At 48.0% G+C, this 71,026-nt stretch overlaps 2 protein-coding genes and 1 long non-coding RNA gene across 3 annotated transcripts; 1 reads left to right on the plus strand and 2 right to left on the minus strand.

Moving 5' to 3' along the window:
• The first annotated feature begins 4,853 nt into the window (after nt 1-4,853).
• On the plus strand, nt 4,854-13,177 carry LOC144668984 (keratin, type I cytoskeletal 19-like). Its single transcript, XM_078531521.1, has 7 exons — nt 4,854-5,445; nt 6,467-6,549; nt 8,083-8,239; nt 9,778-9,939; nt 11,259-11,384; nt 11,525-11,745; nt 13,035-13,177. The coding sequence occupies exons 1-7, from the start codon at nt 4,945-4,947 to the stop codon at nt 13,108-13,110; spliced, it is 1,326 nt and encodes a 441-aa protein (XP_078387647.1). The 5' UTR covers nt 4,854-4,944; the 3' UTR covers nt 13,111-13,177.
• Nucleotides 13,178-25,467: 12,290 nt separating this feature from the next.
• On the minus strand, nt 25,468-29,454 carry LOC144668986 (uncharacterized). Its single transcript, XR_013573577.1, has 3 exons — nt 29,349-29,454; nt 28,215-28,234; nt 25,468-25,919 (listed from the first exon to the last, which is right to left on the minus strand). It is a non-coding gene; the product is annotated as an uncharacterized LOC144668986 (long non-coding RNA).
• Nucleotides 29,455-30,054: 600 nt separating this feature from the next.
• LOC144668985 (keratin, type I cytoskeletal 19-like) lies at nt 30,055-40,052 on the minus strand. Its single transcript, XM_078531522.1, has 7 exons — nt 39,594-40,052; nt 37,255-37,337; nt 36,570-36,726; nt 34,814-34,975; nt 33,238-33,363; nt 32,875-33,095; nt 30,055-30,158 (listed from the first exon to the last, which is right to left on the minus strand). Exons 1-7 carry the CDS (start codon nt 40,050-40,052, stop codon nt 30,119-30,121), a joined length of 1,248 nt encoding a protein of 415 aa, XP_078387648.1. The 3' UTR covers nt 30,055-30,118.
• Nucleotides 40,053-71,026: the final 30,974 nt, after the last annotated feature.

Raw genomic sequence — 71,026 nt, forward strand, 5'->3', positions numbered from 1 at the left:
TAAGCCCAATGTACTCAGCTTCTCATCATAGCACAACCCCCTCATCCCAGGGACCATTTTAGTGCACCCTTGCTGTACTGCCCCCAATGCAAGTATATCCTTTCTTAAATGTGGAGACCAAAACTGCACACAGTATTCCAGATGTGGTCTCCCCAAAACGCTGCACCAGAGTGATTTGGTTGGGCGTGATGCACAGGCTGTAGGTGAGTTTGCAACAAAATTGATCTTCCCTGACCTGGTTAGATCATTGAAGCTAATGCACTGAATCCATGAGCATGGCACAATGCTCCTGCTGTTCACTGCCTGTGCTGCCTTTTTGGCATTAACAAGTTTCTTCCCCCTGCCACAGGGCAATAAAACCTCCCTCCGATTCCTCACAGCAGCCAGCCGCAGGTCACGCGAGGGCTCATTAAAACAGGGTGTGGGAATTTAAGTGCCCTGATTCCGTGATCAGGTCAGATTCCCCCTCAACCCCACACAACCCGCGTTGCTCCTGCCGTGTTTCAAAGCTCATACCGGGGCTGTGGTTCCTTTGAACCGTTGGGAATCCAACTTTTTAACAGATCCATAATTCCGCCACCCAGGATAAGGATGTCAAGTTGTGCAATGGAAATACAGAGCTGGGACCTGGTAACCAATTCCTGGATGTCACATAAAACCAATCCCTCGTTAAGAGCATCTTTTGAACTTGTTTCAAAAATACCTCCAGGGTGAGATGTGCCTGGACACTATCTCCTCACACTAACTATGCCCACCACACCCACCATTCAGTCTGAAATATTTAATTGATAATAAGCTCATGGCCCCAGGACAGTTGATGAAGAAACATTCTAGCAGTGTAGGATTCTGCAGCATTGACACTTACCAATTTCCAATTATTTTCTCTTTTTAACCCTGAGTTTGCCACTTTATGGCTCGTCACAGTCTCGAATTTAAAATTCTCAACCATGCAGTCAAATCTCTCCTTGGCCTCACCCCTCCCTCTCCCTGTTGCCTCTTCTTGCCCCATGTTCCCTCCGAGAACTCTGTGTTATCTGACCCTGGTCTCTTGCAAGTCCATCACTCCCATTAGCAGCCAAGCCTTCAGCCTCCTGGGTCCTAAGCTCTTGGTATTCCCTCCATAAACCTCTCCATCACCCTCTCCTCCTTTGAGACCCTCCTTAAAGCCTATCTTTTTCCCCAGTTTCTGGTCACCTATCTTAATGTCTCCTTCCACTCGATCTCAAATTTTGTCTGATTAAGTTGCTGCATGAAGGGACTTTGGGCAACTTTCTGTGCTACAGACATTATATAAATGCCAAACCAGAACAAAAATAGAAATACCTGGAAAAACTCAGCAGGTCTGGCAGCATCTGCGGAGAGGAACACAATTAACGTTTTGAGTCCTCATGACCCTTCAACAGAACTAAGTAAAAATAGGAAAGGGGTGAAATATAAGCTGGTTTAAGGGGGGTGTGGTGTTGGGACAAGTAGAGCTGGATAGAGGGCCAGTGATAGGTGGAGATAACCAAAAGATGTCACAGACAAAAGGACAAAGAGGTGTTGAAGGTGGTGATATTATCTAAAAGAATGTGCTAATTAAGGGTTTTGAATGCGGAGGCTGGTGGGGTGATAAGTGAGGACAAGGGGGACCCTATCATGTTTCTGGGAGGGAGAGGAAGGTGTGAGGGCGGATGCGCGGGAGATGGACCGGACACGGTTGAGGGCCCTGTCAACTACCGTGGGTGGGAAACCTCGGTTAAGTTTGAATGCGGAGGCTGATGGGTTCTTTCAACCTTCAACACCTCTTTGTCCTTTTGTCTGTGACATCTTTTGGTTATCTCCACCTATCACTGGCCCTTTACCTAGCTCTTCTTGTCCTACCACCCTCCTTAAACCAGCTTATATTTCACCCTTTTCCTATTTTTACTTAGTTTTGTTGAAGGGTCATGAGGACTCGAAACGTCGACTCTGTTCTTCACCGCCGATGCTGCCAGACCTGCTGAGTTTTTCCAGGTATTTCTGTTTCTGTTTTTGTTTTGGATTTCCAGCATCCGCAGTGCTTTGCTTTTATATATATTTATATAAATGCCAATTGTTGCTGTCTGAACAGAGACAATTACGAATTTCACCTGTACCAGACAGCAATGCTGAAAGCCTTTAAGCTGTTTGTGCATATTCTGCATGAGTGCCATCAGAAACTGATCTGTATCGAAATGCATGGCACACTTACAGCGAAAGGATCGAAAACAAGAGGGCACAGTTTGAAGTAATTGGTAAAGAAAGCAATACCATCATGAAGAAAAACATCTTCACGAAGCGAGTGGTTAGGATCTGGAATGCGCAGCCTGAGAGTGTGGTGGAGGCAGATTCAATCGAGGCTTTCAAGACAGAATTAGATTGTTATCTGAAAAGGAAGTATGTGCAGGGCCACAGGGAGAAGGCGGGGGTGTGGCACTAGGTGCATTGCTCATCCAGAGAGGTGGTGTAGAAACGATGGACTGAATGGCCTCCTTCTGCGCTGTAACAAACCAGTGGTTCTGTTCAAAAACAGAAATACCTGGAAAAACTCAGCAGGTCTGGCAGCATCGGCGGAGAAGAAAAGAGTTGATGTTTCGAGTCCTCATGACCCTTCAACAGAACTGAAGTATAGTTAGGAGAGGGGTGAAATATAAGCTGGTTTAAGGTGGGGGTCAGGGGCAGAGAAGTTGGGGTGGTGTGGTTGTAGGGACAAGCAAGCAGTGATAGGAGCAGATAATCAAAAGATGTCACAGACAAAGGAACAAAGAGGTGTTGAAGGTGGTGATATTATCTAAACGAATGTGCTAATTAAGAATGGATGGCAGGACACTCAAGGTACAGCTCTAGTGGCGGTGGGGTGGAAAGACTAACAGGGCATTAAAGGTATAGATTTAAAAATAATGGAAATAGGTGGGAAAAGAAAAATCTATATAAATTATTGGAAAAAACAAAAGGGAGGGGGAAGAAACGGAAACGGGGTGGGGATGGGGGGAGGGAGTTTAAGATCTAAAGTTGTTGAACTCAATATTCAGTCCGGAAGGCTGTAAAGTGCCTAGTCGGAAGATGAGGTGCTGTTCCTCCAGTTTGCGTTGGGCTTCACTGGAGCAATGCAGCAAGCCAAGGACAGACATGTGGACAAGAGATCAGGGTGGAGTGTTAAAATGGCAAGCGACAGGGAGGTTTGGGTCTTTGTTGCGGACAGACATCAGGTGTTCTGCAAAGCGGTCGCCCAGTTTACGTTTGGTCTCTCCAATGTAGAGGAGACCGCATTGGGAGCAACGAATGCAGTAGACTAAGTTAGGAGAAACGCAAGTGAAATGCTGCTTCACTTGAAAGGAGTGTTTGGGCCCTTGGACGGTGAGGAGAGAGGAAGTGAAGGGGCAGGTGTTGCATCTTTTGCGTGGGCATGGGGAGGTGCCATAGGTGGGGGTTGAGGAGTAGGGGGTGATGGAGGAGTGGACCAGGGTGTCCCGGAGGGAACGATCCCTGCGGAATGCCGCCGGGGGGGGTGAAGTGAAGATGTGTTTGGTGGTGGCATCATGCTGGAGTTGGCGGAAATGGCGGAGGATGATCCTTTGAATGCGGAGGCTGGTGGGGTGATAACTGAGGTCAAGGGGGACCCTATCATGTTTCTGGGAGGGAGGAGAAGGCGTGAGGGCGGATGCGCAGGAGATGGGCCGGACATGGTTGAGGGCCCTGTCAACGACCGTGGGTGGAAAACCTCGGTTAAGGAAGAAGGAGGACATGTCAGAGGAACTGTTTTTGAAGGTAGCGTCATCAGAACAGATGCGACGGAGGCGAAGGAACTGAGAGAATGGGATGGAGTCCTTACAGGAAGCGGGGTGTGAGGAGCTGTAGTCGAGGTAGCTGTGGCAGTCGGTAGGCTTGTAATGGATATTGGTGGACAGTCTATCACCAGAAATTGAGACAGAGAGGTCAAGGAAGGAAAGGGAAGTGTCAGAGATGGACCATGTGAAAAGGATGGAGGGGTGGAGATTGGAAGCAAAATTAATAAATTTTTCCAGGTCCCGACGAGAGCATGAAGCAGCACCGAAGTAATCATCGATGTACCGGAGAAAGAGTTGTGGGAGGGGACCGGAGTAGGACTGGAACAAGGAATGTTCCACATACCCCATAAAGAGACAGGCAGAGCTGGGGCCCATGCGGGTACCCATAGCCACACCTTTTATTTGGAGGAAGTGAGAGGAGTTAAAGGAGAAAATTATCCATTCTTAATTAGCACATTCGTTTAGATAATATCACCACCTTCAACACCTCTTTGTTCCTTTGTCTGTGACATCTTTTGATTATCTGCTCCTGTCACTGCTTGCTTGTCCCTACAACCACCCCCCCTCCCAACTTCTTTTCCCCCTTCCATCACCCCCCCCAACTTTTCTCCCCCCAACCCCCCAATACCTTAAACCAGCTTATATTTCACCCCTCTCCTAATATTACTCAGTTCTGTTGAAGGGTCATGAGGACCTGAAACATCAACTCTTTTCTTCTCCGCCGATGCTGCCAGACCTGTTGAGTTTTTCCAGGTAATTCTGTTTTTGTTTTGGATTTCCAGTATCCGCAGTTTTTTGTTTTTATCTCTGTGGTTCTGTCCTGTGACTGGTTTTAAATCACAATAAACCTGTACTTTTCATCTCTGTCACCCAGCACATTTTGGTTTGACCCGGATCAGAGCCCCAAGGGAATTAAGAACAAGGAAGATGCAATAAAGGCGAGAACAGGTCTTGCCTTGTCGGCTCTGGGTGTGGTTCTGAAGTTACAGTTTTAACTGGAGCGGGTGTGCCTGGCACAGTTGCCAACTGCGGCTCCTCTTTGCATAAAAGGGTGAGCGCAGGCACTTGTCACTAAGCTCTTCCTGGGAGTCTAGGCGCACTGACTGGTGATTTTCTCTCAGATACTTGCTGGTGTGATAGTTCAGCTTACAGCATCATGACAAGCCTTAGGAGGAGTGTTACTCTCACTAGCAGCGGCAGCAGCAGCAGCAGTAGCCGTGGTGTTAGTGGAGGCTTCAGCAAAGGTTCCAGTCAGAGGGTTGCCACTTCCAGCAGTGGGTTAGTCCGCTCAGCTGTGCAGCCTGGATGTTATTCCAGTTACTCATTGCAGGGCTATGGCTCCAGTAGGCCACGCACCAGCCTGGCTACTGGGTTTGCTGGGTCGGTGGGTTTATCTCAGGGCTATAGGGGTGGACTTGGGGCAAGGGGAGGCTCAAGCTCTTTGTCCTTATCATCGGGGGGTCTCTGGATGAACAACGAGAAAGATACCATGCAGAACCTCAATCAGCGTTTGAGCTCCTACCTAGACAAAGTCCGCTCACTGGAGTTAGCCAATAGTAACCTGGAGAAGCAAATTCAGGAGATTGCTTCCTCAAGAACCATTGACTGTTTCGACTGGTCCATTTACAACACCACAGTCAAACCTCTGCAGCAACAGGTACAACATCGTTTTCTAAAAATTATTCACATGCTTTAATTTTTCACAATGTACCTTTTTTGTTATTCTTCCAGGGAATGTGGTAAGGCCAGCATTTGTTGCCCATCCCTATTTGTTCTCGAGCTGAGTGGCTTGCTAGAGCATTTCAGGGTCAACCACACAGTTGTGGGTCTGGAATCACATGTAGGCCAGACCAGGTAAGGATGGGAGATTTCCATCCCTGAAAAGCATTAATGAACCAGATGGGGTTCTTACAACAGTCACCATTACTGAAAGTAGCTTCCAGTTCCAAATTTATTCATTGAATTTAAATTCCACCACCTGCTGTGCTAGGATTTGACGCCATGTCCCCAGAGTAATAACCTGGGCCTTATGGATTGCTAACCCAGCAACATTGTCACTACACCACCATGCAACTGGTATCAGACTTGACGCTGCTGTGTAGAATGTGCAGCTGTTGTCTGACCAAGTCCCGCATGTTACAGTCTGATAGAACTTCCCCTGTCCCTAACATTAGTTAATTAGTCTTCTGTCCATAGTGTTAGTCAGAATCTCCTGTCCCTATTGTTAGTTAGTTAGTTAGAGTCTCCTTTTCCTACTGGCACATGACAGAACCATTCCTTCCACTGTTGTGTCCAGAATGAGCTACTTGACTCTTATCAGAGCATCAACTCTCCTCATATTGAGCAGATGGTGGGTCTCCACAGATGATGTTTATATCTGACTGTCCGGAATAGACTCACCCTGTCTCTGGCTTGCTCCTATAATGAGAGGCATTAGAGTGTTAGCCTGAATCACAACTCCCTACCCAGAGAGCCTTTAGTCTGGCTCCAATCCTTCAATCTGTCTGGCTTGGGTAGCCAGAACAGGAGTTATACTCACGCCAGCACAGCTCCTGGAGCAGTCCCGGTGCATCCCAATGGGAAGGAGTCTACCTAAAGATACATACTGGAAATGAAGGATTTGAACCGTGCTTTCTTCCTCTAACCTTTTCTAACATTGTCCATTCCATTTCTGCCAGATTATCAACAGCATTCAGCTGAATACCCGCATCTCCCTGGAGACCGACAATGCCAGGCTGGCTGCTGAAGACTTCAAAAACAAGTAGGTGATAAAGTTCTTTTTCTAAATCCCCGCCTGGGGCCTGGGAGTCTCAGAAATTCGCAGAGAGTAACAGTCTGAGGATACTGATTACCTGTAAAATGTCCTGAGAAGGGTTCACTGGGGATTGGTGTGCCTGAAAGAACATTCCTTGCATCCATTGACCAGAATCTGAACTGGACCAGCCATTGAAATACTGTGCCCACAACCACAGGTCAGCGGCTGGGAATTCTGAGGCGAGTAACTCACCTCCTGACTCCTCAAAGCCTGTCCACTATCTACAAGACACAAGTCAGGAGTGTGATGGAATACTCCCCACTTGCCTGGATGAGTGCAGCTCCCACAACACTCAAGAAGCTTGACGCCATCCAGGACACAGCAGCCCGCATGATTGGCACCCCACCCACCACCTTCAACATTCACTCCCTCCACCACTGATGCACAGTAGCAGCAGTGTGTGTACCATCTACAAGATGCACTGCAGGAATTCACCAAGCCTCCTTAGACAGCACCTTCCAAATTCATGACCTCTACCATCTAGAAGGACAAAGGCAGCAGACACATGGGAACACCACCACCTGGAAGTTCCCTTCCGAGCCATCCTGACTTGGAAATATATCACTGTTCCTTTACTGTCGCTGGGTCAAAATCCTGGAACTCCCTCCCTAACAGCACTGTGGGTGTACCTACACCACATGGGCTGCAGCGGTTCAAGAAGGCTGCTCACCACCACCTTCTTGAGGGTAACTAGGGATGGGCAATAAATGCTGGCCCAGCCAGAGACACTCACATCCTGTGACTGAATAATAAAAAAAAATGATGACCCAAACATCAGCTTGAATTTGTATAGCACCATAGCACTAATGTAGAATAATGCCCCAAGGAACAATATCAAAACAAAACCTGCCACCAAGACATATAGGGGGATATTATGACAGGGTGACCACAATCTTTGTCAAAGTGGCAGCTTTTAAGAAGCATCTTAAGAAGTTTTTTTAAAAGGAGAGAGATTGAGAGGTTTAGGGAGGGAGTTCCAGAGTTCGGAGCCTAGGCAGCAGATAGTATGCCCACCAGTGCTGGAGCGATTAAAGTGGGGGCCAGAGTTGGTAGAGCATGGACATCGCGGAGGGTTGTAGGGTTGGAGGTAGCAACAGAGTTGGGTGGGGGTGGGTGGTGGGTGGGTGGTGGTGGGGCGAGGCTGTGGAGGGATTCCAAAGCGAGGGTTGAGAATTTTGAAATGGTTGGTGGACTGGGAGGCAGCGCAGATCAGAGAGGACAGGAGTGATGAGTGAACATGATTTGATGACGATGCAGGGAGCAGAGTTTTGGATGAGCTCAAGTTTACAGAGAGTGAAAGGCGAGAGGTCATTCAATGGCGCATTGGAATATTTGCCCAGAGGTGACAAAGATATGGACAGGGTTTGAGCAGCAGAACTAAAGAAAATCAGGTATCCAGTCTGCAGACAGGGATATAAGCCAGAGTTAAAACCGGTCACTCCTTCAATCTTGGGCTGATTTTTGTTTCCTCTGTTGCAGGTGGGAGTCAGAACTGATGCTGAGACAGTCAGTGGAGAGTGATATTAATGGACTTCACCAACTGAAGGACACCTATCTGCAGTTACAGACTGATCTGGCTCATGACATTGCTGGGCTGGAGGATGAGATTGCCTACCTGACGAGGAACCATAAGGAGGTGGGTTGCCATGGCTGAGGTGTCACAATCTTTCCTCATCACACACAATGACAGGGTGCTGCCCCCAAGTGCCAGTAGTGGGGTAGTACAATGACAGGATGCTGTCCCCTAGAGCCAGTGGTGGGGTAGTACAATGACAAAGTGCTTCCCCCTGGTGCCAGCGGTGGGGTAGTACAATGACAGTGTGCTGCCCCCTGGTGCCAGTGGTGGGGTAGTACAATGACAGGGTGCTGCCCCCAAGTGCCAGTGGTGGGGTAGTACAATGACAGGATGCTGTCCCCTAGAGCCAGTGGTGGGGTAGTACAATGACAAAGTGCTTCCCCCTGGTGCCAGCGGTGGGGTAGTACAATGACAGTGTGCTGCCCCCTGGTGCCAGTGGTGGGGTAGTACAATGACAGAGTGCTGCCCCCAAATGCCAGTGGTGGGGTAGCACAATGACAGGATGCTGCCTCCAAGTGCCAGTGATGGGATGGTACAATGACAAAGTGCTTCCCCCTGGTGCCAGTGGCGTGGTAGTACAATGACAAAGTGCTGCCCCCTAGATCCAGTGATAGGATAGTTCAATGATAAAGTGCTTCCCCCTGGTGCCAGTGGTGAGGTAGTACAATGACAGGGTGCTCCCCCCCTGGTGCCAGTGGTGGGGTAGTACAGTGACAGGGTGCTGCCGTCCAGTGCCAGTGGTGAGGTAGTACAATGGCAGGGTGCTGCCCCCTGGTGCCAGTGGTGGGGTAGTACAATGACAGGGTGCTGCCCCCTGGTGCCAGTGGTGAGGTAGTACAATGGCAGGGTGCTGGCCCACTGTGCCAGTGGCGGGGTGGTAGAATGGGCTGCGTTTGCTATCAACACTGCACATGCTCAGTTGTATGTGTGGCCACCATCTTGATAGGGGCCAATGTTCAGCAGGGCCCTTGCACGGCCATGACTGGCCTTGGAATTGGAAATATTACAGCTCTGGCAGAATCAAGTGAATACCTTTAACAATCCCTCCCATCCAGAGCTCACCCCAAACCTCACAGACAGGGCTGAAAAGAGCAAGTTGCAAATGGGATCTACTCCTTCCACTTAGCCTCATCCCCAACCCCCAATTGAAATGACATATCACATTGGTGTGGTTTTAGAAATTTATTAAAGGATGAAATATCAAAATAAATGGCTGGGGAGAGAGAGAATGCAGGAGACACAGAAAGGGAAATGGGTGCACCCCATGTGCAATGAAATAAGATTCATTGTTAGAAGTTTGAAGACTGCCAAAAAGAAGCTGTCACTGTTTCTGAAGGTGGATTTGTGTCTCCTGAAAATGACATCGTTGGGATCTGTGTTTGCGGAGATGGGTCTCAGCCACACATTCACACGACCATCTTGAATTGGCAGGAGATAGTGAGCAGAATGAGAGTGTACTGCCCTCTAGTGCCAGTGGTGGGGTAGTAAGAATGACAGGGTGCTGCCCCCTACTGTCAATGGTGTGGTAGTACAATGGCTCCTTCCATCAAAAGATGGCTTGCACTGTCCTGATGGTTTATTGTCCCTTGTGCTTTTAGGAACTGAAGCTCTTGCGACAGCAGAAGACTCAAGACATCCAGGTTGAGGTGGACGCTGGTCCTTCTGTTGACCTGGCTGCAGCCCTGCAGGCTATGCGAGAAAATTATACCAAGATTGCTGACAAGAACCAAAAGGATTTGGACGATTGGTACAAGCAACAGGTAGGATTGGGATTCACCACCAACAGCAGTGCACAACCTCTATAGGGGATTGCAAGGGTGGTACTGGGGTCGCCTCTGGGAGACACTCTTCAGCCAGTGATATAGAATCTCTAAAAACCACCTCAACAGACAAGGTGGGAATCAACTCAGAGTCTCATTAAAAAAGGACAGCACAGGTATCCATTGTCATCCAGTGGTAGAACTCGCTTAGATTTTGAAGGTTATGGGTTCAAAACCCACTCCACAGACTTAAGCACCAAACCCAGGCTGACTCTCAGCACTGAGAGAGTGCTGCACTGCCGGAGGTGCTTTCTTTCAGATGAGAGGTTAAATGGAGGCTTGGACACAGAAGAGCTGATGGTGTTTTTTTCCGGAAAAGCAAGGGAGCTGTGCCTGATGCCCTGGGCCAATAGTTATCCCTCACCCGACATCACTAAATCAGATGATCTGGGGGTTATCGTTATCATGTTGCTGTTTATATGAGGTGAGGTATGTGAATCGGCTCCTGGGTTTATGTTCACTATGACTACGCTTCAGTCGAATTGCTGCATTTGCTGCAGTTTGCTGACCTGTAGGTCAGGTGTTTCTCAGGTGTCGGTGCAGACTCGATGGGCCGAAGGGCCTCTTCTGCACTGTGATTCTGATTGGTTGTAAAGTGCTTTGAAATGTCCGAGTTTGTTAAAATTGGTACATAAATTTTTCCAATAACACAATTTCATGGAATGTCAGCCTCAACTCTAGTGTACACTGACCCTGATAATCGTGCATTGAGGGAACAGAATCTGTTGCTACACAGGCAGTGTCTTAAAAGCCCTCAGAGGTTTGCTTGGAGTAAGACTGCCAAAGGTTTCAGTCTCAAAGCTACAGTCAAGTATTTCCACAACTTTCTGCTACGCTCTGAATTTGCCTCACACTAAAAAACCTTGTCCAGCCAATATTAAGAGTGATCACCGTGAGTGGCTCGGTCTCCTTAGTGAACAGGCACTACCTGGCCAGTTCCACATGGAGTCATTTACAGCACCGACAGTGGCCATTTGGCCTGAGTCAGCTCTTTCGGAGGAACCCAGTCAGTCTCAACCCCGCCTGCCTGACACCGCTCCCCCCGCCTCCAGCCCCAGCCCCAGCAGCTCCCACTGTCCTTCAAGTGTTCACCCAGTTTCCTTTTGAAATTGTTGGTTCTGCTTCCTCTGCCCTTGTGGGCAGTGAGTTCCAGGCCGTTACCACTCACTACTTTAAAAAAAAGCAGCCCCTTCATTATCGGTGCGGGTCGGTTGTCTCAAATGCATCATGTAAAACCCTCCCTCTCTCTGGATTATCAGGTGCAGGTTCAAGTCACACAGACCACACAGAGTACCCAGGCTCTCGATACGAGCAAAGTTGAACTGACTCAACTGCGGCAGCAAATGCAGACCCTTGACGCTGAATATAATTCTCTACGTGGCACTGTAAGTGAGCTTTAAATTCGCGGTCTGCTCGTTGGAACACGGGGTTTGTCTGAATGTTAATCCAATCGCTATTTAAACCAGCCCAGAGCTGCCCATTCAAATAGCCCTTCACACTGACCAAACTGCCTTGGTGTTTTCAGATATCTGCCCTGCAGAATGCTTTGAACAACACAGACGCTAGATATGACATGGAGCTGCGGAACTTACTTGCCAGGAGCTCACAGCTGGAAGGGGAACTGGGAAATCTCCTGGCCAGCATAACACAACAGGGCCAGGAATACGAGTACCTTCTGAACATCAAGATGAAGCTGGAGGCTGAGATTCTGAAGTACAGGACTCTTCTGGAAGGAGGCAGTGAAAAGTAAGGCAAACAGCAGCATCCAAGCTAGGGACACAGGTGGAGTCCATTTACCAACGCACACCCACCCCCCCCACTGCCCCCTCCCCCGGACCCCCACAACCTGCTCCGGCATTCAACTAGATTGTTGTGGCTGACCTGGACCTGAAGCCCATTTTCCTGCCCTCTCCTGTACACCCTGTGCAGACCCCACTCAAACAACTCTCATCTTTCACACCTTATGGTCAAGTCTGTAGTCCCTCTTTCCTTAGGGAATGCCGGATGCTGGCTATTTTATTTAAAGCGGGGAGTTGAGCGTGCGTTCTCGTTTTATATTCATTACAGGATGTGGGCGTCGCTGGCTGGGCCAGCGTTTGTTGCCCATCCCTAATTGCCCTTGAGAAGGTGGTGGTGAGCTGCCTTCTTGAGCCGCTGCAGTCCATGTGGTGTAGGTACACCCACAGTGCTGTTAGGGAGGGAGTTCCAAGTTTTTGACCCAGTGACAGTGAAGGGACGGCGATATATTTCCAAGTCAGGATGGTGAGTGGCTTGGAGGGGGACTTCCAGGTGGTGGTGTTTCCATGCATCTGCTACCCTTGTCCTTCTAGATGGCAGTGGCTGCAGGTTTGGAAGGTGTTGTCGAAGGAGTCCTGGCAAGTTGCTGTGTGCATCATGTGGAAGTTATTTTCCAAATAGCTGGTCTTATGGGCTTTTCTTTAACACACAGAAAGAATTTTGATTATTGAATGGGACAATCAGTCAATTGGAGTTTATTTCTGGGTGAAAATCTGCTGGATGAAAAACACTTTATTGATTCTGCAGTATGATTGGAGTAGGGTTGCCAACCCCCCAGGGTTGCCCTGGAGTCTCTAATAATTAAAGATTAATTTCTTCAACACTGCTGGGAGCAACGCGCAGGAGAAAAATCACCGAGGCCCAAAAGAAATGTGTTTTTTTCTCATTTTCTTTAAGTAAAACATATTGGGACTGGACAGGTTTAAGCCTGTCTGATTGACGGGCATGAATCAGCCAATGACACATCAAAGAGTTGTTTGTTTTCCTATTAGCTGGGGGGAAATGTGGGTTACCATGTCCGGGCTGGGCAGTTGTAGGCAGGAGGTTTATGTGACCAGGATTGTCTGGATTGTCTCCCACTGGGATTGGCTGCTCCGCACTGGTGACTATACAAAAACAAAGTCAGAGATCAGGAGAAAGTGGATAACAGAATGGGGAGACATAAAACAGAGACTGCAAACTATCAAACAAAATGCAGGAGGCACGGCTTTAATCAGGAATCTTCTTTCCTCTTTCAGAATCACCTATTCTGGCAGCTCCTCATCCTCAATGTCAAAATCTCAGTCTGGTAAGTTTTCACGTGTTTTGAGTTGAGTGATGTGTTGTGGCTGATTAGCAGGATACGTATTGCTTAGTCCCAGTCCATTATTCTTTCTACTGTAATCCATGGTTAATCATGGCATCCAGTCCGATCTGGACCAATACCACAGAGCAGCTACTTTGTGTACGCTGAGACTTTTCCTTCTCGAGATGTGGGCATCACTGGCAAGGTTGGCATTTATTGCCTATCCACCCACAAGGCCCTGAGAAGGCGGTGGAGATCTTCCTTCTCGAATCACTGCTGCCTGCGTTGATGATCTCTCAATGAAGCTCCAGGAATTTGACCCAGCGACAATGGAGTAATAGCCCATTTATGGCCAAGTCAGAGTGGTGTGTGGCTTAGAGGGGACTTTGGGGGTGAGACTGTTGCCAAGATATGGCTTCCCTGGTCTTTGGTGATAGAGGCCACAGAAGGAGCTGCTGTTATGGGTCAGTCCAATGGGAGAGAGGCCAGTGTGTGATTCACCTGACCTGTTGACCTATTAAAATGATCTTGCCAAATGTCCTTAAAGTGTTTTTTTCACTGTTCTGTTTTATTCTTCTTATTACAGCTTCCCTGGCATCCACGTGAGTTGACCCTTATTGCTTTATTGTGATGGCAAATGTTACTTGGTGGGAAATTGAGCCACTGTGATTGGTCCCAATGACCCTCAGCTGGAGTGTGACATGACAAAAAGGGGATGGGCTCCCATTCAACACTCCCAGGAACAGGGGGGATCCTGGAACGTTCTCCCTGGAAAGGCCGGGGATAATTAGCGCTTATCAAGACTGAGATTTGGGCTGAGTTGGGGTATCAAGGGATAAAGGAGCAAAGATGGGTAATTGGAATTGAGTTGGGTATCAGCCATGATCTGATGGAGCAGGATTGAGTGGCTGAATGAATACTCCTGTTCCCAATGTTCCTTTACATCATTAGCAGGGGAAGTAGCCGATCATGAGATTTGACACTTAGGAGCTGACAGTTTGCCCAGAGTTCACAAACTGGTTTCGGACAGTGGTTATAATATTTTATCTGTCTCGACAATCAGGCACTAACTTCTTTTCTCTTTCTTCTCTCCTTTACAGGACCAAAGTTTCCACAGGTAATAAAACTTGCTTGTGACTTTCTGATAAGTCTGAATTTGTAGTTGGTGAACAAAGCCTAGAGCCCTGAGCTCCATAACCCACCCCGCTTGAACCCCTGAGCAACGTTCATTCAGGGCAGTGTCGAAAGTGTTAGTGTGGCTTTTTAAGATGATTAAGGGAGTTGATGAAGGAAGGACACCTTCACACAAAGGGTAGTGTAACCCTGAACTTGCACCATGAGAAAACTGCTGAGGTCAGGGGTCAACTGCAAATTCCAAAACTGAGATTCATTGATTTTTGTTAGGCAAGTCTGTTAAGTGTCACAGAACAAAGGTGGGTAGATGGAGTTAAGATACAGATCAACCATAATGTAATTGAATGTTGGAAGAGGCTTGATGGACCCAATGGCCTCCTCCTGTTGGTCTCTCCATATATCAGGGTGCAGGCAGACTCAGAGAATTCTTTTAAGCTCTGTTGACAATTGGTGGATGTGAGGGTCAGATGAATGCAGGGTAGATTCCCAGTGTTCAATCACATGGTTTAGGTCGGGCTGACAGTGAGATACACTCAGAAGTTGGCTACCCTATGTTCAACAGTAAAGGAAACCCCATCCCAATATCCATATACTAGAAACCTCAGCTAATGGGTTCACCTGCCTGGATTAGAGTGCACTTTCTCTCTTTTCTTTTTAACAGCTGTCAGGAACCTTCCTGTACATTATCTAGGCAGCCATTTCTCATTAGGGAATTGGGAGCTCAGATACTGAGTGCTAACATGCAGTCTGAGTGTGGCAACATGGAGTAAAGTCAAATTAGTCCAAGCAAAATACATACACACACACACCCAACCAACAGAGTACCCTCAATTTCTGTTCTGAGATCAGCACAGCTGAAGGGAGCTAACCTTTGACCTTCTGGTTCTCACTGCACTGAGACACGAAACCTTGTTCACTGTCAGCATTGAACCCTCAACCCTGTTAGCTAAAAAATTCTCCATTCCCTGAGGGTGTGGCTCACCAGAGTGAAGTGTAGATTGGACTCTGGGCTGCCATTAGTGTGTGTCAGTGAGAGGCTTGTCTGTCCTGATCCAGAAGAGATGTAGAATGCGGGGAGTCCGTTGGACAGAAATGAGCCACTTGTGAATCTGGCAGCATTTTTAATATTTTTAGTACAGTTCATGTTTGCTTCAGTCAGTTGAAAGATGGACAAGTGATGTTTGAAACCTCTGTTATATTTGGTGTCTTTTCAGAATGGCTAATTCGCTAGTAACCGGGGTGACTGGCGCCATGGCTCTCACCAAGGGAGCTGCTGAGGAGCCTCAAGCCCGCGGAGTCACAATGTGTATCCGCTGCTGCAGTTTCTTTCTGAATCTCGGGATTGCGGGCTCTTTGGTCGTGAGCTTCTTCTATCACAACCTTAGCTCTTTTTGTCTTATGCTTTCGTTAAAAATGGGATGTGTAACAGGGCACCCAAGGCTCCTTCAGATAAAATCCTCCATTTCCAAATCAAACCCATGGGTCGCTATGCAAATAGAACTAACCCCCCCACCTCTCACTTAAAAGGGACGCTGACACCCATGTGATGGCCCTTTTAGCCAGTCAGATCTATCATCATTAGCATGCTGTTGCTATGGAGACTGCGTAAATTATTCCCATCTATTCCACATTGAGTGGATGTGCCCTGAGCAGCTGATAGAAGGCCCTGCCCATGGACTACGCCCTTTGGTCAAAGGCTTGGGGAATCCAATGGCTGCATCAGGACTAATCCAATGAGTGGAGTTGACTGGTTATTTCTAGGTTGTTGGGAACGTCCATGGGTTCATTCTTCTGGGAAGGGCCAAACCACAAGGCAGACCTTTCTGGCCTAAGGTGCCTGACTCCTCTACCAGCGGCTTGACACACAAAGCAAGGAGCCTCACTGAGCCCCACTTGCCATTTGTCATAGTGACGAGCTTCATGGGAGCTGGGGGGCATGGCCAGCCTGACCCACTGTGGTACCAGATCTCTGTCACCCGCGGGAGCCCTTGGTTGCTCTGAAGTCCCAATGTCTTTCTGCATGTTTGCCTCCTGCTTAAAGTTAACCAGTAAAATAATCCTCTTGTCATCCTGTTGTGTGGTGTGAGTCAATTGATCATTGTTCAGGGAAATGTGAAGCTTTCAGAAGCAGGGGAGGCCAGAGGGTCACCGGTGTTCTGCTTCAGGAAGGGTTTTTTCAAAGGGGGAACAGCGGGTAAATGATTCCACCAGTCGGTGCAGCAGGTAATGGAGGGAATCATTGTAAATAATCAAGAGTTTTTAAGGAGAACATTTTCATTCAGCGAGTTATCAAAGAGACAGAGTGTCTGACTTGAAAATGAGCCAGTGTTTAAAAGAGGAAGGAGATAAATATTTGTTGGGGGGGGGTGGGGGGGGTAATACATGGTGAAAGGGAGTGGAACTACTCGGTTACCTCCTTCAGCACAGGCACGATGGGCTGAATGGCCTCCCTTCTGTGCAGTAAAATGTTACATGTCTGTTGTCCCATGTGGGGCTGAGCATGTTTTAACCTGAGTTGATGTTAGGAATGTAAAAAGCTGCTAAATTGTCAGATGGGGGCAATGCACAACAGGCCACTTATAAAGCATTTCAAAATCTGTACACAACATTCACCTGGCCTAGTTAAAACCAGACCAGATTAGACAAGTCCAGACTAAGCGACAAAGTGCATATGAAGGAAATCACTTTCCTCACTCACTGTAAAGAAAGAAAAGGGTTTGCTTTTGTGCCTTAGGACTCCCCAGAGCACTTCACAGCCAATTAAGTACTTTTCAAGTGTCGTTTTAATGTAGGAAATGTGGCAGCCAAATTGTACACAGCAAGATCCCACAAACAGCAATGTGATAATAACTAGGTCATCTGTTTATAGTGATGTTGGTTGAAGGATAAATATTGGCCAGGACACTGGGGAGTGTTGAGTTGTTATAATGATATAATACCTGGGGCTTATTTACTGCATGAGACACAAGATACCAATCACTTAGAAGGTTTTAGATAAACTTGTTGTGGGTTCATTTATTTAGACTAGGCACATGAGAACTGTTATACATCAGTATAAAGTTTGAAGGCACTAGAGTTGAACTCCCCTTCATGTAGTGCCATGGGATCTTTTACTTTCTCTGATTTTAACATCTCAGCCTAAAAGGTGGTACCTCCAACAATGCTGCACTCCCTCAGTGCTGCAGTGTTATGTCAGCCTGCATTTTGTACTGAAGCCAAGTAGTGTGGACCTGAACCAACAACCCACTGAGAGAGGCGAAAGTGTAACCCACAGAATCACAGCTGACACCAATGGGCATAAGGTTTGAGTTCACCCACCCGCACCCACCCACCCCCCACTCCTTCACCTGATGTTCAAAGTGTAAAGAGCAGAATGAGCTTCCTGTTAGTGGAGGGACACTCGCCATTGATCCTCAGTGCCTGAGATTGGGTCTTGCGATAAACGGTGATGTTCCCTCCTCCCACCTCCCCAAGGTACCGAAACAGGCCCTTCGGCCCCACTGACATATGCTGGTGTTTATGGTCCACATGAGCCTCTTCACCTCCCTCTTCATCTCACTCTCTCAGCCTGGCCTTCTATTCCTTTCTCTCCCTTGGCCCTTATAAAATTGGGAAGACACAGTCAGAAACTAAAAGTACCCGACATTAAATATAAAACAAACAAATCCTTGAGCGGTTAAGCATGCCTTTTCTGGAACCTAACACGCTTACAAGAATTTTGGATGGAACAGTGGCTCATGGAAATGGTGTTCCTCACAAACAGAAACAGAAAATGCTGGAAAAACACAACAGGACTGGTAGCACCTGTGGAGATAGAAAAACAGAGTTAAAGTTTCGAGTCCGGCTTCAGAAGTAGAGTCACATGGACTCGAGAAGTTAACTCTGTTTATTTCTCTCTCCACAGACGCTGTCAGACCTGCTGAGTTTTTCCAGCATTTTCTGTTTTTGTTTCAGATTTCCAGCATCCGCAGTATTTTTCTTTTATCTTAGTGTTCCTCACACAGTTCTCCCAGCATCATCTCGTGACACTGGGTTTGATTTTAGCTTCAGTCCAGCAGGTGGTGATGTAAGCTCTGTTAATGTAGAATTATACAGAATTTATACTCGAGCACCATCAGCAAAGACCTTCACGCTTAAAGTCTCTGGAGTTGGACTTGAATTTATAGTCTTCTGACTCAGAGGTGAGGGGGCTACCCACTGAGCCACAGCTGAACTTGTGTGACTACTGGTTAGTGTATTTATGACCCAAAAAATGGAAACACCTTCTCCAAATCTCACGTGTCGGTGCAGACTCGATGGGCCGAAGGGCCTCTTCTGCACTGTGTGATTCTGTGATCCTGTGAAATCTACCCTCTCAAACCACTTCCTAATTTTAAAGAACATAACTGCACCTCAGAGCCGTCTGTTTTCTAGGGGAAAGGTCTCCGTCAGCCTCCCCCAATTGTTCTAACCTCTCAGTTCAGGTATCATGCTGGCATTTTTATTGTACCATCCCCAGTGCCTGTATATCCTTTTCGTAATATGGAAACCAGAACCATGCACAGTCATCTGAGATCTAACCAATGTTCTGTACAAGTTAACATAATTCTCTGCTTTTCGATTCTATTCCCCTACACATGGATCCGAATGCTTTATTTAATGGCCATGTTAACCTGATTGATTTGTGTATCTGTATTACAAAAACCTGCTGGTCCTCCACCCCATTTAGACCCCTCATCTCCAAGGAGTAGGTAACCTTTTTGCATCAGTCTGTGGGGTAACAGTGGTGTAATGGTATTGTCATTGTACTAGTAATCTAGAGGCACCCTGGCTAATCTTTTGGAGATATGGGTCGAAATCCTGGAACTCCCTCCCTAACAGCACTGTGGGTGTATCTACACCATGTGGGCTGCAGTGGTTCAAGAAGGCAGCTCACCCCCACCTTCTCAAGGGCAACTAGGGATGGGCAATAAATGCCGGTCCAGCCAGTGAAGCCCACATCCCGTGAATGACTAAAACAAAATGGCAGCTGGTGGAATTAAAATTCAATTGTTAATAATGGAAATGTGAAATTGGAAGCCTGTCTCAGTAATGGTTATCATGACAACCATCATTGTTTGTTGTGAAAGCCCATCGAGTTCACTAATGCCCTTTAGTGAAAGAAATCTCCTGGTCTGGCCTGCGTGTGACTCCAGACCCACAGCAATGCGGCTGACTCCTTTAACTGCCCCTCTGAAATGGCCTAGAAAGCCACTCAGTTCAAGGGCAATTAGGGATGGGCAACAAATGCTGGCCTTGCCAGTGATGCTCACATCACTCATGTTTATCTATATTGGAAATTCATATGGCAATTATATGCCCATTCTACGAGTTTTTTAATGTCTTCTTGTATTTTTTGGAGTCCTCCTCTGTATTTCTCACTTGTTGTTATCGGGAAATTTTGAAATTGTTCATCAGAATCTAAATCCTTTACATAAATAGTGAACAGCAGTGGGAGACCAGTTCCTAACCTCCACCAGTCTGAGTAAATGTCTTTAACTACATCTCTCTGTTTCCTGTTTCCGAGCCCATTTGTTTCTGCTTTTTATGCTGCAGTTATACAGGGCACTGGTGAGCACATCTGGAGTACTGTGTACAGTACTGGCCTCCTTATTTAAGGAAGGGTGTAAATGCATTGGGAGCAGTTGAAATAAGGTTTACTAGACTAATAACTGAAATGGGGGGGTTGTCTTATGAAGAAAGGTTGGACAGGCTGGAGTTTAGAAGAGTAAGAGATTGATTGAAACATGTAAGATTCTGAGAGGACGTGACAGGGCAGATGTGGAAAGGATGGTTCCTCTTGTGGGAGGATTAGAACTAGGGGTCGCTGTTTAAAAATAAGGGCTTGTCAATTTAAGACAGAGATGAGGAGAAATGTTTTATCTCAGAGGGTTGTGAGTCTTTGGAACTCTCTTCCTCAAAAGGCGGTGGAAGCAGAGTCTTTGAATAATTTTAAGGCAGAGGTAGATAAATTCTTGATAAGCAAGAGGGTGAGAGGTTATCAGGGGTTAGCAGGAATGTGGAGTTGAGGTTACAATCAGATCATCCATGATCTTATTAAATGGCGGAATAGGCTTGAGGGGCTGAATGGCCTAATCCTGCTGCTAATTCGTATGTTCATATATTATTCATTCTACTGTTTGTCCCCCTAACTCCAAGTTTTTTGATCCTGGTCATGAGTCTCCCTTATGAAGACCTGAAAAACCAAATTACCACATTACCCTTAACTATCCTTTCTATTATTTCTGCAAAAGATTCAGTAAAACTAATCAAGGATGATCTCTTTGATGTCCACCCTGATTACACTACATTATATTTGCAGTTTCTAGATGTTCTTCTACTAAGTCTTTGTGTAAGTTTAATGGTGTTACCATCACTGAATCCTCTACCATCATCCTGGGGATTACCATTGACCAGAAACTGAACTGGACTAGCCATATAAATATTGAGGCTACAAGAGCAAGTCAGAGACTAGGAATCCTGCGGTGAGTAACTCACCTCCTGACTCCCCAAAGCCTGTCCACCATCTACAAGGCACAAGTCAGGCGTGTGATGGAATACGCTCCACTTGGCTGGATGAGTGCAGCTCCCACAACACTCAAGAAACTGGACACCATCCAGGACAAAGCAGCCACTCGATCAGAACCCCACCATGATTGGTGCACAGCAGTAACAGTGTGAACCATATTCAAGATGCACTGCAGCAACTCAACAAGGCTCCTTTCACAGCACCTTCCAAACCTGTGACTTCCATCACCCAGGGAAACAAGGGCAGCAGGCACATGGGAACATCACCACCTGCACGTTCTCCTCCAAGTCACATACCACCCTGATGTGGAAACATATCACCATTCATATATTATCGCTGGGTCAAAATCCTGGAACTCCCTCCCTAACAGCACTGTGGGTGTACCTGCACCACATGGACTGCAGCGGCTCAAGAAGGCAGCTCACCCCCACCTTCTCAAGGGGCAATTCGGGATGGGCAATAAACGCTGGCCTAGCCAGTGACGCCCACATCCCGTGAAAGAATTAAAACAAAATTATCATTCCTGCTACTGATGTTAAACTAACTTGTCTGTAGATAAAAGCAAAGCACTACAAATGCTAGAAATCTGAAATAAAAACAGAAAGTGCTGGAAAACCTCAGCAGGTCTGGCAGTATCTGTGGGGAGGGGAAACGTTAATGTTTCGAGTCCAGTATGACTCTTCTTCAGAATGAGCTGAGTTTTTCAGGCACTTTCTGTTTTTGCTGTAGATTCTTAGACTTATCTCCCTTTTTAAATGTAGAAATCACTTTAGCTGTCCGACAGTCCTCTGGCACTATTCCATTTTCCAATATATTTTAAAACATATTTGTAGTGTTTCTGCTGCCACCATTTCTTCAGCTCCCTTTAATATGCATCGATTCATTCCATCTGGACCAGGGACTTTCTTCTCTCTTGGTTTAACACTCAGCAGGACTGGTAGCACCTGTGGAGATAGAAAAACAGAGTTAAAGTTTCGAGTCCGGCTTCAGAAGTAGAGTCACATGGACTCGAGAAGTTAACTCTGTTTATTTCTCTCTCCACAGATGCTGTCAGACCTGCTGAGTTTTTCCAGCATTTTCTGTTTATGTTACAGATTTCCAGCATCCGCAGTATTTTGCTTTTATCTTAGTGTTCCTCACACAGTTCTCCCAGCATCATCTCGTGACACTGGGTTTGATTTTAGCTTCAGTCCAGCAGGTGGTGATGTAAGCTCTGTTAATGTAGAATTATACAGACTTTATACTCGAGCAGCATCAGCAAAGACCTTCACGCTTAAAGTCTCTGGAGTTGGACTTGAATTTATAGTCTTCTGACTCAGAGGTGAGGGGGCTACCCACTGAGCCACAGCTGAACTTGTGTGACTACTGGTTAGTGTATTTATGACCCAAAAAATGGAAACACCTTCTCCAAATCTCACGTGTCGGTGCAGACTCGATGGGCCGAAGGGCCTCTTCTGCACTGTGTGATTCTGTGATCCTGTGAAATCTACCCTCTCAAACCACTTCCTAATTTTAAAGAACACAACTGCACCTCAGAGCCGTCTGTTTTCTAGGGGAAAGGTCTCCGTCAGCCTCCCCCCATTGTTCTAACCTCTCAGTTCAGGTATCATGCTGGCATTTTTACTGTACCATCCCCAGTGCCTGTATATCCTTTTCGTAATATGGAAACCAGAACCATGCACAGTCATCTGAGATCTAACCAATGTTCTGTACAAGTTAACATAATTCTCTGCTTTTCAATTCTATTCCCCTACACATGGATCCGAATGCTTTATTTAATGGCCATGTTAACCTGATTGATTTGTGTATCTGTATCACAAGAACCTGCTGGTCCTCCACCCCATTTAGACCCCTAATCTCCAAGGAGTAGGTAACCTCCTTTTCGTATCAGTCTGTGGGGTGACAGTGGTGTAATGGTATTGTCATTGTACTAGTAATCTAGAGGCTCCCTGGCTAATCTTTTGGAGATATGGGTCGAAATCCTGGAACTCCCTCCCTAACAGCACTGTGGGTGTACCTACACCACAGAGGCTGCAGTGGTTCAAGAAGGCAGCTCACCCCCACCTTCTCAAGGGCAACTAGGGATGGGCAATAAATGCCGGTCCAACCAGTGAAGCCCAAATCCCGTGAATGACTAAAACAAAATGGCAGCTGGTGAAATTAAAATTCAATTGTTAATAATGGAAATGTGAAATTGGAAGCCTGTCTCAGTAATGGTTATCATGACAACCATCATTGTTTGTTGTGAAAGCCCATCGAGTTCACTAATACCCAAGAAAGCTCCTGGTCTGGCCTGCGTGTGACTCCAGACCCACAGCAATGCGGCTGACTCCTTTAACTGCCCCTCTGAAATGGCCTAGAAAGCCACTCAGTTCAAGGGCAATTAGGGATGGGCAACAAATGCTGGCCTTGCCAGCGATGCTCACATCCCTCATGTTTATCTATATTGGAAATTCATATGGTTTTGTATTCAAGTCCACAGATCATATGTTGTCCGGTTGAATTCATTAAATTCTCAATCATTTACAGAGTATTTATGAGTTTTATCATGTAGGGGATTGGGCTGTCTCACAGTCTATTCGTTCTAGATCCTATTTGTGGAATGGTGTCTTTTCCTAAGTCCATCCCACACTTAATCTCGTGTGGTTGTGGTGAGAGATAATGGCGATGGGAGGTGGGATTCAAGAGTTTTCTAGCAAAGGCTGTTTCCTCCTTTCAGTGTGGATCTTATGTAACTATGAGGCACAGGGACTAGGTCATGTGTTTCCCTCAATGCTCCTATCCCTATCCTATTTTCTATTTGTCATTTGTGTGTCTGTAGAATATTATTTCTTTTTATATTTGATGATTCACTTTTGTAGCTCTTCTTTGCCATCCCAATTGTTTTTCACTCCTTTCCTAACTTCTTCATATTGTCTTTCTCATCTTTACCTGTATTGCACTTGGTGTGGAGATGTCACAGCGTCCCTGTGCACAGAGGAGTGAACACACTACCCCAATTAAACTGAAAACAGAACAAGAGGGGATGTGGATGGGTATGGGGTGGCCAGGGCACAGGGGGATACACTGGACAGGGCATGGGTGCACATCTGGAATTACTCATGAGTGACCCAGTTGTAATGGGTGTATGCAACACAAGCCTCGTGACTCCCACGTGTAGCTCCTGTCGTGTGACATCCCCCCTCCCCCAACAGTGCTCAGTCAGACAGATTGGAGCAATGGCAGGGGTTTTATGAATATATTAGCACAGCTTTGCTGGTGGGAAGGGGATGTTATTGTGGAACTATTTATCGGGGCACTGTGAAAGGGTAGGAATCTTCCAGCAGACACACATCAATTGAGTTCCAAGCTTTCACTGATGGACAACAGAGATTACAAGAGTGGTACCTCTGGTCAGAGGCTTAAAGGAAGTTCTTGAGTGAGTTCTAATGGCTGGTACTTTGGCATACCGACTACTGTATAGTGGCACTGTGGTTATGCTACAGGACTAGTAACACCCAGTGGCCCTCCAGGAATAAACTCACACCCTAGATTTGGATTAAGAAGTCACTCCTGGATTCCCTGTTGGATTTATTGGTGACTATCATATTAAAGCCAGCTTGTTTTGGATTCCCTGCAAGTGGGGAGATCTTTAATGACCAATTCAAAAGCCTTCATCATTTTAAAGTAGTCAACCCTCGAGAAAAGAAGCTGACCAGTCTTTTCTGATCAGTTTATCCTTTCGGTTCGAACCTCATTCTCGTGCTTTTGTTGGGAACCTTCACCATTGCCAGAACTGAGACCTTCTGACACCAAGTCTTCCTTCATGATTTCACGTACTTTTGCTTTCATTTCTGCCCCTCTGGTGAAAGTGAGAGTATACCGTATGCATGCAGCCTCATTAAAACCAGACTCACGTCCAACATATGTCAAGTGTCAAGCACCTACCTTCAGAGCTGGTAGTTGGAGGTCGGATTGTAAGTGAGACAACCATGGGGTTACCCAGGATACATCTGGTCCAGGGTAGCCTCACTAGGATCCCTGCGAACTCAGGTCTTTCCCTATTGCCCACAATATGAACGCTGGCCAATATCGGAAATATCGTTCTTAGCCTAACCTTTCACATCAGCTTTTCACTATTCATTCTTGGTGACCCGTCCTCCTTAACACTGAAGTCCATGCAATCATCCTGCATTCCTGGTTCGAGAAGATGGTGGCCAACTGCTACCCCCAATGGCAATGAGGAAAGACAGTGGTATAGAGGTAGTGTCACTGGACTAGTGGGCCAGACTAATGTTCAGGGAGGGGAGGGTGGTTGGTGTTCAAATCCCACCACAGCAACTGGTGGAATTTAAATTCAGTTGATAAAATCTGGAATTAAAAACTAGCATCAGTAATCTTGACCACGAAACTATCGCTTATTGTCATAAAACTCCATCTGGTTCACTAACATCCTTCTGGGAGGGAAATCTGCCGTCCTTACCTGGTCTGGCCTACATGTGACTCCAGACCCACAGCAATGTGGCTGACTCTTAACTGCCTCTGAAATGCCCTAGCAAGACACTCAGCTCCGGCGCAGTTAGGGATGGGTAAAACTGCTGGCCTTGCCAGTGATACCCACATCCCATGAAATAAGGCGTGGGCAATAACTGCCAGTGATGCCCACGAACGAAGGCCACCCAATGTACCATGATGCTCATTTCAAATAATTCTGGAACACAACGGCTTTGCGGTTTGATCAGAAAAGCATTTATTCAGCGATTTTAAAACAGAAAGCGGACATGCAAAAAAAGGTGTCGGAACATCAGGGCAACCCAGGGTTCCTTAAACGTGGAAAGTGTGGGCCCACCTCAACCTTTTAAAGGAAATGAGTGAGAAATGGAGGCATCGCAGCTGATGGGGGCTGGCTTCTGGCTCCATTGCAGCCCACCTGTTTGGTTTGGAAATGGGGCGAATCGACCTGGAGGGAGCCTGGAGGGCCCTGGTACACATTCCATTGTTAGCAAGAACACCAAAAGACGAAGAGTTAAGGAGGGAAGCCATGAGGGAGAAAATCCCCAACTGAAGATCTCACATCCCCAAGACTCCAGCAGAAACCACGGCAGCGAATACGAGTTGTGGGGGCCTCATGCTCGAGGATTCCCAGGAAGATGCCGCAGAGTCTTCACTTTGTAACTTCTGCAATAATCAAACAAAACCCAAGTTAACTTTGAAAAAAGAGAGAGTTCTGCAGCGTGTGCTATCACCACTCTATGCCTCTTCTCCTTGTTGAATTTAGGCCCCTTGTGATTTTACAGTCCTATTTTCCTGCAGTTTCCCCTTATTCCCTGCTACCTTCTTCTTTAAATCGGATGTACTTCAACAAGGACTGACGTGAACCCAGTTATTTTTTGTCCCTTTTTGATTTCGCGCACACCCTGATCTTTCCAAAGAGCCCCAAGGGCTGCTAGTGTTTCCTGCTAACACTTGCAGGTGACTTTTTCACCTGTTTGAACCCTTAACAATTCTTATGTCATTGCTGAAGGGAAACACGTTACTGAAGTTTATCAGGACAAATGCAAGAATGCCAAATTTCAAACTATCACAATAATTTACACTACAGGAGAAAAGGGCACTGATTGGTTGGCAAGTTGGCTCTGATTGGCAGAGGCATTGCCATGGAGAAAGCAATGGGGAAACTACAGACTCCCCGTGCTTCTAGGCAATTCAAAAAAGTCACAAGGCCTGAACATATTTCTTTTGCTTGCAGAGACCGGATCCTGACTATTGAATGTACATTGCTCCTAGCAAGCATAAATGAGCCACAGTACGAGCTTGAATGATTATCTTAAATTGGTTGTTAGTGATCTATTAGTGCACTCAGGATTGTTCAACAAGTGCTGCCCAATTGCAGAATTGCATCTAACAGTAATAGGTGCTTTGCTTTGGGCTTTTTGCAAGTGCAGGTTGGTTGAGCTAGTCTTCTGTACTTTGTCTACTGTGAATCGCTAGAGGAACGTGTTGTTGAATTCGATCAGCCAACCGTTGGAACGTATGGTTTATGTACCTGGGATTGCACCAGCAGCGAAATTCATACATGATATTGCTCAATTTTGTGGTTCGAATTGATGGCATGTGTCAGTGAAGGTTTGGAGAAGGAGGTGGCAGGGTGTTGGGTGGGGGGGACCTTTGTTGGTTGGGTGTAGTGCATCTCCACCATTATTTACAGAAGAACTGTCGTCAAACTCTAAACTTACTGTGCTTAGAATTTCCAACAGAGCGTGGAACTTGGCTCATTGGACCTGCAGACATGATTTACTTCTCTGGGCCGTGCAGGACAAGACCAGGGTTGAAGATAGTGGGACAGATATTAGTGGGAAAGGAACAGCAAACCTCTAGTAGACAGAGAGGTTTGAAGCTTCTGGAAGAGGTTGGTAAACTGAGATCTTCATTTTAAAATCGTGAAACATAGAAAATAGGAGCAGGTCATTTGACCCTTCGAGCCTGCTCAATATGATCATGACTGATCCTCTATCTCAGCGCCATAATCCCGCTCTCTCCCCATACCCCTCGATGCCTTTAGAATCAAGAAATCTATCTGTTTCCTTCTTAAATATATTCAGTGACTTGGCCTCCACAGCCTCTGTGGTAGAGAATTCCACAGGTTCACCACCCTCTGAGTGAAGAAGTTTCTCCTCATCTGAAGATGATGAGTGATGAGTTAGACAGTTTGTCAGAGCTGAGGAGGCACAGGTGGGGAAGGTTCAGAGCAGGATACAAGCTTTTAATTACTAAATTCAACACTTGTACATTTCTGTAGGAACCAGCTCACCTCTGGTGTTGGGGATCTCTAGGAGGTAATAAATTGCTCAAGTGGGGCATCAGCCTCTTCCTACCTGCCTTTTGTTAATGGGCAAAGTGACAGTTTTGTTGGGTGAGGTGACAGAGCCAAGGCGGGAATGAAAGTGAAAGTATGGTACAGCCAGGAGCTAACTGAAAGGCTTGGGGGGTGGGGGGGAATATGAATGGCCTCCTCCTGTTCCTTTGGCCCCCTTCCCTGGTGAATGGAACTCACCAAGATGAGTGGATGAAATGAGATTGACTTAAAAGTTGCCTGCCAACTTTAAAAAAAAGGAGGGAGATACCTGAGGGGTTAGGGACAGGGAAGAAAATGTGTTCAAACGATGCAAGAGTCTTCTCCATGTGTGAAGACAGGCAGTGTTGGAAGTTGTCTACACAAGCAGGCTAAACACGGAATCACTGGCAGGAACTCTGGCTGACCGATTCTCCTGGTTAAGGCCAATCAGACTGCACCCATACCACCCTGGCTGCATCCAGGCAATTTGCATTTTTACAGCGCCTTAGGAACATGGATTGAAACTGCCACTGGTGCAGCCCAGGCCAAGGGTCAAACCTGGGCCACAAGCACCAGTGCCACACTGCGCAGTACCGACAAACAAAGGGTTCAGAAGAGTGAAGAAGATCTTTCGTTACCTCTATCAATTGTGGTGGTGCTAAAAGAGGACAAAAGAAAAATAGAATTGGTTAGTGACTGCCATGTACACAGTTAGTATGTAAACAAAACATCCCACCAACTCAAACCCTAGAGTACAGGCTAGGCTTCAAATTTTAAATTATTGAGTTTAAGGACCATGTACTATGATTCTTCATCCAATTCCTAGCAGTGATCAGCCTTTCACTGTCTAGACCAGCATTTGTTGCCCATCCCTAATTGCCCTTGAGAGTGAACCACTCTTTTAAAGTGCTGCACTCCATGTGGTGTAGGTGCACCACGGTGCTGTAAGGAAGGGTGTTCCAGGATTTTGACCCAGCGACAATGAAGGAACGGCGATATAGTTCCAAGTGTCTGCTGGAGTTTAGAAGACTAAGGGGCGACTTGGTTGAAAAATATAAGATCCCGACCGGTCTTGACAGGATGTTTCCACTTGTGGGAGAATCTAAAACGAGGGGGTCACTGTTTAAAGATAAGGGGTCACCCAATCAGGACAGAGATGAGGAGAAATCTATTCTCTCAGAGGGTCTCTTCCTCAAAAGGCAGTTGAAGCAGAGTCTATGAATATTTTTAAGGTAGATTCTTGATTAACAAGGGGGTGAAAGGTTATCGGGGGTAGGCAGGAATGTGGGGTTGAGGTTACAATCAGATCAGCCATGGTCTTATTGAATGGCGGGGCAGGCTTGAGGGGCCGAGTGGCCTAATCCTGCTCCTAATTTGTATGTTCATTAAATTTGTAAGTTAGGATGGTGTGCGGCTTGGATCATTAATTATGTATTCCCCCCCCTCTATTAGGCCTCAAAGAATATAATTACGAGAGTTGAAGATTTAATGTCCTCTGCTTTCTGTGTTGGTGCTTGGTGTGTGATGTCCTTCCACTGAGATTACTTAACAAGTTTTCTATCCCATCACACATCTCAGAATTGACATAAAGAAGCAGCTGTAAATTTACTGGAGTTATTCAGTAGGGTCAATGACACTGGACATACTGGGAAGGATGGCTGGTAACACTTAGAATTCACTATAACATTTAGGCTTTGAGGCCCATAAATTTGCCATTGGCCCCCCCAAGCTCCTCATAGGTCAAGAATTGATATGTAATAAGAGGGACTTACGTGATGGTTGTAGAGGAACCTCCTGTGCTCTTACCTAAAATAGCGCAGAAAATAGAATAGTTAACCAATTGCAAGCGGAATTTCAGTTCAAAATGGCTGACACACAGGCAAATCCCAATAACCACACTCTCCAACTCCAGTCACCCTCAATAACAAATGGAGTTCATAATAAGTTGCATAATATAAAAGCAAAATACTGCGGATGCTGGAAATCTGAAGCAAAAACAGAAAATGCTGGAAAAACTCAGCAGGTCTGACAGCGTCTGTGGAGAGAGAAACAGAGTTGATGTTTCGAGTCCGTATGACTCTTCTTCAGAGCTGTCAATAACAGTTACCAGTTTGCTTTTAGTGTGAAACACAGGGCAAAGGCCACAGAAGAGTAACACCAAGGTCAAGAGAGTAGATGAGACCATGGACTAACTAAAGAAGAGGTCAGTGATAGGAAGCTTAGGTTCAATAGTTTGCATTTAGCTGAAAGGAGGAAGAGAGGAACAACAGATCGTAGTGTTCCTGGAAAAGTCAGAGATGTGAGGAGTTTCGCTGTGAGCAAGACAGAGAGACAGAAACACACAGAGAGAGCGAGAGAGAGAGACAGACACAGAGAGAGAGAGAGAGAGAGAGTGGGAGAGACACAGATGGAGAAGCCGACAGAAGTTGAGAGCACTGCCCTGCAGTGTGGTGCAGCAGTGACTTTGGTGATGATGATGAATTACAGCAGAAGGATAAAGAGCCATGATGCACAAACTTTCATTCTGACAAATCACATGAAGCTACTTACCACCGGAGGAAGATGATCCAACACTAATCAGGCTGGTTTGAGGATGCGGGGGGTGATGGGAAGAGAAAACAAAGATGTTAAACTTAGTGTGCTGCAAAATGAAGGCTGTAGCAGGTTTAAAAGAGCTGGGATTGGAGGGGGAAAGGTGAGAGGGCAGCAGTATGGAGAGATAGGCCAGCACTCTACCCTGTCAGCAGGAAAAGTCATCTTGTGGATTCTTCCTGCGAATGGTCCTCTGAGGGAACCTCACGGGGAACTGGGGATCTCTCGTGGAACTTTGTCTGCAGGATGTCAATAAAGGTTTGGGGCTGCAGCATTCGATCTCTCACTGCTCCAATAACAAGAGAGCTGCCCGATAGATGTCGCAGTTTCCATTGGAAAGTCACCTCCTTTATTTCCAGAATATTTTTTTACCCTCTAGTTTCACCTCTGAGCCCAGCTTTCCTGCAATGGTCTGACATCGATCAGATTCAGTGTGAGGGACTTTAAGACTGGCGCTATCCAGCTGTTTACCCATGGGGAAAGCCATTGATCAGCTTCAGTGGGAGGGACCTTGTGACTGGCTCTATCCAGCTGTTTACCCAATGGGGAAAGCCAAACCCCTACTCGACCCACTCAGTTCCTCACTTGCCTTTTTAAAAAATTCATTCAAGGGATGTGGGCGTCACTGGCTGGACCAGCATTTATTGCCCATCCCTAAGTGCCCCTTGAGAAGGTGGTGGTGAGCTGCCTTCTTGAACCGCTGCAGTTCATGTGGTGTAGGTACACCCACAGTGCTGTTAGGGAGGGAGTTCCAGGATTTTGACCCAGCGACAGTGAAGGAACGGTGATATATTTCCAAGTCAGGATGGTGAATGAGTTGGAGGGGGACTTCCAGGTGGTGGTGTTCCCATCTATCTGCTGCCCTTGTCCTTCTAGATGGTAGTGGTTGTGGGTTTGGAAGGTGCTGTCGAAGGAGCCTTGGTGAGTTACTGCAGTGCATCTTGTAGATGGTACACACACTGCTGCTACTGTGCGTCGGTGCTGGAGGGAGTGAATGTTTGTGGATGGGGTGGCAAGTGGGCTGCTTTGTCCTGGATGGTGTTGAGCTTCTTGTGTTGTGGGAGCTGCACTCATCCAGGCAAGTGGGAAGTATTCCATCACACTCCGGACTTTATTTATAGTATTTATATGTTAGTCCAATTCAGTTTCTGGTCAATGGTAACCCCCAGGATGTTGATAGTGGGGGATTCAGTGATGGTAATGCCATTGAACATCAAGGAGTGATGGTTGGATTCTCTCTTGTTGGAGATGGTCATTGTCTGGCGTGAATGTTACTTTCCACTTGTCAGCCCAAGCCTGGATATTAGCCAGGTCTTGCTGCATTTGGACATGGACCATTTCAGTATCTGAGGAGTTGCAAATGGTGCTGAACATTGTGCAATCCTCAGTGAACATCCCCACTTCTGAAGGAAGGAAGGTCATTGATGAAGCAGCTGAAGATGGTTGGGCCGAGGACACTTCCCTGAGGAACTCCTGCAGGGATGTCCTGGAGCTGAGATATTGACCTCCCACAACTACAACCGTCTTCCTTTGTGCTAGGGTATGACTCCAACCAGCGGAGAGTTTTCCCCCTGATTCCCATTGACTCCAGTTTTGCTCGGGCTCCTTGATGCCACACTCGGTCAAATGCTGCCTTGATGTCAAGGGCAGTCACTCTCACCTCACCTCTGGAGTTCAGCTCTTTTGTCCATGTTTGAATCAAGGCTGTAATGAGGTTATGAGGTTAGGAGCTGAGTGACCCTGGTGGAACCCAAATTGAGTGTCAGTGAACAGGTTATTGCTAAACAGGTGCCGCATGATAGCCCTGTTGATGATCCCTTCCATTACTGATGATCGAGAGTAGACTGATGGGTCAGTAATTGGTCAGGTTGGATATGTGTACAGGGCATACCTGGGCAATTTTCCACATAGCCGGGTAGATGCCAGTGCTGTATAGGATGGACCCAGAGATGGTGATGGTGGTGTCCAGGACATTATCTCCAAGGTATGATTCTGTGAGGATGACTATGTCAGGCTGTTGCTTGATTAGTTTGAGAGACAGCTCTCCCAATTTTGGCATTGCCAAAGTTAGTAAGGAGGATGACTTTACAGTGTCAAGATTGCCTTTGTGTTCCATCTGGTTTCATTCCTGCTTTTTGGCTTTGTAGCTACTGAGTGGCTTGTTAGGGCCATTTTAGAGGGCAGTTAAGAGTCATGTAGTGACAGCAGATTTCCTTCCCTAAAGGGCATTAGTGAACCAGATGGGTTTTTAACAACAATGGTTTCATGGTCATCATTAAACTTTTAATTCTAATTTTATTGGATTCAAATTTCACCATCTGCCATGGCAGGGTTCAAACCCAGGACCTCAGAACATTACCCTGGGTCTCTGGATTACTAGCCCAGTGACAATACCATTACACCATCACCTTCCCTTGGGGACATTCACCTGAAAAACTACCAGTGGGACCAGTTATATCTTACATTCTCACCTTCCAGTGACTGGTGGTTGAATTGCCCTCCCTTATCTGTCAACCCACAGTCAAACTTAATGCCCTGTACTTCCACATTACTTGGGATGCCTTCCTGATCTAACTCACTGCACAGAGTCCTGAGACTGCCACTTGGGACCATTTGCCTGAAAAACTACCAGCGTGACCAGTTACATTTTCCAGGGACTGTCAGGCACACAATCAATCTGCACCACGGGATTTCTCGAAAACTTACTTTTGGCTACCTCCTTCCAGAAGAGTCCTGTACTTCATAATCTCAGCCTCCAGCTTCATCTTGATGTTCAGAAGGTACTCGTATTCCTGGCCCTGTTGTTTTATGCTGGCCAGGAGATTTCCCAGTTCCCCTTCCAGCTGTGAGCTCCTGGCGAGTAGGTTCTGAAGCTCCATGTCATATCTAGCATCTGTGTTGTTCAAAGCATTCTGCAGGGCAGATATCTGAAAACACCAAGGCAGTCTGGTCAGTGTGAAGGGCTGTTTGAATGGGCAGCTCAGGGCTGGTTTAAATAGCGATTGGATTAACATTCAGACAAACCCCGTGCTCCCACCAGCAGACCGCGAATTGCCAAAGCTCACTTACAGTGCCAAGTAAGGCATTATATTCCCCATCAAGGTTTTGTATTTGCTGCCGCAGTTGAGTCAGTTCACCTTTGCTCGTATCGAGAGCCTGGGTACTCTGTGTGGTCTGTGTGACTTGAATCTGCACCTGATAATCCAGAGAGAGAGAGGTTTACACAGATGAAGAATGATGTTCCTGAGATAATCTGAGCCACACCTGATAAGGAGCTGGTCAAACAGTGACTGTTGCCAAGTAGGCTGAACCAAAATACAAAGATCACCATTGGCATTGACTGGAGAAGGTTTTTAACTGAGAGGTAAAATTCAAAGTATGACAGAAAGATGTGGAAACACAGGTCAGACAGCATTTCAATGTAGCTTTGGAGACTCGATCCTTCAATGGTCTTCCTCTGAGACACTGAGCGCGATTGTTCGCTCCTACCACACTGAGATTGGAGGCGGCTGGGGTAACTCCGCCCTGCACGCTGGTCCCCTGGCCCATGGCCATTTTTCACAGAGGAGGAATGGGAGGAGTTGGTGACGGTTGGGCTATCTGCCAATCAGGATTGCTAAGGATCGCTTAAAAGAGGTGGCGGTGAATTTGGGGTCAGACTGCAGGTTTGCAGAGGTGGCCGGGGAAGTTTAGCTGCCTCCCCATGGTTGGCCAGGGGGCCAGGGGGCCAGGGGGGCTGAGAGGCCCTCTCTGTCTACCTGGGAGCAGGAGCAGGCACAGGCCACCCTCTACTATTTTCTACTTTCAGTTGTAGAAAGTGTGGGGGGGACATCTCCATTTTGAAGTGCACCCTCTCTTACTTACCCATCACTGCAGTCTGCCACTCTTATTAAGCTGGACAGCGTCTAATTGGTCGTCCAGCTTACAGAGCTCAGTCACCATCCTTAATGGTGCCCCATACAGTGCAGGAGGCTCCTAGCGTCCATTTGAACCTGATGCTGGTGTTCAGAGTTCAAAGGGAAAATTACCATGTGTGCAATACAAAATTATGCACTGATGTCAAATAATTACCAGGATAGACGTGGGTTTGTTCATAAGCTAGGCTGACTCCCTGAGGGTGAGGTGGGCTAACAGAAGAAAGTCAGCTGATTATAAAGCGCTTTACACAACTTCAGGACTTTCCAAAGGGCCTTGCAGCCAACGTGGGGCATTGTTTGGATTTGACTGCGGCAGGGGGAATCCTGGAGAGGGAAAGGCAAATGGACACACACCACATTCCTTCCGGAAAAATAGGCTGGGCTGGATGAATTTGAATACAAAAGATTTTGAGGAAGTCACTAAGGATGGGAGAAACCCGATAGACATCGTCCACCTGGACACTCAAATAGCCTTCAATGGGGGTAAATCTTGCGTTATGAAGGGGGGATTTGAACCACTAGATTAGGAATTGGCTCCAATCCTTCACGTAGTTGATGCATGTGGTTCAACTTGGAGACATGTTCCCAGTGGTGACCCTCCAGGGATCACTCCTCAATCTGTTACCCTCCACTGTCTTTATTAATAAAAACCCAGATTAACCAGGCAGTCACTCACTCACCTCCTATAGAGGTTGTGCACTGCTGTTGGTGGTGAATCCCAATCCTACCTGTTGCTTGTACCAATCGTCCAAATCCTTTTGGTTCTTGTCAGCGATCTTGGTATAATTTTCTCGCATAGACTGCAGGGCTGCAGCCAGGTCAACAGAAGGACCAGCGTCCACCTCAACCTGGATGTCTTGAGTCTTCTGCTGTCGCAAGAGCTTCAGTTCCTGAAAGCACAGAAACCATTACAATAGTACAACCGTGTCGGGCCACACACTAAGTGTGAGCTTTCTGCACCTTTTCGAATCCAATAACGGTGTAAGTGCTGAATGTAGCAAGGGAATGTAGGGCAAAATCTTGGCAATTAATTATTGAGACTGACAGAAAGTGGCAATTCTGACCAGAGATGAATATCGGGATCAATATTGCACGTCTTGTGTTGGGCTTGGGGTTGCCAACCCTCCAGGATTGTTCGAGTCTCCCAGAATTAAAGATTAATCTCAAGGATACTGCTGCAAAAAAACACACTTGGGAGTAAAGTGATAGGAACACCTTTTCTTTTTAAAAAAACAGTCATCGGGATTTTTTGTCCCTCATTTTCTTAGATTGCTTTAGCTTTTTAGATATCAAAACAGTCAAAGGTGATTCCATTGGATGATATGGGGGCTGTTTGCATTTCAGCTGGAAGATGGGCAACCAGTAGTTGAGGGGGTGAAAGAATTGCTGATGCCAATGTGGCACTGGTCCTGCAGGGGAATTAGGGCTTGAAAGGTGGGCACAGAGGGTAGAACAAGGGCAGCTGAGAAGGAGATAGGGAATGGATAGAGAAAAGAGCAAGGAAAAAATAAAAGGGTAAGACAGAGACAGTGACAACACAGACACATACATGGAGAGGGAAAGATAAAGAGCAAAAGATACAGCCAGAGAGAGGAAGAGGAAGACAATGAGTCTAATGATGACCATGAAACCATTGTCGATTGTTGTAAAAACCCAACTGGTTCACTAATGTCCTTTAGGGAAGGAAATCTGCCGTCCTTACCTGGTCTGGTCTACATGTGACTCCAGGCCCACAGCAATGTGGTTGGCTCTTAACTGCCTCTGAAATGGTCTAACAAGTCGCTCAGTTCTCAAGGGCAGTTAGGGTTGAGCAATAAATGCTGGCCTAGCCAGCGACGCCCCCATCCCATGAATGAATTTAAAAAATGACAAAGTAAAAGAGGGGTAAGGGAACACGAGAATAAGAGGCAGAGAGTTTGACAGGAAGCGAAGATGATGAGAAGCGCAAAGGCAAACTGAAAGTGAGGAGAGGACATGCAGGGGAAGAGAGAGAGGGGTTGAGGAATTAGGTAGAGGGACAGATAAAATGAATAAAGGAGAGAAAAACCTGTGGGGGAAAGAGAGAAAGCTGTGTGGAGGGTGGGGGAGGGAGAGTCTGTGCCTCTCGGTCTGAAGGAGCGACTACACATTACCGGGCAATGTTTAACCCAGCCACCTGGCTGGTAACTGGCAATGCTTCTTTCACACACACAACTTCACTCACTTCAACAGAAAATAAAATCACACAGCCAATCGGAGAGGGTCAATCTCCTAATAGGCGGGTTAGGGTAAAGTGAACCATGATGATCAGAGAGGGTGGGGAGATGCCCCCGTTCTCTAGGATAGGGTGTGATGAATATCTTCACCGAGGGGGTGTCACACAGAAGGAAGATACTAGCGGCCCACATTTTGAGAGTGAGTGTGTGTGTGTGTGTGTGTAATAAGGGGGATCCTGAGACACCATTACTCCCCCCGACCCCCACCTCGCCAACCCCAGGAACCCACCTCATCATGGTTCCTCTTCAGGTAGGCAATCTCATCCTCCAGCCCAGCAATGTCATGAGCCAGATCAGTCTGTAACTGCAGATAGGTGTCCTTCAGTTGGTGAAGTCCATTAATATCACTCTCCACTGACTGTCTCAGTATCAGTTCTGACTCCCACCTACAACAGAGGAAACAAAAAAACTTCAACATAAGACACAGTTAGAGAGAAAAGAAAGACAATGAACCATATCATGCCGTGTCAGGGTGATAGCAAAATCCCAGGACATACAAGTGGAGGTGTGGCTACAGGGGGAGAAGGGAACCAAATCAGATTTTTTTTTCAAATCTATTTTTTCATGAGATGTGGGCATCACTGGCCAGGCCAGCACTTGTTGCCCATCCCTAATTGCCCTTGAAATAAGTAGCTTGCTCAGCCATTTCAGAGTTAACCACCTTGCTGTGGGTCTGGAGTCACATGTAGATCAGACCAGGTAAGGATGGCAGACAGGTTTTTATGGCAATCGGTAATGATTTGATGGTCACCATTACTAAGAGCAGCTTTGAATTCCAGATGTTATTAATTGAATTTAAACTCCACCAGCTTCCATAGTGGGACTTGAACTCTGGCACTGGCCTGAGCCCCTGGGTTACTAGCCCAGTGATGTTACCACTACACCAAACACATCCACCCACCCACAAACCGTACTTGTTTTTGAAGTCTTCAGCAGCTAGCTTGGCATTGTCAATCTCCAGAGCGATGCGGGAGTTCTGCATGATGGCATCCAGGATCTGGGGAAAACAAAAAAGAGGCAAATGATTAATAGGAGGGTGGCTTGGAGTCCAGCAAAAACGTGCATTTGTATAGCGCCCTTTACAGCATAAAACATCCCAAGGTGCTTTACAGGAGCACAGTCAACTGAAATTGGCGATTAGAGGAGGAATGACGAAAGAGGAGGGTCTTAAATGAGGGGCACCATCCCCTCTGGATGCCCACTCACACAGGCACTTTCCAACAGGAGTGCGGGGACAGTGATCAGGGTGGGTCTTTCTCCTCTGCCGCTTTATGTCTAAGTGACACACGGTGGCCTAACCTGAGCCCTGGGGACTGACTGTCAAACAATTATTGTAAAATGACAGTTTGGAATTGAATGCTGAATCTCCGAAGATCCTATAAAGACAATAAGTTGCAGCAAGATGCAGACTAGGCGAAAGCGCTTGTGAGAGTAAGTTTTGCACCGGTAGTGTCCTGATACTGCAGCTTTATAATTCCTCTCTTTCCAAATTTAGACCGGGGTCTCCCGGTACACGGGGCGTTTATCTCCAGGCTGGGGAGTAGGTGTTTATCCCCTGTACCTGTGTTTATCCCCTGTTACCCCCTGTACACGGGGAGTTTATCTTCAGCATGGGGAGTCGGTGTTTATCCCCTGTACCTGTGTTTATCCCCTGTTACCCCCTGTACACGGGGAGTTTATCTTCAGCATGGGGAGTAGGGAGGGGCTTTCATGCTCACAGCAAAGTTAGATTTAGATTGCCCCAGAAATCAAATGAGGGCAACTGCAGGCTGCCCCTCCCCTCCTGTCTCCTGCATCGTGCCAGTTCCAATTCTCTGCGATGGGTGTGCCCACGTCTCCCCCAGCTCAAGTGCAGGTATAAAGGTGTCAGATGCATTCCGTTACCTTATCTGTCATTTTGTGCAGCAGAGAGAGAGAGAGAGAAAGACACTCACACACAGAGACACACACACTCACACAGAGACACACACACACTCAGACACACACACACACACACAGACACACACACAGCCTATTGGCAGGTTATTGCCTTGAGACACACCACAGGAAACTGGGTGTTTTTACAGGTGCAGGAGCAGAACCCACACTCCCCTCCCCAATCCACAACTCAGACATTCTGCAGGGACATTAATGGCTCCACCCACCCCCCCAATACCCCTCCCCAAACGCTCCACCCACCCAATACCCCTCCCCAAACGCTCCACCCACCCCCCCAATACCCCTCCCCAAACGCTCCACCCACCCAATACCCCTCCCCAAACGCTCCACCCACCCCCCCAATACCCCTCCCCAAACGCTCCACCCACCCAATACCCCTCCCCAAACGCTCCACCCACCCAATACCCCTCCCCAAACGCTCCACCCACCCAATATCCCTCCCCAAACGCTCCACCCACCCAATACCCCTCCCCAAACGCTCCACCCACCCCCCCAATACCCCTCCCCACACGCTCCACCCACCCCCCCAATACCCCTCCCCAAACGCTCCACCCACCCAATACCCCTCCCCAAACGCTCCACCCACCCAATACCCCTCCCCACACGCTCCACCCACCCAATACCCCTCCCCAAACGCTCCACCCACCCAATACCCCTCCCCAAACGCTCCACCCACCCAATATCCCTCCCCAAACGCTCCACCCACCCAATACCCCTCCCCAAACGCTCCACCCGCCCCCCAATACCCCCCCCCCCCCCAGCGGGGTGCGGCTTGTCCCTGACACTGACTGTGCGAGGAAGCGGCCGGATTTCAGTCTAAGAGGCGGGAACCTGACACCTTTTCTACAAATAGACGCCGCCCGGACAGGGTCCGAGCGCCTTGTCCAGACCCGACCCCCAGCCGGAGACCCGAAGCTGACAGGGGGTTACAGACAGGGGCTGGGTGGGGGGTCGGGGTGGGGGTCGGGGTGGGGGGTCGGGGTCGGGTCTGGGTGGGGGCTGGGGGGTAGGGGGGGGGTGGGGGTATGGGGTGGGGGTATGGGGTGGGGGGGTCTGGGTGGGGGCTGGGGGCTGGGGGGTAGGGGGGGGTGGGGGGTATGGGGTGGGGGCTGGGGGCTGGGGGGTAGGGGGGGGTGGGGGTATGGGGTGGGGGCTGGGGGCTGGGGGGTAGGGGGGGGTGGGGGTATGGGGTGGGGGTGGGGGGTATGGGGTGGGGGGTATGGGGTGGGGGCTGGGGGCTGGGGGGTAGGGGGGGGTGGGGGTATGGGGTGGGGGCTGGGGGCTGGGGGGTAGGGGGGGGGGGTAAATGTCCTACCTGTTGCTGGATGGGTCTGACTGTCTGATCATAAACTGACCAGTCAAATCCCTCAATGGAGCGGCCCCCGAAGCTGAGGATCTCCCTCTCCAGCTCCTTGTTGGATTTCTCCAGGGAGCGGACATTCTCCAGGTATCCGGCCAGGCGCTGGTTCAGGTTCTGCATCGCATCTTTCTCATTGCCGACCAGACCCCTGCCTCCCATCAAGATGTTGCTCCCGCCGCTTCCGCCGCCGCCGCCGCCCAGACCCAGACCCAGAGCAGCCGAACCCAGCAGGAAACTTCTGCCTGTCCCGGAGTAACTGCCCAGACCCCTGGCGCCGGAGCTGACCAGGACTGACCGGGAGCTGGACATGGACGGTCTCATGGACAAGTGGGACAGGCTCATGGAGGACATCCCCGGGCTGGACCTCCTGCTCTGGGCGAAGCTGCTGCTGCTCCTCAGACCCTTGGTGGCCATGGTTGAAACTTTTGTCCTGTGACAGGGGAAGCTGCAGGTGAAGGAGTTTCAAGGGGGTGAGGATCCGGGAGCTGAGAGTCTCCCTTTATCCCAGGCACAGAAAGGGGGCAGAGCCTGATGGCAGCCCACACCCTCCAGGAGCTGATTGGGCAGCGGGAATGGGCTGGGCTGGGGTGGGTGTGTAGAGGAGGTGGGGTGGGTGTGTAGAGGAGGTGGGGTGGGTGTGTGGAGGAGGTGGGGTGGGTGTGTAGAGGAGGTGGGTTGGCAATGAGAATGGGGCGAAAACTCTTTCGAGTTACCAACAGTCACAGATTGCAACTTCTTTCGAGTACAATCACAGTTCTTGGTTTCCGGGAGTGGGACATGAACCCACAACCCTCTGATTCAAAGGCGAGGGTGCTATGGACTGAGCAGAAAGGAGTGGAAGATAGCCGGGTGTTCATTGTACAGTAATTCAGTGTTAACTCTATTCAGATAATGAGATATAAATTGGGACCTCACTTTTTCTTATGTTCCTACATAATATATATTATAATATAGAAGCAAAGGTGAAGACCCCATTTAGATCCACCTTCTGAATACAATTAGTCACTTGTAAATTTGCAACTAACTCATTCATCTGGTCTCCCACATTCTGCCCTCCGTAAACCCAAATCACTACAGCCCATGTTTTAACTGGCACGGAATCCCATTCCCCTACAACCCCCCCTGTGTTTGCTGACCAACACTCAATTAATTTGCAATTAACACACGGCAAAGCCAGCATTTGTTGCCCATCCCTAATTGCCTTTGAACTGAGTGACTTGCGAGGCAGTTAAGAGTCAAACCACATTGCTGTGGGTCTGGAGTCACATGTACGGCAGATTTCCTTCCTGAAAGGGCATTAGTGGACTAGCTGCATACACTAGCTTTCAACTCCAGATTTATTGATTGAATTTAAATTCCAGTGGCGGCTGTGGGGGGATTTGAACCCATGATCCTAGAGCATTAGTCTGGGCCCCTGAATTACTCGTCCAGTGACATCAGGGGGCTGCAAATCTGAAAGAAAAAAATAGCACAGCGGGTCTGGCAGGAGCTTTGGAGAGAGAAACAGAGTTAACGCTTTGAGTGAATATGACTCTTCTTTGGAACTTAGGCTCCGTTTATCCAGGAGAACCTCTCCTGCTCTTCTATTCAACAACAAGAACTTGCATTTATATAGCCTCTGCAAAATAACTATAAAGCACCCCAAAGTGTGTTATCAAGCAAAACGTGACACCACGGCATGAACGGAGATATTAGGACAGGTGACCAAAAGCTAGGTTTGTAGTAGGTCTTCAGAAATGTCTTAAACGAGAAGAGAGAGAGAGATAGAGAGGTGGAGAGGTTTGGGGAGGGAATTTTCAGAGCTTAGAACAGACAGGTGAAGGCACAGCCTTCACGGAGCGATAGGAGTCAGTGGTGTGTGAGGATTGCAGAAAAAGTGTGAGCGGCTGTTTAAGTTCCTCTAACACCCGAATAGGCAAATGGGGCGTTGTTTTAATGTCTGACCCAAACAACGGAAGAAACAAAATCTGGTTTTATCACTTAATATGGGTGAAGTGTGATAGATAAACTCTATTCAGTTTTTTTCTTAATTTAACTCGCAAAGTTTGCCTTGCGATTTGCATGTGAGTTTTTTCTTGCCTTCTAAGATCTAAAACTTGAAATTTGTAAAGCAATATTTTTTTCTTCTTTATAGCTGGTCTCCCACGTTCTACCCTCTGTAAACTTCAGGTCATCCAGAACTCTACTGCCCATGTCTTAACTCGCAGCAAGTCCACTTCCCCCATCACCCGCTGTGCTCGCTGTCCTACATTGGCTCCCAGTCAAGCAAAGTCTTGAGTTTCAAATTCTCATCCTTGTTTTCATGTTCCTCCATAGCCTCGCCCTTCCCTATCTCTAATCTGCACCAGCCCCACAAGCCTCCGGGAATCACAGCTCTTCAAACTCTGGCATCTTGTGCATCCTTGATTTTAATCACTCTGCCATTGGCGGCTGTGCCTTCAGTTGCCTAGATTCATCTGGAATTTGATGCCTCTCTGCCTCTCTACCTTATTTTAAGACACTCCTTAAAAATTTAACTCTTTGTTCAAGCATTTGATCATTTGACCTAATACCTTCTTACGTGGCTCAGTGTCAAACATGGTTTGGTAATGCCCTTGTGAAGTACTTTGGGATGTTCCAGTGCATTAAAGGTGCTATACAAATGTTGTTGTTGTTGTAAAGTTTAAATCATTGGTGCATTTAAGTGGTCGCTCTATAGGTACATCAGGGAGAAAGTGACAGAAGGGCTTGTTGATGTGATGAGATGAAGTAAGATGGGAGGGGACTCGTGTGGAGAATAAATACCAGCATGTACCTGCTGGGCTGAAAGGGCTGCTGTATGCTGTAAAATTCTAAATAAGTTTCGAGTGAAATAACTAACTGATTTCAGAGCCAGATGTAGCCACGGTTACCATAGTAGTGTTTATGTTAACTCTCATTGGGCGTATTGTTCAGGATGGCTTGGAGCTGCACAATTTCGATTTTAAACACAGCTCACGTACAGACGGCTTTGGCACAGAATCAAACACAAATTCTCAGCCCTTCGTTTTTGGAAGGGATTTGGGTCAGCATTTTAGGGTTTGCGAGTCCAAGGCAGGTCATGGTATGGTGTGCAGGTGAAGCAAGTCCACTAACTCATGGGCTTTCACCACAACCATCACCACAACTGTCATAGAAACCAACTGGGTCATTAATCTCCTCAGCAAAGAGAACCTGCCACACCTCCCTGTCTGCACATGGTCCTGGGCCCGCACAATGCCTCTCTCAAAAGGCCCAATAAACCAAAACAAAAACAGAATTACCTGGAAAAACTCAGCAGGTCTGGCAGCATCGGTGGAGAAGAAAAGAGTTGACGTTTCGAGTCCTCATGACCCTTCGGCAGAACTGAAGTATAGTTAGGAGAGGGGTGAAATATAAGCTGGTTTAAGGTGGGGGGCAGGGGGAGAGAGAAGTTGAGGGTGGGGTGGTTGTTGGGATAAGCAAGCAGTGATAGGAGCAGATAATCAAAAGATGTCACAGACAAAAGGATCAAAGAGGTGTTGAAGGTGGTGATATTATCTAAGATAAGTGCTATTTAAGAATGGATGGCAGGACACTCAAGGTACAGCTCTAGTGGGGATGGGGTGGAAGGACTAATAAAGTATTAGTTTTAGAATTAAAAATAATGGAAATAGGTAGGAAAAGAAGAACCTATGTAAATTATTGAAAAAAAGGGGGAGGGGGAAGAAACGGGGTGGGGATGGGGGGAGGGGGAGGGTTGGGGGGGGCGGAGTTTAAGATCTAAAGTTGTTGAATTCAATATTCAGTCCGGAAGGCTGTAAAGTGCCTAGTCGGAAGATGAGGTGCTGTTCCTCCAGTTTGCGTTGGGCTTCACTGGAACAATGCAGCAAGCCAAGGACAGACATGTGGGCAAGAGAACAGGGTGGAGTGTTAAAATGGCAAGCGACAGGGAGGTTTGGGTCTTTCTTGCGGACAGACCGCAGGTGTTCTGCAAAGCGGAATTACAAAGCACCAATAAACCACTCTGTTGTACAAACAATCCAAGTCAGCCAGGAGGGAGGGAGTTCCCAAGAACTGAGAAAATGGAGGGACAGGGGAAGGTAGGAATATAGGACTAATGGGCAGATGTAGGCCATTCAGCCCTTTGAGCCTGCTCCACCTTTCAGTAAGATCATGGCTGAACTGCTTGTGTCTCAACTCCACTTTGCCGTCTGCTGCCCCATAACCCTTGAATCCCTTGTCTATCAAGACTGCATTTGACCGAGCCAAGGAGCCCTAGCAAAACTGGAGTCAATGGGAATCTGGGGGAAAACTCTCCACTGGTTGGAGTCATACCTAGCACAAAGGGGGTTGGTTGTGGTTTTTGGAGGTCAGTCATCTCAACTGCAGGAGTTCCTCAGGGTAGTGTCCTCGTCCCAACCATCTTCAGCTGCTTCATCAATGACCTTCCTTCCATCATAAGGTCAGAAGTGGGGATGTTCGCTGATGATTGCACAATGTTCAGCACCATTCGCGACTCCTCAGATACTGAAGCAGTCCATGTCCAAATGCAGCAAGACCTGGACAGTATCCAGGCTAGGACTGACAAATGGCAAGTAACATTCGCACCACACAAGTGCCAGGCAATGACCATCTTCAACAAGAGATAATTTAACCATCGCCCCTTGACGTTCAATGGCATTACCATCACTGAATTCCCTCACTATCAACACCCTGGGAGTTACCATTAACCAGAAACTGAACAGGACCAGCCATATAAATAATGTGGCTACAAGAGCAGGTCAGAGACTAGGAATCCTACAGAGAGTAACTCACCTCCTGACTTGGAAATATATCGCCGTTCCTTCACTGTCGCTGGGCCAAAATCCTGGAACTCCCTCCCTAACAGCACTGTGGGTGTACCTACACCACATGGACTGCAGCGGTTCAAGAAGGCAGCTCACCCCCACCTTCTCAAGGGCAATTATGGATGGGCAATAAATGCTGGCCCAGCCAATGATGCCCACATCTTGTGCATGAATAAAAATAAACCTGTCTAACTCTGTCTGGAATAAATTTAGTGACCCAGCCTCCACTGCTCTCTGGGGAAGAGAATTCCAAAGACTGACAACCCTTTGAGTAAAAAAAGATTCTCCTAACTTCCATCTTAAAAGGGAGACATTTTATCCTTAAACTGTGTCATCTGGTTCTAGTCTCTCCCCCAAGTGGAAACATCCTCCTGGTATCCACCCTATCAAGGCCCCTCAAGATTCTTATATGTTCCAATAAGATCACCTCTCATTCTTCTTATCCCCAATGGGTATAGACCCAACCTGCTTAATCTTTCTTCATAAGATAAGCCCCTCATCCCAGGAATAAGCCAAGTGAACTTTCTCTGAACTGATATCAGGGATGGGGAGGACTGAGAGCTAAATTTTTCTTACGTGCTCCTGGGATGTGGGCATCACTGGAGAGGCCAACATTTATTGCCCATCCCTAATTGCCCTTGAGAAGGTGGTGGTGAGCTGCCTTCTTGAGCCGCTGCAGTCCCTGTGGTGTAGGTACACCCACAGTGCTGTTAGGGAGGGAGTTCCAGGATTTTTGACCCAGCGACAGTGAAGGAACGGTGATAAAGTTACAAGTCAGGATGGTGAGTGACTTGATGGGGCACTTGCAGGTGGTGATGTTCCCATGTGGCTGCTGTCCTTGTCCTTCTAGGTGGTCGAGGTCACGGGCTTGGAAGGTGCTGTCAGAGGAGGATTGGCAAGTTGCTGCAGTGCATCTTGTAGATGGTACACACTGCTGCTACTGTGCGTCAGTGTGGAGGGAGTGAAAGTTTAAGGTGATGGATGGAGTGCCAATTAAACTGGTTGCTTTGTCCTGTTGATGTCAAGCTTCTTAATTGAGCTGCACTCATCCAGGCAAATGGAAAGTATTCCATCACCCTCTGACTTGTGCCTTCTAGCTGGTGGGCAGGCTATGGAGAGTCATAGTTGCAGAGTTTGTGACACAAACATTTAGGAGACCCTTAGCCTTAAATTTCCCATTAAGCTGCAAGCTGCTGATTCCTAGTGATCTGGTTTTGCCCTTACCCACCCTGTGAGTGAGAAGTGCTGAGAATAGTCCTGTCCAAACCTACAGGACAAGCCAATGAGTAATACAAGCTTAAAGAGGGCTGAACTGCCTGGGCATGGAACTGGGTTTTCCCAGAGCCTAGGGCTAAATGGAGGTTGATCTGCTCTGTTATTTCCCCTCACCTTTCATTTGAATGGAAATAGAATTGATGCCACCCTTCTGTTTTCCAATCCCCAGGCACCGAGCCAAGGTCTCAGGTACCATCTGACCTCCCTCATGTCCAGGACCACTGCCACCCTCCCCCACACCAAACCCCGACAACCTCTGATCAGTGACACTTCAGTGCAGTACTGAGGCAGTGTTGAACTATTTCTGTAACTTCCTCCAGCCCGACCACCCTCAGAGATCTCTGCGCTCCTCCAATTCTGGCCCATTGACCATCCCTCCCCCAAACCCCCACTCCCTTTGCCCCTCCATTGCTGCCTTTTCCATGAGCCACTGGAACGCTATCTCTAAGCCTCTCCGCCTCACTCTGCTCTTTAAAACCTAGCCCTTTGGCTAAAGTTTTTAATCTTCTCGTTGTCACATTGTATTTGCCAACGCTCCTGTGAAGCACCTTTACACATTTTACTTCATTAACAGCGGAATGTAAATGCAAGTTGCTTCAGTACCATTTTTTGGATAAGGATCTAAACCAAGGTTCTGTCTGCCCTCTCGAGTGGATGCACAAGATCCCAAGGCCACTACTTTGGAGAAGAATGGGGCATTTTTCCCTGAAGGTCTGGCCAGCACTTGCCCTCGCCCAACATCACCAAGGAACAGGTTAATTGGCCAATGTCTCATTGTGGTTTGTGGGATCGCACTGTGCGCAAATAGGTTACCGCATTTCCCACATTGCAGCAGTGACCACATTTCAAAAGCACTTCATTTGTTGGAAAGGGCTTTGGCGTGTCCTGAGATATGAACGGCGCTACATAAATGCAAGTCTTTCTTCCTTCACGAAAGACCTGAGAGGAAATGTCAGCTGTACTCAAGTTTCGTCTTGGCCAATCCCAGCCTGCTAGTCAGAGGAGGAATAGTCGAAACAAGGACCTTTGTCCACTCTACAGCTTGGCTGTTGGCCCAAGAGCTAACTGACTGGAATCCATCTTCCCTCCAAACAAGGAGGGAGTTTTCCAGCTCCCCCTACATTGGGCGTGTTTTTGCCCTTGGGGCTGAGGGGGCACACAGGATAGGACAGGTGGTTAACCCACTACCTTCCCACCCCTCCACAAGCTATCCCCCCATAATATGGTGGGTGGGTAAGCCCTCCCACCCCCCTCCCCCCCCCCCTTAACCAGCCAAGTAAGCGTCATTCAAAGGCCTGAGTCTGGCTCTGCTGCCATAATATGATGGGCAGTGAAAGGCCGAGTACCGTGGTCAGCCCACTTTTTCACCAACACTGGTGGGAGGGCTATCACCTTCGGTAGGGTGCCCTGCCCCATCAGGGGCACCCTCCCCTCCAAGTTGTTACTTTGCGCCTTCAAAATCCTTCCCGCACCTCCTTCCTCCCCTCCCTATGGTCCCCGTTCCCTCCCTGCCTAAAAAGCCCCAACTTACCTTATTCCAGCATCCATGACACTTCTTCCTTGTAGTCCCAGCAGCGCCTCCTACTGGGTTTCTGGCTCTGCTGGGAGGACTGAGCAGCCGGTCAATCAGATTGGCCGGCAGCTCTGGAGGGACCGAAGCCCCACCCTCACCTTGGTAAGGTTGTTCCTCAGTGTATTATTGTTGCAAGGCAGCCTTTTTTAAAATTGGTTGGTTAGCGGCCAACTTTTCGACTGGGGCTTGAGGGGGGGTGGGGGAGAACAATATGCACCCACCCCCTGCCCCTTAAAATCCAGCCTCAAGGAGTAGCAAAAAGACACCCAAAGGTGTTGAGAGGGGCGAGGGAAATCTTGGGGTGGCCGCAATTATAGAAAGACCAAGGAAGGGACTGTGCCCAGGCTGCAGCCCCCATCAGGTGGGTGGCACCCCCTGAATGCCCTAGCCAATGATGCCACGTCCTCCTACCTCGAGTTACGACTCACTGCAGCCACTTACGAGTGGCCAGAGATGTGCTGTGCTTGCTGAGTGAGTTGGATAGAGCCAGACACGGTCACACCCAAACGAGTTGGACAGCAAAAAGAGCTGGAACATCCTGGGACATCAGCAATTTGGGTTGGGCCGGGCGGTGGGGGGAGGGGTCCCTTCATGACATGTCAGTTCAAGAAACACCTGGTGGATAGAAACAGGAATGCTATTGTTCTCAACAAGCGAACTCACCTGGCAATTGGCAGAGAATGCATACCATTGTGAATGGGAGCCTCAGGCAGTGAACTTACTACAGAAAGAGTTTTGGCTGCATTGCACACACAGGATCCTTTACAAGGATCTGGTTATAGTTATTGCACTTTTTATGTCTGGTCAAGTAAGCTCAGATTGCACACCTTCATGTGAGCTGATGCTCGCTATCAATAATGGAGAGAGACTGACATAAGAACAAACTGTGGTTGTTTATTGCAACAGGGCAGAATGCTAAATGCTTGTGTGCTCCCACAACCACCTCCAGCTCTAGACTTATAGTTAACCAGCAGCCACACTGCACAGTGATTTGTCAGCACCGTCACATGGTTAGTCCATTTGCATTCTCTTAAAAGTACATGGTACTCCACTTTACCACATACTTCCCCTTTACTTAATAAGTACAGTTCACAAACTTAATAACTATTCACACTAATAACTGTTTACAAATCAAGTCTCTCAAGAGGATTTCTTGGATGTGTTGAGCGCCACAGTTTAACAACTTTGGCTGGCTTTTTCGAGACCTCCTTTTCAGGGGACAGTTGTCCACTAGGTTCCTCAGTGGATGGTTTCACAATCTTCCGGGTTTGATCATGTTCACTCCTGCTGCCCCTCCCCTCCGAGCTGAAACAGATAAAGGGCAACAAGCATAAAACAATGCAGAGAGCAATAAAAAAATGTGTTTTTCTTTTCGAGGGTTGTCAATAGTTCCTCTTTTCCTTCCTGTGTGCCCGTTTCTTGTAGTACTGACCCGTATCTCGGTCTACCCCTTTATTTCACTATTGGCTGGACTAGACTTAGGCACGAGCTGAACGTGAGTGAGCTCAATAGTTGGTTTTTCTGACAGCACTTCTGAGAAGTCAGGGCCATCTAGTTTTAAAACTTCAGGGCTTTTACACAGCTGCTGCTTCAGCTCTTCCAATTCTTTCCTATTCTCATTGATCGTTTCCTGGAAAATCTCATATCGTTGGCCCTTCTCAGTTAATTTGTTCCTTAACTTGGCCGGAGACAGGTTTAACTCTTTTCTTCTTCATATCTTCTCAGTGGCACAAGTTGGGAGATGATTGGATTTTGTAGCGCACGAAAGTCCTTTACTAGGTTTTCCTCTTCTTTTCGAAAGATGCTGACTTCAGCTTGAACTCTGTCTCGGTGTAACATTTCTACAGGCTTCTCCCATTGGGTATTCACACACTCATTCTTTTCTGCAGTAAAGCTTCTGATTTCCAATTGGGAACTTAACAGGCCCTCAAGGTTTATCCCTCCCAGCCAGTTCTTTCCGAGGAAACTCGGTCCCCTACCTGACATTACAAATAGGGTTAATTTTCCAGACAGTTCCTCATGCTACACCTTGACTTGACACATCCCTTTTAGTCTTATTTCTTCACCCGTGTATATTTTCAGTTTAGTGTCCAAAACTTCCAGTCTTAAAGGATGGATTCCTTTGTTCAAGTATCTGAATGTATGTTCTCCAATGACGGGCAACAACGCTCCAGCATCAACTTCCATCTTAACCGGTTTCCCATTGACTATAATGACTACTTGGATTGGTTCAGTTCTACCCACTTTCAGGATATGTAATGAATGGATGTCTGGTTCTTCCAGGAGACATATTTCATGATTTCTCCCTTTGACTTTAAGATGCTGTCCCAGCTGATCTCTGCTGTGCCGCTTTATGTGACCATTGTGGCGGCAGACAAAGCATTTGACTTGTGTGAATTGTTGATCACCCACTGGAGGCCGGGATGCATTTCTCTCGTTTATTTGGTGGGTTTTCACTCTGGTACTGTTGATTTTTACTGATCTGCATATAGGGGACGTTTCCCACCTTTCTGTCGGGTCCAACGTTTTTGCACCTTTTGTTGCCGGTCTGTCCCGCCCACCAGGTGGACGGCGCCATTTTGCGTGTCTCTTATTGCTTCTGAATTTTGAACAGCGCTGTCTGTGGCTGTGGCTAATTCTAGTGCCATATTGAAGTGTAGATTAGCTTTGGCTAGCAAATGCATTTGAATAGCATCATCTCCAATCCCGCATATCAGTTGGTCTCTTAATGTATCACAAATGGACGTTCCAAATTCACAATGCTCTGTAAATGGCTTTAAAATGGACACACAGTCAGCTATTGCCTCCTCTGGAAGCCTATTCCCTGAATTGAACTGGAAGTGCTGCATAATGACTGAGGGCTGTGGTCTCAGGTGGTTTTGCACAATTTTTATTAACTCATCGAAAGTCTTACTTGTTGGGGGGTGTTAGGAGGCTGTGCATTAGTCCGTATGTTTTACTCCCACATGTGGACAAAAGAATCACCCTCTTCTTCTCCTCCCCCACTAAAAAAGACCGCGAGGCTTCCGACATACTGAGACCAGCCACCTGAAATGGGGTCAATGGATTGACAGGCCCAAACTGCACTTCCAATGGGCTTCCCAGTTAATGACGGACTCAGGTGTTTGGTTTTTTTGACTGCCATCTATCGATTCGTGTTTTCCCTTCCGTAAAGTTGTTCTCTCTCTGGGGTCTCTTTATAATTTTCTGTCCATAACCATTTTTCTTGTAGGTACCACTTTAACTGTAGTGCCACTTTAAGAGCAGGCACCTGTTTTTAACTCTGTCTCTGCGACTGTTGGATTTTCTGGGTTGTGTTTCCCGCTCTTTTCCAGTTTCGGCAGGATCCCCGCGATCGCGATTTTGCAGAACTTTTTCCTTTTCTCTTTTTTTTCAGATTTTAAATCGCCGCTGTCTGCTCTGATTGCTGCCTATTTTATCACCAAAGTACAGATTCTCTTCCTAATCTTTTCCTCACCTGTCCTGTGGATTCTCACTCAGGGGTCTTACAGTTTTGCTATTTTCATCCTCATCGCCAGTTTTATGTCTTGAGTCTGTGAGTTCACTAGTCAAATAAACTGGAATTGCACACCTTCATGTACACTTGTTAGCTGATGCTCACTATCAATAACGGAGAGAGACCAATACAAGAACCTAAGAACATAAGAATGATTGTTTATTGCAACAGAAGGCAGAGCACTAAATGCGTGCGTGCTCCCACAACCACCTCCAGCTCTAGACTCACAGTTAACCAGAAGCCCACACTGTACAGTGATTGGTCAGCACTGTCACATGGTTAGTCCACTTGCATTCTCTTAAAGGTACATGGTACTCCACTTTACCACAGCACTCTTCTGGAAAAGAAAGCATTAGACGGCACCATTGACAGTTGTGCTGTTTGTAAATGGGTGCAGGTTGAGTGTGCAGCATGCATGTGAGTGCATTTGCATGCTTGACTGGGCGTGTTTGTATACACATGCATCTGTCTGTTATGTAAGTGCATGCATGTGTGTCTGACTGTCCACTTGGATGTTTTGAACGCATTTGTATAAATGTGCATACATGCACACGTGGGTAGGGGATGTGCCTGTGTATATTTGTCTAAAAACACTCTCTCCCCCATCAGTGCTGCGTAGGTGACATCCAGCACTCTCCTGGAGGTGTATTAATTGGTCCTGTCTCCAGAGAGAGAGAGTCAGGGGCAGCTGTCACCCAAAGGAGTGAGAGGGATGTATGGATATACAGGAAAACTGTGCATGATCACAGGCAAACTGCATGGGACTTCCATTTATATAGCGCCATTTGAAACCCCAGGAAGTCCCCAATCAAACACTTTTAAATTTACAATCATTGTTGTAAACCAAGAGCACGGGATAGTCCCCTGCCCCTCTACAAAAGATGTGAGATTGGTATCTTTTATTCATCCAAGAAGACTTGGTTTAACATCTCATCTGAAAGATGGCACCCCTGGCATTGCTGCACTCCCTCTGTACAGCACTGGGAGTGCCAGCTGTGATTGCCAGCTCACGTTTCTGGAGTGGGACTGGGACTCACAACCTGAGGCAAGGGAGATACCTATTGGAGTTCCCAACCCTCCTGCTTTGGATGGGATTCTCATCGAATGGTGAGCGGTCTCCTAGACGTTGCTGTTGGTGACTTGGGAGTCATGGTCTTCATGTGCACGGTTAGCGTATTCTCAGCAGCCTGGTTGTTAAGGCTTGTAACCAAACTGTGTTGCCTGGGCCCTGCTGGACTCCACATTATTTGGAAACTCGCTCCATTGCCAGTAGTGAGGAAGATGCAAACAGGACAAATGAAAATCGCCTGGATATTTAGTGAATCCTGAGAGAGTGACTGGGAGAGAGAGAGAGAGAAACACAAACTGAGAGAGGGAGAGAGAGAGAGAAACACAAACTGAGAGAGGGAGAGAGAGAGAGAGAGAAACACAAACTGAGAGAGGGAGAGAGAGAGAGAGAGAAACACAAACTGAGAGAGGGAGAGAGAGAGAGAGAGAAACACAAACTGAGAGAGGGAGAGAGAGAGAGAGAGAAACACAAACTGAGAGAGGGAGAGAGAGAGAGAGAGAAACACAAACTGAGAGGGAGAGAGCAAAACACAAACTGAGAGAGGGAGAGAGAGAGAGAGCAAAACACAGCTGAGAGAGGGATAGTGAGAGAGAGAGATGCACAAATTGAGAGGGAGAGAACAACTTCTATTTATATAGGACCTTTAATGTAATGAAACAGGGGATTTGAAAACATGATGGGAATTTGAAAATCAAGATGTTGCTTGACTGGGAGTGAGCACAGGGTGCTAGATGACTGGGACTTGCTGTGAGATGGTATAATCAGCAGGGTTTTGGATGCCTCTGAGTTTATAGAGGGTTGAATGGGGGAGAGCAGCCAGGAGTGCATCGGAATAGACAAGGTAACATGAATAAGGGTTTCAGCAGTAGATGAGCTGAGGCAGGGTGAAGTCAAGTGATGTTACAGAGGTGGGAATAGGCGGTCTTAATGATCACGTTGATATGTGATTGGAAGCTTATCTCGGGCTCAAATATAACACCAAGTTTGGGAGCACCTGGCTTAGACTCAGACAGTTACCAGGAGAAGGATGGAGACAGTGGCTAAGGATCGGAGTTTGGAGTGGTGACTGAAAACAATGGCTTCAGTCTTCCCAATATTTAATTGGAGCAAATTGCTGTTCATCCAGTACTGGATGTTGGATAAGCAGTCTGATAATTTAGTGACAGTGGAGGAGTTGAGAGATGTGGTGGTGAGGTAGAACTGGGTGTCATCGGTATACAGGTGAAAACTAACAGTGTGACTTCAGGTGATGCCACCAAGAGGTAACATGCCGATGAGAAAGAGGAGGAGGCCAAAGATAGATCCTTGGGGAACAGCAGAAGTAACAGTGCAGGAATGGGAGGAAAAATGATACTCTGGCTACAGTTAGATAGCTAAGAATGGAACCAACCAAGAGCGTTCCCCCCAGCTGGGTGACAGTGACCCTCCCAGTGGCCATGAAGGCCACCATTGCTCTTACTTTCTATTACACTGGATCCTTCCAAACAGCAGCAGATGACATCAGCAACGTGGCACACTTTGCCAGGTGTAGAAGCATCCGGAAGGTGACAGATGCATTTGTAAATGAGGAGAGGGGGTTTCACCCTCTCCTCCCTGAGGAGATAACACCAGAATGAAAGGGTATGTGGATTGACCAGGAAAGTGAGCTTCCTGATGATGCAGGGCACGGACATGATTCTGTGGGCTCTCCCACCTAAAACAGGGCATGATAAACTCAACCACAAGGACCACCACTCAATAGACACACAGTTTTTCATCTCGGTGAATGCCCACTATCCTGGCATCACCGACGGTGCTTTTAATCTGTACCAGTCTGCAGCATCCACCATCATCAGGCCTCCAGGATGCAGTGCAGGATGGTTGCCTGGCATAAGGGATGCCCCCTCCACACATGGGGTGGAATTTTACCACAGTGAGGTTTTTCTGTCCCGCCGATGCCAATGGGGTTTTGAATGGCTCGCTGGATTTTACAGCCCTGTCCCCACTGTGAGGAGCCATAAAATTCCGGCCATGGTTCACGACCCCCTTTCCCATCCCACCATACGAGGCTAACGGGGCCTTCAGTGACAGCCATGGATGTACGCCATGGAGCAACCCAGCAAGCTCTTGGTGAAGCAAAGGCTTTGCTGCTTGAATTGCTTGGGAGTTCTCTGCAGTGCACTCTCGAGAGGATGTCCATGTTTCTGGTGGTGTAGCCCCAGCAGCTACCTCCTGGGATCTGAAGGCCACCTCGAGAGGAGGAGGAGGAAGAGGAGGAGGAGGAAGAGGAGGGGAAGGAGGAAGAGGAGGAGGAGGAACTCCTTGAATTGTTTCAAACGGGTGCAGCCAGGCATGGAGATACAACCCCGGCCCTAAAACCGAGGTTAATGATTCTCTAACCTGCTGACTGAGCTTGAGGAAGATGAGGCCCAGTCCTCACAGAACAGAACCAAATCCACCTGAATTCTGCTACTTATACAAAAGCACACATCCGAGACCGATATACTCCCTTATTCCAGTTTGTGTTGCTTTCTTTCCCCGCCAGTTTGTGGGGAGTGGAGTCATGTAGGCCCAGAGGAGATAGTGAAGTGATTTTCTTCACTGCGGGATGTTGATGATCCAGTTGAACTTTTACGTCAATCTGGTATTTTAATGGTGATAATTGTGCTGTAAATAGAGAGATTTATTACTTGTCATGATGGGTCTTGAATTCTTACAGCCTAAAAACTGGGCATACATGACTCCACAGCACCTACTAAGTCCTCAAGATGTGTGTCTGTGTGTGAGAGTGTGAGTGGTGTGTGCATGAGTGTGTTTGGGTCAGTGTGCATGTGTGTGTTTGGGTGTGCGTGTGTACGTGCGTGTCTGTGTTTGGGTGTGCGTGTGTACGTGCATGTGTGTGTTTGGGTGTGCGTATGTACGTGCATGTGTGTGTTTGGGTGTGCGTGTGTACGTGCAGGTGTGTGTTTGGGTGTGCGTGTGTACGTGCAGGTGTGTGTTTGGGTGTGCGTGTGTACGTGCAGGTGTGTGTTTGGGTGTGCGTGTGTACGTGCATGTGTGTGTTTGGGTGTGCGTGTGTACGTGCATGTGTGTGTTTGGGTGTGCGTGTGTACGTGCATGTGTGTGTTTGGGTGTGCGTGTGTACGTGCAGGTGTGTGTTTGGGTGTGCGTGTGTACGTGCGTGTGTGTGTTTGGGTGTGCGTGTGTACGTGCAGGTGTGTGTTTGGGTGTGTGTGTGTACGTGCATGTGTGTGTTTGGGTGTGCGTGTGTACGTGCAGGTGTGTGTTTGGGTGTGCGTGTGTACGTGCAGGTGTGTGTTTGGGTGTGCGTGTGTACGTGCATGTGTGCATTTGGGTGTGCGTGTGTACGTGCAGGTGTGTGTGTACAAGTGGAGAGTTTTCCTTATTCACAGAGCATGGGAAGCAGTTATGTGATGAAACCTCCAGGAATACATTTAATCACAGTTGGCAACTCTAAGGATAGAAAGGGACAGGAAAGGTTAGATGGAGAAAGGAGAAGGATAGATGGATAGGGATGTGGGTGTCGCTGGCTAGGTCAGCATTTATTGCCCATTCCTAATTGCCCTTGAGAAGGTGGTGGTGAGCTGCCTTTTTGAACCGCTGCAGTCCATGTGGTGTAGGTACACCCACAGTGCTGTTAGGAAAGGAGTTCCAGGATTTTGACCCAGTGACAGTGAAGGAATGGCGATATATTTCCAAGTAAGGATGGTGAGTGGCTTGGAGGGGGATTTCCAGGTGGTGGTGTTCCCATGTGTCTGCTGCTCTTGTCCTTCTAGATGGTAGAGGTTGTGGGTTTGCTAGTTTCTTTTGAAGGAGCCTTCGTGAATTCCTGCTGTGCATCATGTAGATGGCACACACACTGCTGCTACTGTGCGTCTGTGGTGCAGGGAGTGAATGGAGTTCTGGTCAAATGGGCAGCTTTGTCCTGGATGATGTCGAGCTTCTTGAGTGTTGTGGGAGCTGCACTCATCTACGCAAGTGGGGAGTATTTCATCACACTCCTGACTTGTGCCTTGTGGATGGTGGACGGGCTTTGGGGAGTCAGGAGGTGAGTTACTCTCTGCAGAATTCCCAGTCTCTGACTTGCTCTTGTAACCACAGTATTTATATAGCTAGTCCAGTTCAGTTTCTGGTCAATGGTAACCCCCAGGATGTTGATGGTGGGGGATTCAGTGATGGTAACGCCATTGAATGTCAAGGGAGGCATACGTACGTGTGTGTGCATACGTGTGGGCATGTGTGTGTTTGTGTGTGTGCCTGTGTGCGTGCGTGTGTGCGTGTGTGTGTGTATGTATATGTGTGGGCAAACGTGAGTGCAAAACTCAGGTTAGAATAGGGTCGTACTTGGCTGTGCTATAAGTTCCCACATTATTCACACACTCAGGCTGATGGCCAGAGTGAATTATTGAAGAGCTCCACCCACAACAAGAGTCAGCACATTCAGGAGATGAACAATGAAAACATTGGAGAGAAAGTTTTCTTGTCTGAACATTGTCACTCCACCCTTGTGAAGAGAATGAAGAATGTGCTTTACTTGTCAGCATGTCACTTAGTTCACCACCGATGATTAACTTGCATACCAGATGCACAGCAAACAGATAGATTCCCTGTGTCCACAGGCAAGGCATAGGCAAGAAGGGTTAAGGGCAGCTGATCCCCTCACCCCACCACAGCTGAGGCGTGTTTCTGTCACAGCCCAGACACTCCCTGTGAACCCTGTTAAATCAGCACAGTTTTACATTCTCACCTGGGCTGCAGTTTTTTATTGAAACTATTAACCAGCCCTCACTCCAAGACTCTTCTTAGCCCTGGGCTCATTCCCAAATCCTGTTTGCGCTTAGACATGTTAGCAGGAGTGGTTAGGGGAGAGCGGGAAAGGTGGGTGGAGAGAGGGAGGGGTTGATGGACAGAGGGAGAGGTAGCTGGAGAAGAGGAAAGGATAGATGGAGAAGGGGCAAGGATAGATGGAGAGGGGGATAGATAGAGAGGGGGAAAGGTGGCTGGAGAGAGGGGGGAAGGGCAGATAGAGAAGGGGGAAGGATAGACGGGGGGGAGGGTGGATGGAGAGAGGGGGAAGGATAGCTGGAGAGGGGGGAGGGTTGATAGAGAGGGGGAAGGATAGATGGAGAGAGGGGGAAGGATAGGTAGAGAGAGGGAAGGGTGGATGGAGAGAAGGGGAAGGGTAGATAGAGAGGGGGAAGGATAGATGGTGAAGGGGGGAGGGTAGATAGAGAGGGAGAAGGATAGATGGAAAGAGGGGGGAGGGTGGATGGAGAAGGGGGAAGGGTAGTTGGTGAAGGGGGAAGGGTAGATAGAGAGCGATGAATGGTAAATGGAGAGAGGGGGAAGACTAGATGAAGAATGGGAAGGGTAGATGGAGAGAGGGAGGGTAGATGGAGAGAGGAGGATAGATGGTAAAGGGGGGAAGGGTAGATGGAGAGAGGGGAAGGATGGATGGAGAGTGGAAATGGTAGATGGAGAGGGGTAGGGTAAAAGGAGAGGGGGACCGATAGATAGAGAAGGTGGGGTGAGTCTGTAGGGTAGTCAAGGAGAGGAGGGAGAGGAAAGTGAAGGGAGAGCCAGAACTGGAAAAGTTGAAGGGCCAAAAGGAATAGAAGGGGATGGGGAGAGGGGAGGGGAGGGGAGAGGAGAGGCTGAATGGAGAGGGGAGAGGGAAGGGGAGTGTAAAGGGGGAGAGGAGAGGAGGAATGGACAGGGGAGAGGGAAGGGAAGTGTAAAGTGGGAGAGGAGAGGGTGAATGGAGGGGGGAGAGGGAAGGGGAGTGTAAGCGGGGAGAGGAGAGGGGGAATCGAGAGGGGAGCGGGAAGGGGAGTGTAAACGGGAGAGGAAAGGGGGAATGGAAAGGGGAGTGTAAAGGGGAGAGGGGCAGAAGGGAGAGGAGAGGACAGTGTAAAGGGGGAGAGGAGAGGAGGAATGGACAGGGGAGTGTAAAGGGGAGAGGGGCAGAAGGGAGAGGAGAGGACAGTGTAAAGGGGGAGAGGAGAGGAGGAATGGACAGGGGAGTGTAAAGGGGAGAGGGGCAGAAGGGAGAGGAGAGGACAGTGTAAAGGGGGAGAGGAGAGAGTGAATGGAGAAGGGAAGAGGGTGAAGTGGGAATGGATAAAGGGATGAAAGATCCATTATGATCCCAGATTCGGGCTGTTACTAACCATGTTATTTTATTCTACTTGTGGGGTTTTTATCATTAGTTTGAGACATTATTCTGTCTATTTTTGTGTGAAATCTACTAATGCTAAATCTTACTCCTGAGTTATACATGGTGAGGGTGTTGGTGGGGGGTGAGGGTGTGGTGTTGGGAGAACTGTTTCAGAGCGAGGTACATAAACTTCAAACATACACAAAGATGGTAAGGAAAATACCAGCCAGTTCTTCCAACTACCTCAGTTGAAGGGACACCTGCTACCTTCCCAACCCTCCCCTTCCCCCCCAGACCTGTTACCCTGTAATCTCCTGGGAGAGACAAACCCTAACAGAGAGAGAAAAAAGCAGGCCGAATATGGGTGAAAATAGCTTTGGAAAATTCCTGTCCGACATCAAATGCTGCTGGGCTTATAGACCCCCTAACAGTAGCTGTACCATTGGACATGGTATTAAGCAAGAACGAATTGGGGCTTGTAACAAAGGCAGTGTAATCGTCATGGAGGACTTTAATCTTCTTAATCGCTATAGTTTCCTGGAACAATACATTGTGGGACCAACTAAGGATAAAGCTATTTTAGATCTAGTATTGTGTAATCTAGATTTAACAAGTAATTTCATAGTAAAAGGATTTCTGAGAAAAAAGTGATCATAATACTATTGAAATCCATATTCAGTCTGAAAACAACAAACTACAGTCCCAAACAAGGATCTTCAACTGAAACCAAACTAACTATATGGATATGAGGGGAAAGCTAAGGTTCATTGGGCAAATAGACTAAACAGTATGCAGTAAATAACAGTGGGAAACATTTAAAGAAACAATTCAAAACATTCAGCAAAAATACACTCCCTTAAAAAAGAAAAACTCAGCAAGAAAGGTCCACCCATTGCTTACAGGGAGGTTACCGGGGAGGTTACTGATAGCATTTGATCAAAAGAAGAGGTTTATAATGTTTCAAAGAATAACAATAAATTTGAGGTTTGCGAACGGTTTAGAAACTAGTAAAGGATGACTAAAAACTAACCAGGAATTTAAAAAGAGATTGTCAGAGATTTTACAATTATATAAAAAGGAGGAGGGTAACTAAATAAATGTTGGTCCCTTAGAGGCAGAGACAGGAGAAATTATTATAGGGGATGAGGAAATGGCAGACATTGAACAAATAAAAGGCAGTTAGGTACTTGTTTGACCGGTGCAGACTCGATGGGCTGAAGGGCCTTTTTCTGTACTGTAGACCTCTATTACTCTGTGACTCTAAATTTCACTCCATGAATAGAAAATAACCAATGGATTAATAGGAGCGAAGAATTGAAGATAATTAATATCAGCAAAGAAAATGTATTGGATCAACTGAAGAAACCAACAAATCCCAGGACCTGAAGGCCTGCATCCTAGGGTCGGAGTAGCTGAAGCGATAGTAGACGTGTGGGTACTGATTATGATGTTCCAAAAGTCCCTAGATTCGAGAACGGTTCCAGCAGATTGGAAGTTAGCAAATGTTTCACCGCTATTCAAGAAAGGTGAGAGAGAGAAAGCAGTGAATTCGAGGCCAGTTAGCCTGACGTCAGTCATTGGGAAAATGCTGGAATCTAATATTAAGGAAGTTTTAACAATGCATTTAGAAAATCAAAGTTAGGATCAGACAAAGTCAACACGGTTTTACGAAAGGAAAATCATGGGCAGAATGTTTAGCTGGGTGGGTGGGTGCGCACCCGACCCGCTCGAGAGTAAAATCACACAAGTGGACATCGGGCAAACACCCCGACATTAACGCACAGCCGCGCGATATTTCGGTTGGCGAGCGCATGCAGGAATTGGCAGCGCGTCCGCCGACAATTAAAAGGCCGATTAAGGCCATTAAAGTCTCAATTAACAATCATTTTCCGCTGCCCGTCCAACCTTCCGGTAAACAGGCAGGAGAAAAGGTTAGGAAACCCCACTCACAGGCAGGAGGAGCTTTCCAAAAGCAAATAAAAATAAGATAAAAATGTCAAATGTAATGACTAACATGTCCCTGCTCATGTGACAGGTTTTTAACATTGTTCAATTCTTTATCTTCTTTTGGAAGACATTTCACCTCCCGGAGGCGTCTCAGTGCTTCAGGGAGATTCTCAGGCGCAAACTCACACGCGGGGGCCCCACTCACTGCCCACCCTCCTCCCCCCACCCCCACCCACCCTCGCCCACACCGCCCCAACCCTGCTGACCCTCCACCCCCACCCTCGCCCACCCCGCCCGCCCAACCCCACCCACCCTCGCCCACCCCGCCCGCCCAACCCCACCCACTCCTGCCCACCCCCGCTGACCCCGCCCACCCCCGCCAACCCCGCCAACCCGTGCCCACCCCGCCCACCTCCGCCCACCCCCACCCACCCTGCTGACCCCACCCACCCTCCTCCCCCCACCCCCAACCACCCCCGCCCACCCTCGCCCACCCCCGCCCACCCCCATCCACCACGCTGACCCCGCCCACCCTCACCCCAACCCCGCCCAACCAGACCACCCCCACCCCAACCCCGCCCACCCCGCCCACCCCCGCCCGCTCCTGCCTGCCCCGCCCACCCCCAGCCACCCCGCTGACCCCGCCCACCCTCGCCCACCCCCGCCCACCCCCACCCACCCTGCTGACCCCGCCCACCCTCGCCCCAACCCCGCCCAACCCGACCACCCTCGCCCCAACCCCGCCCACCCCCGCCCAACCCCGCCCATCCCGCCCACCCCACTGACCCCGCCCACCCTCGCCCACCCCCGCCCATCCCCGCCCAACCCCGCCCATCCTGCCCAACCCCGCCCAACCCGACCACCCTCGCCCACCCCCACCCAACCCCGCCCATCCCGCCCACCCCGCTGACCCTGCCCACCCTCACCCACCCCCACCCACCCCCGCCCACTCCCGCCCAACCCCGCCCAACCCGACCACCCCCGCCTGCCCCCGCCCGACCCGCCGAGTTCTTTGAGGATGTAACTAGCAGGGTCGAAAATGGCAAATCAGTAGATATAGAGTATTTGGGTTTCCAAATGGACGGGGAATATATGGTGTGTGGGTGCGGAGGGGGGGTGGGTGGGGCTGTTGGTGGGGTTGGGGTCACAGACTCAGGATAAGGGGTCGATCATTTTGGACTGAGATGAGGAGAAATTTCTTCACTCAAAGGGTTGTGAATCTTTGGAATTCTCTACCCCAGAGGGTTGTGGATGCTCCAGTGTTGAATATATTTAAGACTGGGATAGACAGGTTTCTTCTCTCTCGGGGAATCAAGGGATAATTATCGAGGGATTATGGAGAGCGGGTGGGATGGTGGAGTTGAGACGGGAGATTAACCATGTTGTGTTGAATGGTGGAACCTGCTCTAATGCTGCTCCTAGTTCTTATATATCAGGTGATCAAACCAGTTCAGGAGATCACAGGGATTAAGTGTTATCTATAAAGACACTTACCTTCTGTAGAGATACAGGGTAGGGCTACAGATGGAAAGTTGAATGGAACTAGCTCTATGGAAAACTGCCAGAGGCACTGCGCCTAAGCCAGTAGTTATCCTAAGGGGGATATAACACCTAAGTTGGGGTGATATTGATAAATAGATGCCAGGGCTGTGTATCCTGCATCTGTATTGAACCGCCAGGCCATCATTGTGACACACTGACACATGTTCAAAGCCATGAATCCAACAATGCTCCATCATCCATTCCAATCCATCGTGCCAAAGCTGGCAGCCATCTTTGTTTCTTCTTTCTCTTCCCAATGAGTTTTGAAAATTCTTTTCTCACCCTTCCTCCCCTGCCCTCCCCCCACCCTCTGCCCCATATTTGGCAGAACCTGAAGGAAGTCTGTTCTTCCGAGTTTCCAGTCTGTGAAACAGCCGCTCTGTTCCCTCACCAGTCCTGAGATAGCATCAGGGCCTAAAACAAATGGATGGAAACGGTTGCCAACAGTGTTATCAAGCATCAACTTCTCACCTATAACCTGCTCATTGATACTCAGTTTGGGTTCAATCAGGGCTGCTCAGCTCCTGACCTCATTGCAGCCTTGGTCCAAAAATGGACAGAAGGGCTGAAATCCGGAAATGAGTTGAGAAGGGCTGCCCTTGACATCTAGGTAGCATTTGACAAAGTGATCATCAAGGAGCCCTAGTAAAACTGTATTCAATGAGAATCAGGGGAAAACTCTCCACTGGTTGGAGTCATCTAGCATGAAGAAAAATGATTTTGGTTGTTGGTGGTCAATCATCTCAGTCCCAAGACACTGCTACAGGAATTCCTCATTGTGGTGCCGTAGACTCAGCCATCTTCAGCTGCTTCTTCGGTGACCTTCCCTCCATCACAAGGTCAGGAATGGGGATGTTCGCTGATGACTGCACAATGTTCAGCACCATCCATAACTGCTCAGATATGGAAGCAGCCCACGTCCATGTGCAGCAGGATCTGGACAACATTCAGGCTTAGGCTGATAAGTGGCTGCGTGCCACACAAATGCCAAGCAATGACCATCAACAAGAGAGAACCTAACCATCTTCCCTGTGAAGCTCTCTCATTCTCTCTTCCCCTGATTCATCGGCTTTGTTAAAGGACAACTCCCTGTACTTTATTGTGGTGTCGGCAGGTATGTGGAATGAGCAGTCTTGTCTGCAGCTGGTATTACTAAAGCACTATATCATCGCTAGGCTCAGAAACCCACACCGCACCCACACATGCAGCAACTTGATTCTATTGAACACTGTCCAAAAAGCACAAACAGCTAAAACACTTCAATTAAACCAAAAACTACTCTCCATCTTTTTAAAGCAAGGTTTCACGAACAGAGGGTCTCACTTTAGATTGTGCTTTGTGAAGGTGATGGTATTGTCTGAATGGGTTTTGCTTCATAGTGACTCAAGTAAACACAACCCAGGGTGAATACCCCAAAACACCACATCTGGCAATTGCAGGATCAGAGAGACTTTACCTCATCCACTTGTACCTGATGGGCACACCACTGCTAGACATGAATGTCTCACCCATCAGACTACACTTCTAACAGTGCAGCTCACCTTCAGTGCTACACTGACACATCAGCTATAGGGGGATTTGAACTCACACTCTTCAGGTGCAGTAGCAGGAGTGCTATCAACTGAGCCACAGCAGAATTGACGCAGCCTGCTCCCCACAGTTACATCAGGGGAAAAAAGTCCACTGATTTCAGTGGGTTTGGGACCCACACACAATCAGACAATCTTACAGCACAGAAAGAGGTCATTTGGTCCATTTTACCTGGGCTGAATTGAAGTGCTTCCTCTTTCCCCACTCTCCTTCAAGTATTTTGCTTTTCATGTGTTTATCGAGTTCCTTTTTGAAAGTTATTATTGAATCTGCTTCCACTGCTTTTTCAGGCAGCGCCTTCCAGATCACAACATCTCACTGCAGAAAGAATTCTCCTCATCTCCCTCCTGGTTCTTTTGCCAATTATCTTAAACCTGTGTCCTCTGGTTACTGATACTCCTGCCAGTGGAAATAGTTTCTCCTTAGTTACGCCATCAAAACATGCCATAATTCTGGATCCCTCTATTAAATCTCCCCCTAACCTGCTCGACTTCAGGTAGAGCAATTCCATTTGTATATATAAAGAGAGGGATATATGGGGCTGGGGGTAGTGGACAGTGGAATTGGGTTCAGAATGCTTTAGCATATAATCAGTACAGAGCATATCGTACAATACAGAGAGAGAATAAGGGAGTGGTAATTAAAATGAGAGAGCTGTTCAGATATGAGGCTAAAAAACGAGGGCAGTGACAAAAGAGGAGATATAGAGATGAAGACAGTGACATATGCAGAAAGAGAGGGAGCCAGAGTGGGAGAAAACATAAAGAGAGAGACAGAGTTGTGCAGATACATAGGAAGCATTCTTTGGATCAAGGATTGGGAAACACAGCATTTCACTAACAAGTTCCTCTTGACAAACCCCATTTGTAGAATGGGAGGCTTTGAACTACCACAGCGAGATTGTTAAACAGGTTCAGGACAGGTTAAGGCCCCTGTACAGCCAACCCCCACCACTGGGGCCTGAGTACTAACCCCGTATGCACTTGTGGACAGACACAAACAATGCTGCACCTTACCGAGGAATGTCCCTTATACAGACCATTCACCTTAAACTCAGCAAATGAGATGGCAATCGCTTGGCTTCAGGAATTTACATTCGCTAAATAAAAATAAAAAATAGGCGTGGCAGAGACAGAGCAGAAAACATCAGATTATATTCAAAACTCTGAGATTGTGAATTTGTAATAAAAGTGGAAAGTTTTAGACACAGTATCCGCTCCTGGTCAGTTAGCGGGCTCTGGGTTTGGTTTCAGTGAATCTGATACCTTGCCTGTGCTATGGGTTAGTCAGCCTTTCTCCTGCTTTCACAACAATGAGACTGGCTGCTTTGATGGGCAGTGCATATTACTAAGGAGCTGCACAGCCTGTTATTGTGCCTAAGGGGGTTAGTATATCCTGCTGTTCATTAACAGAACTTGTCAAATAACTATTTTAAAAAGAGTACGAACGTATATTTTGGCTGGTATTCATGCCAGCAGCCAAATCACTCCACAAAACTATTCAATCCGCAAAATCCCATGGCACTTACATGTCGGGAAAAGAGAGTTACTTACTCTCTGGCCTCAAAAGAGAGGTCGTCAATGCAGGAAAATGAAGCACATTCAGGACAGGTACAGCATGGATTAAAAATAGATAAGCTCCCTCACGCTGTCCCCACCAAACACTCCCAGGACAGGTACAGCATGGGGTTAGATACAGAGTAAAGCTCCCTCTACACTGTCCCCATCAAACACTCCCAGGACAGGTACAGCACGGGGTTAGATACAGAGTAAAGCTCCCTCTACACTGTCCCCATCAAACATTCCCAGGACAGGTACAGCACGGGGTTAGATACAGAGTAAAGCTCCCTCTACACCGTCCCCATCAAACACTCCCAGGACATGGGCAGCACGGTGTCAGATACAGAGTAAAGCTCCCTCTACACTATTTACCAGCCACCCACAGATACTGCCCACGTTAGATATATTGAACATTAATTTAAAAATGCTACGTTTTCCCTTGAAGGTTTGAGCCCAGATTTCCATCTCCGGGCTAGGGGTGCAGAGTCCGGAGTTTTCCCACTCGGTTAACCGGACCTGTAAGAATGGCCGCCTGCAGGTGGGATTTTTGGTCTGCTTGGTGGGGCCTGGGGCTGCAGCTGTGCGGGTGGGGAGTGGGCTGAAACAGGAGAGGGGTGGGCGACCCGGAGGGAATCTGCAGGCTGCCGGGCAAGGAGGAGGGGTGGGTACAAGGCCCTGCCCCTGTGTCCCGACAATGTGTTTAATTAAATAAAATATTATAATAACACAAAAAACGTCCTTCTAGCCCTCGCCCCTGATCTCCTCACCCCCCACACACTCGCTCTTCCCCATTCATGCCAGTCTATGCCAACCCATGACCCCCACTCACTCCTATGGCCCCTCACACCCCTATGACAATGTAATGCCCCTGCACACACAACCATTGCCCATGTATCCCCATGCCAACTTAGTGCCAGCTCATGACAACCTCTTCCTCCTGCCATCCTTTCCTATTACCCTCTCCGTGCCAACTCACCTAGTATCCTTTGGCAGTTTCTTGGCAGTCCCTGGGTAACTTTTACAGGTTTCTGGACAGTTTTGACAGATTTGACAGCTGGACAGCTTGAGAGTTCCTGTACATTTCCTTGACAACTGGACAGTTCCTAGACAGCTGGACAGTTCCTAGACAGCTGGACAGTTCCGTGACAGCTGGACAGTTCCTTGACAACTGGACAGTTCCTAGACAGCTGGACAGTTCCTTGACAGCTGGACAGTTCCTAGACAGCTGGACAGTTCCTAGACAGCTGGACAGTTCCTAGACAGCTGGACAGTTCCTTGACAGCTGGACAGTTCCTAGACAGCTGGACAGTTCCTAGACAGCTGGACAGTTCCTAGACAGCTGGACAGTTCCGTGACAGCTGGACAGTTCCTAGACAGCTGGACAGTTCCTAGACAGCTGGACAGTTCCTTGACAGCTGGACAGTTCCTAGACAGCTGGACAGTTCCTAGACAGCTGGACAGTTCCTAGACAGCTGGACAGTTCCTTGACAGCTGGACAGTTCCTAGACAGCTGGACAGTTCCTAGACAGCTGGACAGTTCCTAGACAGCTGGACAGTTCCTAGACACCTCTCTTACAGCTGGACAGTTCCAATGAGCTTGTGCATAAAATGTGTATAATCATATTCACTTTTAACAATCCCAAAGGGTGCCTTACCTCTCCCAAGGGTGTTCCCAGAACCATATCCAAATGGGTACCTTACCTCTCCCAAAGGTGTTCCCAGAACCATATCCAAATGGGTACCTTACCTCTCCTGGCAATCCATAAGAATCCACTAAGTTCAGACCTTCTCTTATCTGTTCTAATCTGCTCACTCCAGATTCCACACTCCTGTACCTCCAAAACCCCACTTCCATGGAGGTAGCTGGTGATTCACAGCTGCCTCTGTGGATCACACGTGCGTGAATCCCGGCCCAACTCCGGTCCCACCCCGCGAAGGTGGGAAATGCCGGGTTCAGGGTGGGATCCAGATTTCCGGCCACTCCTGGGATTTTTGCATCAATGGAGAGGCTCTCCAACGTGGTGAAAATCCGGGCCTTGTTGTTTAATGAGCGCCACATTGGAATTGGGGCATTAACGGTCTCCAGGCAGATTTTGGGTAGGTAGACAGTGTCTGTGTCGGGATACAGTCAGCATCACCACTACATGGGACAGGCTGGGTAGACCAGTCGGCCTTTCCTTGCCCTGTTGCTTCTGCAAGCTGGACTCTCCATCCATACAGGGCAACAGCCTCCTGCCACAGAGTAACCTTCCCAATTCCCACACCAGCCAGTCTCTGGTGAAGAGTAACACCAGTTCAACCCTGTGACTTCCCGCTTGGCGAGTTAACTTAAAATGAGCCCCACTCCCGACATTCCCCACACTGCCCCACCCCATCCCCAACTCCCCATCCCGCGCCCTTGGTGAGATTTTTGGTTCCTTTTGTTCTGTTCACTAAGAACTGATTGAAGTTGTACCTCAAACTCAGCTTGTGGTGAATTCCTCCGGCCAGTCTGGAATTGGATGAAGTCCCAAAGGCTGCTTGAAGCCTTTGGTGATGACTAAGCATTGAGGGCTATGAAGTTTTACAATGTATTTGCAGCACATTAAAAGGCCGTTTGGCCCTTTTGATTCATGCCGGCTTCACAGAAGCCTTCTCCCACCCCTCTCCCCTACATATCCTTTTATTCTTTTCCGCCTCTTGTCTTTATTTAACTTGAATGCATCTTCGCTATTTGCCTCAACTATTCCTTGTGGTCGCGAGTTACTCATTCCCATCACTCACTGAGTAAAAATGTTTCTCCAGAATTCCCTATTGGAATCACTAGTGGCTGTTTTATCCTTGTGGGCTCTAGATTTCTCTCTCACCCACAAATTGAATCATCTCTTCTGCATCTACCCATTGGAGTTTAGAAGAATGAGAGGTGATCTTATTGAAACATATAAGATCCTGTGGGGACTTGACAGGGTGGGTGTTGAAAGGATGTTTCCCCTTGTGGGAGAGACTAGAACTAGGGACACAATTTAAAAATAAGGGGTCTCCCATTTAAGGCGGGGATGAGGAGAATTTTTTTCCCCTCAGGGAGTCGTGAGTCTGTGGAACTCTCTTCACCGGAGCGCAGTGGAGACAGGGTCATTGAATACTTTTAAGGCAGAGTTAGCTAGATTCTTGACTAACAAGAGAGGCAAAGGTCATGTGGGTGTGGGGGGGATAAGCAGGAATGTGGAGTTGGAGCCACAATCAGATCGGCCATGATCTTATCAATGGCGGAATAGGTTTGAAGGGCTTCATGTCTTCCTTCTGCATCTAGTTTGTCCGTATGCCCTATCAGACTCTTTCATAATCTTGAAAACTCTCTACCAGGTCAACACTCAATCTCTATTCGAGAGCAAAGACCGTTACAGTTTCAGTCTTTCCTGGAACCTCCGAATCTTTTTTTGCAACTTCTCCAGTGTCTCTATATCCCTTTTATAATCTGTTCACAGTGGACCAGAACTGATGTTATAAGTTATTTCTCCACACTTTGATGCATAATTTACTAAAATTGAGGAGGAGGTCATTCAGTTTAAAATAAAAAGGCCAAAGCAATAACCTACCAATGCTAACAGCACTACACCCCAATTGTGAAATGAGCTTGATTTGAAGTATTGGAGAGGATGACGGATATGAAAGGAATCTGGGGCAGGTTAAGGAATGAGCAATAGGTTTGAATGTAAAGGAACCAATTGGTGGATTGTGGAGTTGGCTAAAAGCCGCACAGGTTTGTTAAAGGCAACACATGTTTGCCTTATTTGATTGAGCCTTTTTAAAAAATTCATTCACAGGATGTGGGCGTCGCTGGCTGGGCCAGCATTTATTGCCCAGCCCTAACTACCCTTGAGAAGGTGGTGGTGAGCTGCCTTCTTGAACCGCTGCAGTCCGTGTGCTGCAGGTACACCCACAGTGCTGTTAGGGAGGGAGTTCCAGGATTTTGACCCAGTGACAGTGAAGGAACGGCGATTATATTTCCAAGTCAGGATGGTGATTGACTTAGAGGGGAACTTCCAGGTGGTGGTGTTCCCATCTATCTGCTGCCCTTGTCCTTCTAGATGGTAGAGATCACATGTTTGGAAGGTGCTGTTGAAGGAGCCTTGGCAAGTTGCTGCAGTGCATCTTGTAGATGGTACACACACTGCTGCTACTGTGCGTCGGTGGTGGAGGGAATGAATGTTTAACGTGGGGGATGGGGTGACTTTCACGTGGGCTGCTTTGTCCTGGATGATATCAAGCCTCTTGAGTGTTGTTGGAGTTGCACTCACCCAGGCAAGTGGACAGTCCATCCTGACTTGGAAATATATCACTGTTCCTTCACTGTCGCTGGGTCAAAATCCTGGAACTCCCTCCCTATCAGCACTGTGGGTGTACCTACACCACATGGACTGTAGCGGCTCAAGAAGGTAGCTCACTACCACCTTCTCAAGGGCAATTAGGGATGGGCAATAAATTCTGGCCTAGATGGCAATGCCCACATCCCATGAATAAACTAAAAAGACAAGCGTATGCCATCACATCTCTTATCTTGTGCCTTGTAGATTGTGGACAGGCTTTGGGGAGTCAGGAGGTGAGTTACTCACTGCAAAGGTAATAGAGAGGTTGATAAGACAAAGCGGTTGATGTGGTGTATATGGACTTTCAAAAGGTGTCTGATAAAGTGCCACATGACAGGCTTGCAAAGTTAAAACCCATGGAATAAAAGGGACAGTGGCACCATGGATAGGAAATTGGCTGAGTGATAGAAAACAGAGTAGTGATGAACGGTTATTTTTTAGACTGGAGGAAGGGATACAGTGAGGCTCTCAGGGGTTGATACTAGGACCACTGCTTTTCTTGATATATATTAATGCCCTAGACTTAGGTGTACTGGGAATAAATTCAATATTTGCAGATGGCACAAAACTTGGAAGTATTGTGAGCTGTGAGGGGGTTAGTGATAAACTTCAGGAGGACACAGACTGGTGGAATGGACAGACATGTGGCAGATGAAATTTAACGCAGGGAAATGTGAAGTGATACATTTCAGTAGGAAGAATGAGGAGAGGCAATATAAAATAATGGGTGCAATTCTAAAGGGGGTGCAGGAGCAGGTGGACAGGGGGGTGAATGCGGATGTCAGGGCAGATTGAGAAAGTGGTTAAAATGGGATCCTAGGCTTTAAAAGTAGAGGCAGGAGTAAAAAATTAAGAAAGCTATTACAAATCTTCATAAAATTCTGGTTCGATCTCAGCTGGAGTGTTGTGTCCAACTCTGGGCACTGAACTTGGTGGAGGTTTTGGAGAGGGAGCAGAGAAGATTCACAGGAATGGTTCCAGGGATGAGGGGCTTCAGTTACATGGGCCGATTGGAGAAGCTGGAACATGCCTCCCAGAGAGGAATAGGTTGAGAGGGGATTTGATGGAGGTGTTCAAAATCATGAGGGACCAGGACAGAGGAGATAGAGGGAAACCGCTCCCACTGGGGCAAGAGCCAGAGAACACTAACGTAAGGCCAATGGCAAAGGATCCAAAGTCAGCCTGAAGAAAAACAATGTTGGCAGTGGGTGGTTAGGATCTGGAATGAGCTGTTTGAGAGGCGATGGAGGCAGAGGCAGTGTGGCTTTCAATAAATGAACTGGATAAGCACCTGAAGAGAAAAGAAATTGCAGATACAGAGAGAGGCAGGGGAGGGGATGGGGGGCAGGGGAGGGGATGGGGGGCAGGGGAGGGGGGTGGGTGAGGGGGGTGAGGGGGGTGGGGGGCGCTGGGGAGGGGGGTAGGGGGCGCGGGGAGGGGGCGGGGCAGGGGAGGAGGGGTGGGGGAAGGGGGTGCGGGGGGTGGGGGGCGCTGGGGAGGGGGGGTTGGGGGGCACAAGGAGGGGGCGGGGCAGGGGAGGAGGGGTGTGGGAGGGGGTGGTAGGGGAGGGGGTGGGGGAGGGGGGTGAGGGGGTGGGGGGTGCAGGGAGGGGGGAGGGGGTGGGAGGTGCAGGGAGGGGGGAGGGAGGGGTGGGGGGCGGGGCGGGGGAGGGGCGTGGGGGAGGAGGGTGCCAGTGGGGGGGGTTTGGGACTAGCTGAGTCGCTCATGCAGAGAGCCAGCACAGACATGATGAGCCGAATGGCCCTCTTCTGTGCTGTAACCATTCTATGACTCTACGAATTTCCACTTGGGACGTCCCACCAGCTGATTCTCTCCCAGGGAGGACAGATACTGAAAAGGAAATGAAAATAGGAGAAGAGTTTGGAGGGATTGTTAATGATACAGTGAAAGCTTTCACATCCCTGTATGTGAGCTTCTTGTTGCCTGGGCTAGTCTGGTGCTGGGACCGTCTACTATAAGTTGAAAC

Source organism: Cetorhinus maximus, chromosome 28 (assembly GCF_964194155.1).
Source record: "Cetorhinus maximus chromosome 28, sCetMax3.hap1.1, whole genome shotgun sequence".
Taxonomy (NCBI): Eukaryota; Metazoa; Chordata; class Chondrichthyes; order Lamniformes; family Cetorhinidae; genus Cetorhinus; species Cetorhinus maximus.

What these genes read in the sequence shown, in the direction of transcription:
- LOC144668984 (XM_078531521.1), top strand. Translation starts at nt 4,945, where the DNA reads ATGACAAGCCTTAGGAGGAGTGTTACTCTCACTAGCAGCGGCAGCAGC. An exon ending in TCAAACCTCTGCAGCAACAG is followed by an intron (nt 5,446 to 6,466) that starts GTACAACATCGT and finishes CATTTCTGCCAG; the next exon opens with ATTATCAACAGCATTCAGCT. An exon ending in GCTGAAGACTTCAAAAACAA is followed by an intron (nt 6,550 to 8,082) that starts GTAGGTGATAAA and finishes CCTCTGTTGCAG; the next exon opens with GTGGGAGTCAGAACTGATGC.
- LOC144668985 (XM_078531522.1), bottom strand. Translation starts at nt 40,052, where the DNA reads ATGGCCACCAAGGGTCTGAGGAGCAGCAGCAGCTTCGCCCAGAGCAGG. An exon ending in GCTGAAGACTTCAAAAACAA is followed by an intron (nt 36,727 to 37,254) that starts GTACGGTTTGTG and finishes CCTCTGTTGTAG; the next exon opens with GTGGGAGTCAGAACTGATAC. An exon ending in ATAATGCCTTACTTGGCACT is followed by an intron (nt 33,096 to 33,237) that starts GTAAGTGAGCTT and finishes TGGTGTTTTCAG; the next exon opens with ATATCTGCCCTGCAGAATGC.